We start from the raw sequence: 70,652 nt of genomic DNA, 5'->3' as shown, positions 1-70,652 counted from the left end.
GCTTATCCAACAAACTCAACTACATCTCAACTACTATGACATAAAAAAAACTCACTAGCTCACTCTAGAGGACTCCAATCCAAATTCTAAGAGTAAATATGGAGGCCTAAAATTTAGGAGACTAAAGGGGACTCAAATTATGGGATCCCTACATCTTTGGGAATCATACCTAAATTAGGACTCTTATATAAATGACAAACTACTAAGAAAAAAAAAACTAAGGTCCAGACAACAAAAAATTGGACTCAATGAGACCTAGAACTAGGACACCAGGGAATTAGCAAAATTACCAAAATACCCCTTATGTTGACCGAGATTCTCTGGGTTGCTGGTGGGACCGTGGGACACTGGCAAGCCCTTTGGCCCCTCATTCAGTGACCCTAGAAATAGTTTACATTATTTAAACAACATGAATAAGAATCAAACTTAGACAGCCTCATGAACAATGCTGTCCCTACTGGTCCTAAATGCTACAGAATCATTGCAAGAATGAAGCATGAGAAACATAAGGTAACTTACTTTATCAATCATTTTTCAGAAGTTAAAGGACTTCTACTTTCAAAGAAGTGGCAATTCCTCCTTTTATGTCCTACAAATGTTAAAGTTAATAAAAAACACACACACACCATGCCATCTAGCCTTGACTATTAAAATTCTTCTTTACTAAACAAGAGGGTAAAGGTTCACGTCACTGATGAACTTGTGTCCTTCATCTTGGGTAAAGCCGTAAAGGTTCTATATCTTGTTGTTCCCTTCTTTCTGCTTTACAAGTTCACAATCAGTCTGCAAATTTATTATGCAAAAACCACTTGACAAGTGAGTTGAGTTGTTCTGTTCACTTTTTTCCTACTCACTGGTTGTTTTTTAGTTTCATGATCTAATGACATGTTCAGTGGTTGGTACCGCCCCACTCTACACTCTACTACTTGAAGTCTCCATCAATAGTAACACTACCGTCCTCAGCTCCCACCTTTAGTTCTCATATACATTGAAGCAAGCTTCACTATTGATACCACTATTTGGGAAACCCTTCTTTTCATATTCTACACTTTATATTACCAGACAGTTTAACATTTGTGGTAAATTAGTAGTGATGTGTATGAATTTGCTAAAGACACTCAACATTCTTATCCTATGCGAAAAGTGATGTTCCTTTTTTGATTATTCACTTCAATATATAAGGTCCGTCTAGGACCCATTAATCCCGATGGTTTATTACATTTATTGACAATTGCAATTGTCTCACTTAGGTTTATAGTACACACAGTAAATCCGATGCCTTTACTGCTTCCAATCTTCCCATGTAATGCTTCACAATCATTTTAACGCCACCATCTGTATTCTTTGGAGTGATAACGGTATGGAATATGTAGATGATAGTTTTAATAGTATCTTCATCGTTCATACCCATGACATTGTCTCCCAAACCTCATGTTTGGACCCCAGAACAAAATGTCATTCCTGTTTCCTTGATAGGACCCACTCCTTGATGTTAACTACTGACCACTGGCGTCCCCCTAAAATCTATTAGGGATATGTTATCCTTGCTTCTGCCTACTCTGTAAATAAGGTTCTTCCCTAGTGTTCTACATTTTAAGACACTTATCTCCTTCGTTTTGGACACTATGATTGCCTTCCCTTTCTCTCATTATGTTTAGGTGTGTTTGCCTTGCGTATAATTCCTCTCCTCTTCCATCCAAACTACTGCCCTTCAACATATTTACTTGGGTTATTCGACCTTTGAAATGGCTAATCATCCTCCAGCTCGTTGTCTCCATGTCAAACCATATTTCACGACACTTCTTCAGGGGGAGAGTCTTGAGGAAGAAAAACTGTTGTTACCATAACACACTCTGGTCATTGACAATATTTGAGTGTCTCCCAATTCAAGGAGAGCATACAATTGACAAAGGTAAATGGTGGGCATCAGCTCCACCTATTCATGGTCCTTCCTCCTTTGTTCTGAAATTTGTACCTTACACTTGGAACAAACATAGAGAAAGGATCCATAGACTATGAATCATTAACTGTTGTAATGCCTCCATTGGATGCCCTCATCATCATAAAACATCTCTCCTATCTTCAATAATATGCGTTAATCTATGTCTAAGGCCATGATGACCACCCTACTAAAATAAGAGTTCATTCTCGTAAACAACATGGTATCAACCACTTTGTCTCTTTATGCACCTCCATCACCCTTCTATTGGGTCTTTGTTTCCTCTTTTTGTCTTTTGTGTCTATTCCACAAGACTGGAAAGGAAGCATAAACAGTCGGTCATCTCTCACTCCATTGGAGAAGCTGAATTTCATGCCCAGCTCAAGGGATAATTGAGTTATTTGGGAATTATTTCTGAAGGACACCAGCATCGCTGTCGTGACCCTCTGAGAAGGTGGACAAAGCTTATATGAAGTAAAGAAGGAAGTCAAAAGTACTTGATGTCAGCTAATTTACCCAAGATATGGTACTGTATTGCTGCAATAACATTGAGCATCTTCTCCACTTAGGTGTTTGTTTCTAAGGTCAACTGCGTAGGTAGTTTGTTGTAGAAACCTTTTCCAATTAGGTGAAGAGTTTGTTAGCTTAACTAGCTTTAATTTTAGCTGTAAACCGTCAAACATCCTCTTTAAATCCCTCATGGGATACTCTAATACATTGGTTATTGATTATTAAGTTGATTTGCAACCAGTTTTGAGCTGCTGCTCCTTCTCCATCCTGAGAACACAATACTCCACTACACTGGCTATTGATTATCAAGTTGACTAGCAAACACGCTTTGAGCTGCTGCCTCCTTCTTCATCCTGTGAACCCTGCTGATGAGTCACATGATTCACATCCTAGGAAAGCTTTAGGTGAATAATACCTAGTCTACCCTTATCTTGAGAGTAGTATCTAAATTAACTAACCTCCATCATCTTCTTCCCCTTCCATTTTTTGTTTATTCTTTTGATCCATTGCTGAGACTACTTGAATCAGCATATCTGGAGATCCAGCCATCCATCCATCATATAAATCAAACCCCAGAACCCCCTCAAACAAGCTCCATGAGGTCCCCTTTTTAAAGCCCTGGTAACCCCTGGTTTCACAAGTTTACACTCGTGGGGCTAGGCAATCTGCTGCCTCTTTAGACCAGCAGTCGTTCATAAATAAATCAAAAGAATACACAGTCATCCTAGTTGTCAAGGCAACTAGGTGAGGCGATGCAATAGAGGACAATGAAAACCAAGTCACCTTGAGTCTTGACCCAGAAAAGGCTCGATGCTTAGGCAACTCCTTGAGAATTATGGCAAGCATGCATATAAAAATAAGGAGAATAAAGAAGCCACATGGAGAGCAAAGAGAGGGTCAGTTATGCAATTCGGTTATAGGAATGGAAGGGCTGGAGGAGGCTCATGGGTGGGGGAGAAAAATTCATGAGTTTTGGTAGCAGCTCACTGCTAGGGAGCACTGGACTCTAGGCAATCCAGATTAATTTTCTTCTTGTTTTTTGTATTCTTTATTTCTCTGCTGTGCTGGGTTGAGAGGTCACCAAATTTGGCACCCCCATGAGTTTCACTTTGTCCTCAAGGTGGAAATCTGGAAACTGCTGGTGCATCGGAGAGCTTCATGGGAACCACATCGCACCATATTTCTCAGAATAAGAGTGTAGACTTACAGGTATTAGGCAACCAGGTGTTTACTTCAATTTTGGCACTGCTGAAGAGGGAGACTTTATACAGTTGGGGGTGCCCTTCAGTTTTAAGCCTTGTTCTTCTAATGAAGTTCTCAGACACTGCATTGCCACTACAGCCACTGTCTACAATGGTTTAGGCCAGGAATCTTCCAACCTTAACTCTAGTATAGAAAATATTGATTCTCCTCCAATCTTCACTCTCAATCTCTGAATACTAAGATCTTTGCCATCACATTCAGATGGGGGTTTGACTCCATGTAGTCTTCCATATACTGGCTATCTGGCTCTTCTTCCAATGGAGGACAAACTACCTTCCTCTTCAAGAACCCACTGGTTAGGATCAAATACAGCAACTCCCCTTCTTTGGGGACAATCTCTAGCAAAGTGGCCCTTCTCATGATAGTAGAAGCACTCTCTAGGATTACTGGTGTTGGGGAAGCCTCTTCTAATTTCGCCTCAGGGTGGGGTGGCCCCTTGATGAGCACATTTATGTGTGAAATCTTAGGGCATAAAGCATGCATTTTACACATCTAGAGTGGAGCTGCCTTGGGTTTTATGTTGTTTAGATTTAAGCAAATATTTGGAGTTTTGGGTATGAAACAAACAATTTTACACATCAAGAGGTCCGTTCAAATTCTCAAGTGCAAAAATGGGCTTGATTTGGAGCATGATGGGCTAGAGATGTGATTGTGGGCCAACTCCAAAATATTTTAGAAATAAATAAGCCAATTTTGATCTACAGCTGAGATTAGTTAGGATTTTTATTTTTTTTTTTTATTGTAATTGAAAAATGTATGGGCCCACAAGTAGTCAAAGATTAGGATTTTCTTTTTTTCTAGAAGATTTTATTATTTTCCTTAATTATTTATCTCTCCCCACTTTCTATTTCTTTTATTATTTCCTTAATAAACTCACTTATTCTTTTAAAAATGTATGTTTTTTTTACTTTTTTCTCTTTCCTCCCCACTTTTCTCTTCACTTTCTTCTATTATTTTTTTTTCCTTTTTCCTATTTCACTTATTATTATTATTATAATATTTCTTTATTTATAAATAATTCATTATCTCCTATAAATAGACCCTCCCTTCTTAGACCTAGTTTTAACACTTCTTTTTCTCTTTATTTTTTATTTTTTTTAGCCATCAACACTTTCTTTCTCTTTAGTTTATTTTAGCTTCTCTAGTTCTTTGATTACTTTGTGGGATTCTAGTTTCTAGATTGAATGTTTAGGTTCAATTTTTTTTATGTAATGCATTAGTTTATTTAAGTTGTTTAGTTTTTATGCAAGTGTATTTCCTTTCTTCTGATTAATGCAAATTTTAATTTTAATTTCAATTTCGAGTTTATTTTTTTCAAGAGGATTCATTTTTCTCTAGGTCTAGCAATTGCAGATTTGAATCATTCCAGATCTGGTTGTTAGGGTTGGTTGAGATTCACATCTTCCCTGCTTGGTTGCTCCAATGGGCTACTCTAGTAGATAGGTCTTGTACTTGGTAGCCGGGCCTTGTAGTTGAACAAGTATATCTGACTAGGTCTTTTCTAGGCTCCTAGGACCCTAGCCACTGCTGATTCTTCCATGCTCTGATACCAATTGATTTAACCCTGGATAGCAGGGCCAGAAATAGGACCTTTTCTAAGAAACAGCAAATAAACTAGGGTTCAATTGTTTGCTGTTTGGGATTTAATTCTCTAAGGACAGCAGCTGCTTTGGGGTTTATAACTCTGCTGCTCAGGTCCAGAAACAATGGATAGCTGCTAAACTTTGCTCAAATCATTCTGAGAAGCCTGTGGCTAGGGCTAGGTTGAGCTCCAAGCCTTGAGTATTGAAAGGGAAGGTCTAGGGTCATGTTCACGTTAGGATTAGGTCTGAAAACTAAAGAGAGATATTCTGTTCTTAATGTGAAATTGCAGAATTTTTCTAAGTAAAGCAAAATATTAAGTATAATTAGGTCTGCTAATGTGTCTAGGACTCTTGATTAGGGTTTGGGTCAACGGTAGGGTAGAAGGTGGGGGATCCCAGTCCTAAAAGGGTTTAGGACTTGGGTTAAGCCCTTAGGAGATATTGGGTTACTAATAGGTGTAGGGTTTTAGGATTTCAATGAAGAAAATGACGTGCAGGAAAATTCTGCAACTTCAAAGAGGGGGCTGCAGTTAAGTTTGGAAGTAGGCAAAGGTAGATGAGAGAGGTGCAGCCCCCCACCCCCACCCCCCGGGGGGTGCTGTCAGGAATAAGAGGGAAAGGGGGAGGCTTAAAATGGGGTAGATGAAGGGAATTGCATAGGGCAGGGGGGAGGGATTTAATTTACTTCGAGGGAAAGGGCTGGTTAACTGAAGACTGAGTTGAAGAATAATCTAAGGCAGCCACAAGCTTTAAAGAAGATGAACAAGAAAGCTTTAATTGCAGAAAACACTCTTAATCTCACAAACCTAGGTCGTGGGGCTGGGGTCCCACTACCCCAACTCTCTGAAATTCTATTTAATCTTCAACTGAATTGCTTACAATGGGGTGGGGGCTTGACATAGCCTTACACTTGAGAACAACAAATGCAGACTCAACCTAGAAAACTTAATTGGACTCAGACTAGAATCTACTTTGGTTTGGGATTCACAGTACAACTAAACAACTAATAACAAACTAGAAAGGAGTCTTCAAAAGAACTCCTAAATAAAAAATGACTATCAAAATAAATAACTAACTTCCAAAAGGAATCCTACTTGAAAATTGGATTCCAACTGGGCTCCAACCCAGACAAGGACTGTAACCACTAATCCAATTGAAGAACAAAAAGTAGATATAAGATCCTAAAAAAACCGGGGAATTTACCGGAACCTTTTGGTGTTCAAAGGGGTTGGGAGAAAGACCCTAATACCCTTTTGAGGGTTCAGCCAGCCTCTTGGTGACCCAATGGGCCCTGGTTTGTGGTCCAATATTCGAGGGACTTGATGTTGATTGGGCCTGGTTTACATCAATTGTTTTCTAGAGTTTGTTGTTACTCTGCAAGGTTTGAATTTTTAATCAATTTCCAGAATCTAACCAATAGTTCTCCTTTTACTTGGCTTCCAATGGGTAAGGGTTTTAAAGATCTCATACCCTTGTGGAGATATACTTTGACCAAATGAGGGAAATAGGTTTGCTTCTGCCTTCTAGAAATAATTTCATATTGGAATTAATGGGGGGGGGGGGGGAAATGTCAATAAATGAAAATTCAAAAAATAAGAAGTTTAATGGCTACAGAACCCACCATGGGTCAATTCTAAGGCCCACTTGACCCATTTGGACATTCTTTAACTGCATCACAAATCCCCTAAACTCATATGATAATTATCTCAATCCAACCCCTAAACCCTTAACACCCCCATAGCATCCCATACATGCTATTTGAATTTCCCTAACCCCTAGTTTTTATTCAATTTGAGCTGGTTCTGTTACAGATCATGCTTAATTGGCCCTCATTCAAGTAAGCCTCCATCACAGCCATTGTTAACTCTTGATCTCCTCACCATCTTCCGTCTTTCTCTACAACTTTAAGAGGTTACTCCTTTCCCTTCGGTGACCATATACCAGCAAGGCCCTAGTTCAGAAACCTACTTGAATTAGACTATCAAGCTGAAATATGGGTTGGCTTAGAAAATTACTGCTAGATCTGACTTCAGACCTTATTGATACCTTCACTGTTTGTTCTTCTCAAGTAATAGTTGTTGTGCAAGGGAGAACCAGTAGATTTTACTCCCCATTTCTCCGGTAAACTGAGTCCCTAATGCAGGGAGTCTCATGCTCAAACCCAAAACCTGGTTTACTGCTGGCTGACACAGTTGAGAGGTCGGAGAAGAGTGGCTCTTCATCGAATTGATATTGATTATCTGGTTTCTTATTTGCACTAAAGCCCCTTACTTTCAACTTCTTTTAAATTAGCCCCTGCTTTATTTGATTGCTAGAGAACTCTTGATTTTATTATTTATTGAGTCATTTATTCTGATAGTAACCAATTAAAGATTATAAACTTTAACGAATTTACGGTGTCACACTAATTTTTAAACAGTATTGCAACTCAACCACTGCTTGAGATATTTGTTGTTCTTGTGGCTGTTAGCAAACCTATTACCAGTGTTATTGTACCCATGATTGCTTCAGCAATGCAAAATTATTAATTAACATAGAAAATTACCAGACTTCTCTAATAGGTAACTATAGTCATGAATCTCGAATAGCAGGAATTAAAAGGAAAAAAGTTCTGGCGTTGCAGGAATTCAAGTCCTGTCTGACATACTTGAAATCTTGTCTTCACAACCCAAAGAGGATTGGTTGCAATAGTTGTAGCAGCTCCAGCACCAGCAGCAGCTATGATGTTTGCACCTACCGAGAGTCGATGGCTCTCAACTACATTAACAGTACAACATAAATTAAATTCTAGACTTGACTCATAATATCCAAAAGTTATTGATGATCTGAGGTAATGAGCCAAAAGTAAATCAGTTTTCTATTCTTCAGTGTACTAAAGTTAAGAAAACTAACCATCAGAACAGAGTAAGCTTTTGAGCTGCTCGTATATGGAAAAGTAAACCTGCAAAGTTTAACCTTTAATTCTTTCTGAAATTTGTGATGTATCAAACAGAAAGAAAACAAAATAATTTTTCTGGTGTGAGAATAGAAAATTGAACTCTGGAACTCATTGGTAGTTAAGCAACCGATGCATTTCAGGATAAGATTGCAATTGTGATAATAAGTATGTAAGACTTCTCATCATAATATATCAGTAAATATTGAAATCAAGGAAGACAAGGCCACATAGTGGGAAAGATGGCCCATAACACTAACAAGATTTCGTGACAAAGTTGACACAAGTAACCAACCAATTCCATCACACAGCCTAATACCAGATCTAGGCTGCAAATTAATGGATTTCTAAAAATAATTCAATACTCTCAGGCATGCTGGTTGTTCAAGCTGATAAAAAAAAAGACTTTCCGCTATCTAATATCCAGGAAATAGTTTTGCAAAACACCAGATCAAATGTGAAATTTCATGGCCCCTCAGATATCACTGTTCAGGTGAGGAGTTGAAACGGCATACATGATCCTCCCCATTTGTCAGTTTCTAATAGCCAAGAACTGAATTGGTTCAGTCCTTTACATCTTCTTACAATAATCAACAAAGGTTACAAACAAACTTGATATATGATTTGACTATTGAGTGCTATCTCACAGTCACCCATCATTTCAACTGAGAATGGCCTAATATTCTTTTGACCATTCACCCTCTGCATGACAATTCTTATGAAGCTATTATGACCCAAAACATTAACTAAATATGCAAATTATTTTCATTCCTTTTTATACCTTTTTGTATATATACTAATGTAATTACAGAATTGATGATTTAACTCGAGAAAACATACCGCCCAGTTTGGGAGTAAAGCCAAAATTGTGGGTGAAAGCCCACGATACATGCCACGTAAACCCTCCTTTCGGAATATTTGTTCCAAACTCCCGACTATCAGGCTACCTGGTGAAATGTTGGTCATTACCAAAATATCAGCTTTTTATGATTCTTAGCCCCAAAAAAAAAAACAGAAAGGTAATGGAAGAGAATGTCCCGCTAAATCATAGATGAATAACATAAATTAACAGATGCCAAACTACTACATGCATCTGATCCGAACTTCAGAAAATTAATGCGTTAAGAATCTGCACTCAGGACTCGATAAACTAGTTTCCTTTTTCTTCCACAATGGTCACTGAATGGTGGCATAATAAATAAAATTGATCGACAATTTTCATAGACCCCAATTTATTCGATACACTAGTTTCCTTTTTCTTCCACAATACTCACTGAATAGTGGCATAATTAATAAAATTGATCGACAATTTTCATAGAACCCAATTTATTCGATAAACTAGTTTCCTTTTTCTTCCACAATGGTCACTGAATAGTGGCATAATTAATAAAATTGATCTACAATTTTCATAGACCCCAATTTATCCCCCCGTGGACTTGATTCAGATTCCATAGAACAGGACAGTCGATTGAGACTGAGATTTAACTGCTCTACTTTTCAGACTATTTGTAAAAGTAGAAAAAGCGCGTACCTCTGATGGTTCCGTTCCCGAGCTTAGGTAGCCCATGGACCTGGAACCTAGTCTTGATCACATCCAAAGGGCAAACAAATGTGGCAGCAATAACTCCTACAAAGTAATTGAAACCATAAGAGGCAATCTATCGCAAATTTACAATTCTGCAAGGGAGAGAATTCAACACACCAGCAGCAGCACCGGCGCCGGCATTGCATAGAAGGCCCTTAGCGTTAGGGCCAAGAGAATGAGAATCGCCGTGCATTCTTGAAACCAAAGGAGGTTGTAGGTCGTTGAGCTAAAATTAGGGATTCCTCTCTGAAGAGGGAGATATCAGAGAAGCAGAGTCGCATGGCAAGAAGATAAATCTGTGAATTCCTCTTTCAAGGAATCGAAGAGATCCGTAGCGCTAGAATTTCAATAAGATCAAAGGCGAGCAAAGAATTGCGATCAAGAAAAACAAAAAATATAATGATTTCAACTGTTTTGCAGCCTTGCAGGGTTCGGAAGATGAAGGAAAAGGTCGCCGTTTCTTACCATCTCCCTTTCTCTGCTCTTGACGACTTCGCTTCCGTCGTGAATTCGTGATCGATCGGCCAGGGTAACCAGTGTTTCATAATTTTTTGTTTTTCTGTTTTTTTTTTAATTCCGTTTTTAACCTTTTTCAACTCGTGTTTCATGGGCTTTGTCTCGTACTCGGTGGAAATTCCAATCTGGCATCGGTGGAGGGTAAATTCCTCTCAAATTCCTTGAAGAAGCGTTTGTTTGATGGAGAAAGGTGATGGAAAAAATCAAAACGTATGGTACTCGTTTAAAATGGGGTATGAAAAGTGGAAATTATGTGCCGGACTCTATCTCTATTTCTACTTTATTTTTCAGTTTCTCATTTTGTAAGTTATTTGAGACTATTTGTATGGGTGAGATTCCTAATTAGGTGGGGATCTCACAACTTGAGTCCAATCTCCTAATTGTTGGGACTTCAAATTGGTTCTTAAAATTTGAATTGGAGTATTCTAGAGTTAGTTATTGAGTTTTTTTGTGTCAAAATTATAATTGAGGATGGAATCCTAGTTGAAATTTAATTTAAATTAAAATTTTCTTTGGATAATTAGATGTTATTTCTCAAGATAGTTTCTTTTTATTTGTGATTGTTATTGAGTTGTAAAGCCTATAAGGGATTATTTTAAGTCAAGTTAGTTTTTCTTATTAGAGTCTTAAGTTTTTTCCCTCCACTTGTAAGGCTATAGATAGCCCACCTTACTCCATTGTAAGACATTGTGAATTGAATAAATAATCTCAATTTTGGGGAAGGGAGTCGTGATCTTCTTGGGAAGGATAAAAGGGATTTTGAAAGTTTAACTTGTAGCAGTACAAGAACTTTCGAAATTCCAATAGCCTTCAACCGTTCTTCCTCCCCATCGAGTGAGTACAACCCCAGTCCCTTCCCTACCCTTAGCGCCCCCCCCCCCCCCCCTTCCGCCAACCCTAAAACCATAATACTGATGCCCTTATCACCCATTTTCTATTTTTTAGGAATTTTTCTACAACTCTCTCACTTTTTTCAAGGCCTAAAATTGAAGGCTAGATCTATGACAATCTAACTCTTAGATCTCTCCCAAACTTTAGGAACATCATCCCCCTAGCACTAGTGACCTTCCCTCCAAGTTTCAGCTCAATCGGACCAACCCAAACCCTAGTCTAACCCTAACTTTAGTTTCACTGAAACTCTCATAACTCTCAAACCCCTAAACCAACCCCTAAGCCCTTTTCCTATCCTCAATCCCAGTCCCATTCAAATCCAAGAATCCCAAACCCTTTAGGACTTTTCAAACACATCCTAATCCATCTAGGATTGACCTAAACTTATTAGACATGATTGGAAATTGTAAAACATCTAACAGCCCCTTCCCAAGCCCAATTGAAACATTACAACAACATTCTTCAAGCCCTAAGTTATATATTTAGATGTGGAATTCTAAAACAGCAGCAATCGAATCTTGGTGTCAACCCTCCGAAGCCCTAAACCCCCTTATACCCAAACCTAAACACATTTCCAGATCTTAAATTGAAGTACAACAAGGGGTTAGCCTAATCCTCATGGTATTTTGAGTAAAAACAGTTGTTGTTCATTAAGGCTCTCTTTGATATAGTTTCTTTTTTTTACCTTTCCAACCATCCATTCCTAAAATACAAAATTGTTTGGAAATCAATAGGCATGGTATGGTGTGGAATGGCGAGCCTGGGCCAGAGTCCTGGCTAGGTGGGTTGTAGCCCCGATTGCTAGTTAGGTGGGTTGAAACCCCACCTGAGTCTTGGTCATGCCTTGTTGGGTGGGTTGACCCGAGTCCTGGTTATGTCCTAGTTAGGTGGGTTGGAACCCCGATTCCTAGTTAGGTGGGTCAAAACCCCACCCGAGTCCTAGTATGTCTTGGTCAGGCGGGTTGGAGCTCCGAGTAGGCAAGTGAACCTTGATATTTGGTGAGTGGGTTTGGAATAGCCAAACCTGGCCTTGTTTGATCGAATGGTAACTTCTGTCTTCATGAAGTCGAAACTAGTCTACATGTATTTAGAGATTGCCAATATGTGAGTGGAGTATGGAAACGATTAATCCCAATGAATCAACAATGACATTTCTTTAATTGTGATCGTCGTGATTGGCTTTACCTAAACATATGTGGAAATCTATCACAACAACAGAAAGGATGGTCAGCCAATTTTGCCATTACACTATATCTATTGTGGGGTTGGAGAAATCATGATAATCATGAAGAAGACTTCACTGGACCAGGGGGAGGGGTGGAAATGATAAAAGAATACTACTCATATGTGGAGGCAGCTTGGACCCAGGAAAATAATCCACAATCATTATCACGAAGTGTTAAAAGAAAGGCAAAGTGGAAAAGAACAACGGGAGGGTAGCTAAAATACAATGTAGATGCTGCTAAAGAAGATTTCAACCAAATTGGAGGGGTTTTTCGCAGCTCAGAAGGGGTGTACTTGGGAGGTTTTGTGCATAGAATCCCCAAGACAAGTGTTCTCGAAACTGAGCTCCATGTTATTTGTGTAGGCATATGCTATGCAATAGAAAGAAATATGCTACCTGTTTACGTGGAGTTTGACTCTTCACAAGCAATTGATTGTTTGAAACCGAGTGCTCAAAATCAAGGAAGAATGACAAGGATTATTGTGGTGATTCAAGAGTTGGTAGATTTGCATGGAAATATCATCATTACTCATACTAATAGAGAAGCAAATATGGTTACCAATTGGATGGCGAAGAGAACAACAACATTGGACCCTCAAGGTATAGAGGAGTATCCTTTCAGGTAGATCATTTGGAGAAAGAACTATGCTACTCTTTAAGAGTTTGACTCTTCCAAGCAATTGATTGGTTGTTGAAGCCCAAAATCAAGGAAGGATGACAAGGATTATTGTGGCAATTCAAAAGTTGGTAGATTTGCATGGAAAAAAAAAACTAGTAGAGGCAAGTATTAGATAATAATTGATAAACCTCAATGTATTGAAGCGGGTTGGATATTGCCTTTGCTAGTGAGGACACCTGTTTGGACGGAAAAATCGTCGGATTTCAAGCGACGTCTTAAGTTGAACGGAAGGCGTCTCGCTCTTGGTTTTGCCGTTCCTCTGACCTTCGCCCATGAATAAGTCATCATTGGTAATGCAGAGTCATACAACCAAATCAAGTAAGACAATGGGAAATATTCCCTTCTCTCTGACCATAAGGTTGGAATCTAAGGGTTTTATGTATCAACAAGCGATCTCAATTTTTGAGTCTGCAATAAAATCTTCTAAGTATTTTCCTAACATAATCTTTTTTTATATTTTATTTTATCAAACAACTAAAAACACAAACTACTTGACATCAAAATGTAATTTTAATACTCAATTATCAAAAGAGTATGTTGGGCTTTTAATAATTAAAAATAATTTGAATTTTAACTATGATGTTTTGATTTTTAATAATTATTTTAATTGAAGGTAATTTAATATTTTAACTATTATTGATTATGAAATTTAGGGTTTAAATTAGATAAATATTTTTAGCCAATGGTAGTTTGGAGTTTTAGAAAAATATTTAAAGATAAAAATTAAATTTAATCGATAAAGTTAATAGGGGGAGGTGTTTGATATATTTGCTAGGTAAAAGGGGAGGTAAGTGATATTATTAAGAGGGGGTGTAAGTGCTATTTGTCCACCTAAGACGGGTGGTAATTGATATTTACTCTTGATTTTACTATGATCAACTTCCTGTCACATAATCTCTTGTAATTCATTAATGGTTGATGAATATTCAAATTCAATGATCCAATTGGCTTGATTCATAATCCAAAACTAAGGGAGTCAGTCACTCCAGTTGCCAACTCTCTTGTCATCAGGTCACTAACTTTCTTTACCTTTGGGCACTAAGTAGGCGTTAGTTTGCATACATGGTCTTACAACTTTGCGGAAACATGTGTTTTGAGTAAACAGTGATCTGTGGAGGTAAAATATCGCGAGAAGAGCGAAATATTGCTGATATCTTGGTGACATATCGACTGTTTTGGTTTCAATTCAAAAAATAAATTGTCAAATACGGAAACGATCAAAATTTTAGGGAATTTATTTTTCTATGATCCCAAGATTAGAAAAAAAAAAATCAATAAAAAGGTTGCATGTTTGCATATAAATCATGGTATTCAAGTTAGAAAGATTTGTTCTTAAAAGTTATATTATGGGATGCATAAATTTGGTGGAATTATATCATGCTCTTGAAACATTCACCAAAAAAGTTGCATAAATCATATGGTGTTTATAAACCGTTGCAAAGAATTTTGAGTTTGTACTTCCTTCTTAGTTATATAATGAGAATTAGGTGCAATGGGTTTCACAAGAATGGGTCGCAGCGATCTAAGCATCAGTTTCACTAGAAAACCGATCTAAGTTTCAGGATCAGGTGATGCATATAAGATATAACCTTAATACCCCATTTGAATGATTACCCAAAAAAAAAAAAAAATCATCTGAAAGCCTGAACTTTTAGTTTTTTAAGGGGGAAAACGTTGGACCAAGTATTTGTTTTGACTCTCAAAGTATTATTTTATTCGGTTTCTCTGCAAATTTGTCCCAAAAACCGACATCGACGCAACACCTACTCCACCCACCCCAAGCGAAGTGGTTGGCTATCCTCAGCGTTCCCCCTCTCGGGCTTGAGACTTTTGCATACGCAAGAGAAGAGAGACTTCCTGCATACGGAGAGAGAAGAGCAGAGAGACCAGACGGTCCAGAATCAAGCTCCAAGGATATTTTACGGCAGCCATTTTCTTTCCCACCTCAGGTTTTGGGTTTAATCCTCTTCTCAGAGTTTCAGGTTCGTTATTTAAAGTATGAACAGTCTCATATTCATAATATTCTAGGAATTGTAATCTTTTAGTTTAAATAATATTTATGTTTTTTTATAATTTTTAAAATTTTTTATTCTATTCATCTTCCTTATTTTTTGGGGGGATAAATTCGTTGGGTGTTTTAGAAAGAACACAAATGGAGTCGGCGGAGATTCATAACTTGTTGCTTTGTTCTTGTTTCTTATTCTGCTAAGGATTTGATACTGGCTGAGATTCTCTGTTCTATTGTTCGCGCAATTGATACTGCAAGGGCAATTTTTTTCGCTATTATTACTTAACGACTTGTGAGGAACTAGGGTAAGGGGGAGACGATGGAGAATTTTGTGTTTTGCTTTCTATAATTCAAGTTTTTCCCCTTCTACAGAGATGGCAAGGAGAGGGAAATCGGTTTTTCGGCGCAGTAGGAAGAGAAGAGTTCCTAGAGAGAAGGGTTCTGATGATTCAGATGAGGATTATGTGTTGGTAGGAGATGAAGAAAACGAGACGTCTGATGGAGAAGAGTTGGACGAAACTGTTGACTCGGAGGATATGTGTAGCAGCAGTGAAGAGTTTGAGGAGGAGAGAAAGCTTATTGGATTGAAACCCCAGAGGGCTGTTAGAGGTGGGGGGAAACAGCGAATTAAACGTTCAAGCATAAAAAGAAGAAATTCAGAGGATGATGAGGATTTTATACCTGATGGGATGATTCCTGTTAACGGAAGGCAAAGGGGGGCTGTTAGATCAAATCCAGTCAAGCGTTTTAGCAATAGTATCAAACGTTCTAGTAAGAGAACCAGAGCTTCAGTAGACTCTGATGATGGAAGTGAGGATTCTGATGATGATGACGACGAGGAAGATTTCGCTCCAGATGGGATTGATTTCTCGGAGGATGATGAAGATTATTTGGTCAGTAGGAGTGACGTGAGTAATTGTGGAAGGCAAAAGGCGACTGTTAGGTCAAATGCAACCAAGGGCTTTAAGCGTAGTATAAAAAGTTCCAGGAAGAGAAAAAGACCTTTAGCAAAATTTGATGATGAAAGTGAAGATTGTGATGATGACGATGAGGAGTTTACACCAGATGGGGTTGACTTTGCTTCTGATGATGAAGATCTTCTGGTCCGGGGAAGGAATAACACGAGTAAACGTGTTGTGCCCAAAAGGGTAATCCATAAAGGCCAGAGAAGGAAAAGTGAATCTAAGGCTGCAAAGAAGCCATTGAGAAAGAAAAGGAGAAGAACAAAGAGAAATTCAGCTTTGAGAAGGGTAGTAAGATCTGATGATGACTTCTTAGCTGAGGATAGGGTGGTAAAAGAAAAGACTAAGAAGAAGAAACCAAGAAGAACAAAGAAGAGAAAAACTACAATGTCGTATTTGGATTCTGAATGGACTCAATGTTCAGACCTTGAGTATACCATCTCTGAGGAAGAGAGGGAGGTGCTGAGAGAAGCTAGTATATTTTGTGGGAACTTGACACGTTCCTTGAGGAGTTCGTCTTTGTCAAAGCAACTCCAGGCTGATGGGACTAATAACCATCTCCAAAAGAGAAGGATGGGAGGAAAGGGGAAAGAGAAGGTGGAAGATTTAAAAATTGATGTTGGGAAACAAGTTTGTGGCATCTGCTTGTCTGAAGAAGGAAAGGGTACAGTTCGGGGAACATTGAACTGTTGTAATCATTACTTTTGTTACGGTTGCATATTAGAGTGGTCAAAGGTTGAAACTCGCTGCCCGCTTTGCAAAGAGAGGTTTGTCACAATTAGTAAACCTGCAAAATCCCTCTTAGGATTTGACCTAAGGAATGTGGTCTTACAGGTGCCAAAACGTGATCAGGTGCGTATTTTGCTATTCCTATGCACCAAGCTCTGAACTTGGTTACTATATGGTGATTTCTGAACTTTAGTGTTTCATCCATCAAGCATGCTGCTTAACCCCTTCTCACTCTTGTATTGAAAAAGTCCCAGCTTTAATCTTGTCTTGGTTCTTGAAGGAGCATTACTGCTAGGACTCTGAACTGAAATTAGAACACCTTGTCTATAGTCTACACAATAACGTGCAAAAAGAGAGAGGATAAAGAGGGGGGAGAGGGATGTTGGGGGTTGGGGCACTGTGATGACTTGGTTCTTCATTGTTCTGGATTTTGATTTTGGGCTGTTGTTATTTGCAGGTCTATCGGCCATCTGAAGAGGAAGTTAGGGGATATATTGATCCATATGAAAATGTAATTTGTGTTGAATGTCAGCTAGGTGGAGATGACAATCTTATGTTACTTTGTGATATCTGTGATTCTGCTGCACATAGCTATTGTGTTGGACTAGGACGGGAAGTACCTGAAGGTAATTGGTACTGTGAATGTTGCCGATCTTCTGATCTTGGATCTTCCAATTCATTAGTTCAAGATCCTGTATTTAGTCAGACTGCAAATAACAACTTAGCTATGGCACACTCTACTGGCGAAATCACTGTCGAAAATTCTGATTTTGTTTCCCAAAATTCGGTGTCTATACAACATCATTCTGATTCCCCAGGAACTGGGGTTTTCCCATCTCCTAGGCATGCTTTAGGAGGAGATTTTCAGGCTACATCTCCTGCGATTGGAAATGGTGCAACAACTTTGTCAGGAAGACGTAGAATAAGACATAGGGTACACAGCCTTCTTTCCAGCACGAGGATGAACGGAGGAACTGAAATGGCCAGCAGAACTAATGGGACTTCACAGGTTAATTTTGGAAGTGAATTTGGCAACTGCGAAAATGAGCTGGGAAAGGACAGTACTTCTTGTCCCCTGCAAGAGGTGGATGCCTCTGGTGCAAGTTTTGGTCATCTAGGTACACTTAACAATGAAGGCCCTAGTACTGCCACATTAAATGGTCCTTCTGGAGCATTATGTGTTGAGCATGCTGAAGTCGATGCAGCAGGTGTTGGGCAAATCCACCGGAGCAGCAGCACTGATGCTAATGTCTCTCACAGCATAAACGGTGACTTAGCTAGTTTTCACGCGGTAGAAGTTGCGGACGAACAGAAAGGGGCAAAACAACAGTTACAACCCATCGTGAGACACCATTTGAAGAAGTTGTCCCGATGCACACAAATAGGTATGTGTATCTTTGTAGCATTTCTGTTTCAGTGTATCTTCATTGTGCCTGGAATTCATTATATACCTGTTTTGAAACAAGCTTGTAACAGAGTGAGGAATGCATGGAGTGGTTAATGATCCAAATGCATAGCTTGAAAATTCAGTTTTGGATGCCAAATCTGGCGCTCTCAGAAAACAAGTTTGTTAGAGTTTTGGCCGAGGTGCACCCTCTTCTTGGTTGAAATCAAAACCAGATTTGGGTGGAAAGCATAAAATTACAGTATAATTATGAGATGTCAGAATGTAACTCACGGGACATCTTGTCTTGGAATCCTGAAAAAATGAGATATTACCAAGATCTCAGTTATCGTATTATGCCACAATCTAAATGTGCTGATGTGAACTAGGTTGACCCCTGTATAATTGGGTCCAAAAACTCAGGCCCAATTGGTGCACCAAAGGGCTAGCCAAACCCTTAGAGGGGTATTTTGGTCATTTTGACGAAGTTTGGGTGTCTTAGGTTTGGGTCCCATTGAGTCCAGTGTGTTGTATGGACCCTAGATCTATTTTTATTTTATTTATTTGAGAGTATTTGTATAGGTGAGATTCCTAGTTAGGTGGGAATCCCACAACTTGAGTCCAATCTCCTAATTGTTAGAACTCCAAATCTACTCTTAGAATTTGGGTTGGAGTCCTCTAGAGTTAGTTATTGAGTTTTCGGGGTCAAAATTAGAGTGAAGGATGGAGTCCCAGTTGGAATCTATTTTAAATTAAGATTCCTTTTGGATAATTAGGTGTTATTTCCTAGATGGTTTCTTTTTATTTGTGGTTGTTATTGAGTTGTAAAGGGGATCCCAGTCTATAATGGATTCCCTAGTTGAGTCAAGTTGGGTTTCCTTATTAGAGTCCAAGTCCTTTCCCTCCACTTGTAAGGCTATAGATAGCCCACCCTACTCCATTGTAAGACATGTTGAATTGAATAAAAAGAATCTGAATTTGAGGGAATGGAGTTGTGGTCTTCTTAGAAAGGCCACCACAGATTTTGAGAGTTTTTCTGCAATTATTCTTCATCTTGTTCATTTTCTTAAAGACTTGTGGCAGTCCAAGAACTTTCAAAATTCCAGCAGCCTTCAAGCGTTTTTCCTCCCCATCAGGTGAATACAACCCTAGCCCCTTCCCTACCCTTAGCCACCCCCTAAACACTGAAAGCCATAATCCTAATTCTGTTATCACCCCTTCTCTATTTTTCTGCAGTTTTCGGACTTTTCCTAGACCTAAAATTCAAGGCCAGATCTACAGCAATCTAACTGTCAGATATGTCCCAAACTTTAGGAACATCATCCCCCTAGCCCTAATGACCTTCCCTCCTAGTTTCAGCCCAATCTAACCAACCCAAACCCTAGTCTAACCCTAACCTTAGTTTCACTGAAACTTTCATGACTCTCAAACCCCTCAACCAAACCCTTAACCTTTTCTGTATCAGCATCTCCACCCCCTTTCCTACACTCAATCCCAGTCCCAATCAAATCCAAGAATCCCAAACCCTTTCGGACTTTTCAAACACATTGTAATCCATCTAGGATTGACCTAGCTTATTAGACGTGACCTGAAATTGTAAAACATCTAACAGCAGCCCCTTTCACGCCCAATTGAAACATTACAGCAGCATTCTTTAAGCCCTAAGTTATGTATTCAGATGTGGAATTCCAAAACAGCAGCTGCCGAACCTTGGTGTCACCCCTCCGAAGACCTGAACCCCTTATACCTAAACAGACCTATACCCATTTCCAGATCTGAAACTGGAGTAAAGCAAGGAGTTAGCTTCATCTGCACGGTATTTTGAGTAAAAACAGCTGCTGTCCACTGAGGTTTCAACCCAAGCCGCAAGGATTTAAACCCTAATATGCTGCTGGTTCTAACTGAGAGGGTCCTGGAAGGCTAACCCAGACCCTGGGTCACATCATGTGCACTGGACGGAGCTTGCTAACTTGCACGTTATATATCATACAGCTTATTTTGGAAACCTGAATTGTGAAATTCAAGTAGTTGTAACATTAGGGCTGTTGAATTTGTTAGAATCCTGCATTTACCATTAAACTCAATTTGTTTGAGTCATGAATTTGCCGTTAATCTGCTTTTAATGTATGAGAACTTCCAATTTAATTATAATGCAAAACACTAGAAAACCACTGCTTAATTATTGGTATGTCATGTCCATGCAAAGAACCATAAAAGTAACAATACGGCTATGTTACTTAACGCATTGTTGAACCTGTCATTTGGGAATCTGTTGATTTGGATTAGCTTTATTGAGTTATGCTTGCATGAGAAAATGGGAGGATGGAATTTTTATTGTGTGTATAGAATTAGAAGCAAGTGGTGCATTCAAGATATTGGCAACCTAAAATATTTACAGTTCTCTCCAATCATTGTTCAATTCAATTTTTAAATTTGTTTGGCAACCTTTTTAAATTTTGTTTAGTCCTTCAGAAAAGGGTAAATTCCATCTTCCATTCATCATAGTATATCTTCCCACAAGGATTTCATGTATTGGACTAGACAATTGATCCTCAGCTTAGAACATTAATATTCAGAAGTTTCACAGAACTTCAAATAGTTAAGATTCTGATTGTTTGCGGTGCTCTTGCTGGCATGAATAAGCCTATTTTGCATGGTTTTGTATTAGAAATTGAAATGAATGAACTGTTAATCCCCTCTTTTTCTTTCAATTTATAGATCGAGAAATTTTCAAGGACATCGCCAGGCGCTCCACCCACACCATTCTAGCTGCTTGTGGGCTTGACCACAGTAGGAGCATAGCCATCCCTGTGCAGCCACCATCAAGATGTTCCCATCTTGAGAGACAGAGCGAACCAACCAACCAGATGGAGAAGTGTTGCTCGTCTTGCTTCAATTCCTTTATATCTGAGGTAGTAAGGAGGATCATGGACATGAGATGCCAATCAGTAGGGTTCAGCAGATGATTGGTGATTCCATAGAAAGAATACTTCCCTGATTTGTTCAGTTCTTGCAGGGACTGCATTCTTTGTCTATTGTATTATTATTACTAATTTTTCTCCATTCTGAGGCTGAGAGGTCAAGATTAACCATGTAGCTCTAACAAAGGGTCATTGTACTGGGATTAGAATTGTATTGGGAAATTGTGCACTGAACTCCATTTTTCTCATTGAAACATAAAACTGAGTCCTTCTCAATGAAAAGAATAGAAACTCAAGAGAGATTATGTTGTGGGACAATGGTTTGTTTTTCAGATGTTCTCATGCATGATTATTAGTAAAACTGTGATCTAGGATTGTATGCTTAGATGATTTAGAGATCTTTTGGTACTTATAGAGCTGGATTTGTTGGTAGATAATATGATTGATTAAAAACGATAAAATAAATAGTTGCATGAGTACTAAGAATGTAAGAGATATTTTACTGAAATGTAATATGTGAACTTGGATTACAATTTCTATTTCTAAATATTTGGATGGTTTACGACGATGTCACCTTCGAGCTTGTACAGGAAGCGTTCAAGGAGGATTCACCTGTTCAGGTTTTTGAAATAGAATCTCCACATGAATGTGTAGTGTGCAAGACTGAAGGTAGCATTATAGATGCGAGGTGATCCGAATTTTAATTGAAGAATTCGTTAGTGTAACTTCCAGTTCATCGGTAGCAGTGAAACTGCATTGGCAAAGAAGCTGCAATGGTGAAAGAAGAGAGAGCAGTCATACTGTCTCAACAGAGAGCATGTTTCAAGCACTTCAACTGTAACATATGCATGAGCTTGCACTGTTAATTAGTTGTTTAAGGTATTGGGAATTTTGAAGTCACTAGCGCTTTTATATATCAACATTAGGAGAAGATGAAGAGGGAATCATCCAGGAGTCGGTATCAACCCTGACAAATCCTCAAAAAAAAAAAAACTTGGGTGGGACTGGGGCCCACATCGATTAAAAATAATAAAGGAAATTTAAAAATGGGACCTCCCGTGAGTCCTATATGGGTCCACTCTGATTTGTGGTGAAAAAGCATTACAAAAATAGTATATGCTCCTCCTCACGGGGAGGTAATCCGGACTTATTGCTAGCACCACTCCATCTCCAATAGGAAAAAGAGTCCGGATCGTCTCTTTCAACGGCTGCTGACCACAAATTATAGGGAGGGCCTACCGGGCTAGGGTGATTTTTTTTAAGTATTTTATTATTTTTTACTTTGAAACCTCACATAATTTGTGGTTGTAATGCCATATGATCCATACCCTAGAAAAAGAGAAAATTTTCAGATTATTCACAAAGTTCAGTGAACAGAAAAAGGCAATTTGGAAAATGGTGAGGTGAGGTTTTCAACAAAAAGAAAAAAGAAGAGGTGAGGAGTTTAATCCTCTCTCATTCGTTGCATGATAAATTTTAAAGGTAGAAACTTCAATCTTCCTCCCCGACCTACCCCAACCTAGCCTTATTATGACCTTGAGCAACCGATTTGATAATGTATATGAATATAGTCCCAGTCGTTAAATATTATCCTGTTGCCCTATGTAGTTTGGTTTTATTACCTTCGATTTTTACAAATTTGCAGTTGCCCCCTTTGTTCTAATGGTATAAAGTAGCCGTTAAGTTTGGATATGTAATGTCTATTTTTCTTTCATTAAAATTAAAAAATAAAAAGATGATACTATCTTCTTTTATAAAAAATAGAGTAAATACCAAATTTACCCCTATTTTTAAATTTCGTTCATTTATAAAAACCAGAGATTTTATTTATGTTGGGGATGAGAGTATTACAAAATATACCGTAGGCAAACCAAACCTATGACCTCTCCATTGAGAATGTTGATTTTACCAACTTAACAACCTGCGATGGTAATGCAAGATATGTTTCGTTAAAACAACAATTCAAGGTCATTTTAATTATGTGTGATAGTCATGCAATTTTGGCATGCATGAAATATTGCTATAAGTACAAATTAAGTCCAATATTATCTAGATACACATTTTTCTCCTTTACTTTGCCTCACATTCTCAATCTAAATGTAGCTGTGAGAATAATATGAAAATGAACTTTAATGATAAATTTTCGAATACAAGAACTGAGACATTGGAGAAAACTAATTGTTCAGCAATTTGATTCTAACTTTGCTCTTGAACTGTAACAGATGATTTTCATTATTTGATAATGGATCAGTCGATATGGTTATGAATCAACAACAATTGATGTATCGAAGCCAGAGAATCGAACAACTAATGTACGAAGCAGGTTCAACTCATTTTCTCTACTAACCTCTCTAGGGAATTAGTATGACATTTCAAATTTGAAGCTTCTCCAGATCTCAATCTCTAATCGAATTCCCACTCGAGGTCGATATTAGGATTGAGGATAGCTAGAATCTATTAAAAACAGCTTCAGATAATTCTCAATGTAGATTTTTTATCTTTTAATTTCTAAAGATGGATTACATGACATCTCTAGCGCTTGTAGCATCAATCATTCTTCTCTGTTCACTTCTAAGAGAGAGATTTACTTTTTTACTACGGTATAACAGCGTGTTCATTTTAGTCCCTCGTCGATGAACTGCCAAAACTGAACAAAGAAAACAAGCTTATAAATAAGGGAAGGCTGTGCTTGATGAACATACTTACCTGGACAAGGTCGATGGCTGATCAACAAGGGTCATGGCCTATGTTGGTGACCTCCATTGCACTTGGGAGGGGTGCCCGCCTAACATCTCCCCAAGTGGGAGATTGTACGTCATAATTTGTGGCAGCGAAGTACGCGTTCGCGCGGCCCCTACCAATTTTAGTCATTGAAGAATAAAATTTTGTCATTGTAATTCAATGTTCCCATAAATAATTTAAATAAGAATACACAAATAATAAAATTGAATAAAACTAATGTCATTCTTCCAAATGGTTTCTGAATTTTTGTTCTCATCAAATAGTAATTCCCAATAACTATTGCCAAATTCTAAGTCCCACTTCTAGCTTCCCTCGGTGATTCACAAGTAGTAGTCTTGCAGGTTGATAGGTTGCCTTCTTATCTCGTGGACTTTCTGCAAGAGGTGAAACTAGAGACAATATGCTATGTGTGGGAGTGGTGGCTAAAGTGGTCTCTTCCGCTGCCAAGTCAATTGTTGGCCTATCAATCATGATCCTCATAAAAGAACGGAAATGTTTTCCTTTTCATTCCAATCCCTTTCGTCTTCGGTAACCACCGCTATCGCTTGCGTAATTTCCTAAGCATCCTCCCATGTTGCCAATGGTGCTACCAATACCGATTGGCTAGGCGGCACATTTAGTAGGGGTGATACAAGACTTTTAAGCTTTGTAGAGCCGGCACCAGTAATGGTAGCATCATCGGCAACGCCGGAATATGCCAAGGAACTCACGCCAATGAGTGGTGGTTACCAAAGACGGAAGGGATTGGAATGAAAAGAAAAACCGGTTTCAATTAAGTTCGAGTTCGATTCATATGTTTGGATTAGCCCATTAAACTAACTGTAGATTCACTTCTTTTCTCATTTTTTTGGTAAAAAATAAGTAAACTTCATTATATAAATTGTTCAAGCCAGGAAATCTGGACAATAACAAAGAGGAATTAATCATGAACATTGGTGGAGTATGCCACCAAGATCTAGAAAGAGCCAAATTAACACCGAGCTCCTTTGGCCAGAAAATCAACCAAGAGGTTGGAGCTCCTAGGAACATAGCAAAACAAAACATAATTGAAAACAAGCCTAAAAACCTCTGATACAATTTCAATCAAGGTAAGACTGAAAACCTCTTAAAGCTAAAACCGTTGGCAAACAATCTGAGTTAATCCTTAGATAATTCCCAAAAAGTATCCTAAAATCAAACTGTCCCTGACAGCTTCAAGTTCCAGAACTATTGCCAATAAATCATATCCCTCTTTATATTTAAGCTGTAGATTCACTTAAATGGATGAATTTGCGTAGCTTTTAATTTGTCGGGGTCGCTTCCTGGCTGGCTGGCTTTGGCTGGCTTTGGCTGGCTTCTTTTTCCCTTTCGGTCTTAAAGAAACTAGTGTCTCCACAAAAGTAGCAAAGGAACAGAAATTGACTCTATCACTGCAACAACGTGGACTACTCTTCATTTTTGTTATCTTTTGGGTTTCTGTATTGTACAAAATTGGCTTTGTATCCTCCTGTGATGCACCAGCCATCAACAAAATTTCATGACCGTCCTTGAAAAACCCTCTAGAAGATACGAAGAACATGTTTATGATAGTTTCAGGCAAGAGAGATTTCATCTTAAAAACTTTGGTCCAGGATTCCCTCACTCCATACTCTTTCATTACCCATAACTCGATCGAATGCCCTCCCATTGATACAGTGAGATACCCTCCTAGATACCCAAGGCAAAGCCACATGCCTGGCTGATAGAAAGGCAACCGCGGCATCTCTTGGAACACTTCTTCGTGTAAATCGAAAGACAACATTACATAAGGGCCCATGTCATCGTCTTTATGATCTTCACCTCTTGCTCTAAAGGCCAGCCAATGAACAAATCCACCCACACAAATGGATGTTTTATAACCAGGAATCCTAATCCCATAAGGAAAATGATGACAAATGTGTCTCCACTCATGAGAGTCATCACTAACTGTATATACCGTGACCGATGCCGATGCCGATGCCGATACTGTATCGTCATGCCGGTCAATGTCACTAATCCTCACCACTTTATATTCCTTGGTTATCGGATCAAGGCCCAACCCGTAGAATTTGGATCCTTCGTAAGTTCTTTCCTTTTGTTGTGGAAGTAGAAGGAATTCTCTGGTTGCTGGATTGAATAACCCTACGCTCAAGTCGTAACTGCTGCATGACATTCTAATAATGCTTAAGCAAACCAAGCCATCGTATGAGGCTTCCAACATAACAGATTGGAATCCCAATTCCTTGACGAGTAACTGATGACGATGATGATGATGATGTTGTTCTTCTCCTAATTCTCCTTTCATCTGATCAGTACTAGTTGTACTAGTAGTAGTGCTGAAACAAGATTCAATCTTTGAGGAGTAGAGGGAACCGAGGTTTTCCTCAAGCATGTGAGTTGGGTATGGGTTTTTCTCAGTTGATCGCTTCATGTGCTTAACAATGAAACTAGCATCGGTAAATAAACTTTTCCATGGTTTGGATACACACCTGAATCGCATCAAGGACTTCACTGGTAGTCTCGAAAGGATCTCTTCCGTTACTTCTGTTGGCAGTTCTGACGACGAGATTTCTTCCATTTATCTATCGCTCCTCCTCCTCGATCGAGTTTAATTTTCTTAATGGACGACGACGTGAGGAACTAGATCGATTTTGAGAAGATTTTCTCACACCCCAAATTCTGGGTTGCGATTTAATTGTATTTATAAAGATTGCATAAGGATTTCAAAAAGATAAGATAATTACAATTTGAATTTGAATTTGAGTTGTATGCATGGAGTGGTTTGTGAGTTTGGGCTAGCTAGAGTTTGACATGGATTACACTTCCTGAATAAAACAAGTGAGAAACAAAAACTTTCCTGAATAAGTCTAACGAGGGATCGGTCTCCTATATGGATGGGAAGAGAGTTATCTACACATTCACGTCTTTCTTTTCAGTGATCAACTGCTTCCTCTTCCTTTTTTATTCTCATCATCTTACAGTGATCAGATCCTCACTCCAAAAGTCCGCATCCAAGAGAGTACACCCTGCTTTAGTGCTAAAACTACAGTTTACCACTACAAAATTAATAAGGTTGCTCATAATTTTTTATGTGAACAACCATAATGTCCTTAAGAATAGTGTAATGACTGGATTACCATTCCAAACAAAATTCTTACAACTCTTAGACGACGATTTTCTTCATACACCTCACTGAAAACCACAACACCCCCTCCCCTTGCTGGAAATCATCCACTATCTTTCCTTGCGCCCTAAACCCTAATGAATTGAGTCAAGCTCTTTAATGTATTTTCTACTAGGCTGGTCCAATCTAGTTATCTATACACTAGAGTAAACCCTATTAGGCACATAACATATTCATTTTTTAGATCTAAGGTTCATTTGCTAACTCATGCATACCTCTACTTCATTCTAAAGAGAATTAAAACCCATGACCTCTTCAATAAGAGGTGATCATCATTGCCGCTAACAACTACCCTATGATGGTAGATTTTTCATCTTTTATTACTAGAACAAAAAAAAAACTTTCACTTGAAATGTAAAAGAATCAACCTTCAAATTGTTGGTGAACAACAAGAGGGAAGCTACCATAATGATGGTTTGCCAATGTAAGTATGTAACCTCACAATATAATAATACCATTAAGGTAAGTGAAGCCAAGACAATAAAATTAAAAGCAAATTACATAGCACCCGCTATTACCTCTTAAATTACTTGGCATCCACCCTCAAAATTACAAGTTACCCATAGTTACGTTTTCAATTGAATGGATGTGTAAAATGACCAAAAAACTCTTATATTTAAAGCATTTATAATGATCTACCCAACCCCTAGGTAGGCTCTCTTCACCCATATTTTACTTCTACCTCTCACTCTCTCTCTCTATTTTAATATAATAAAATAATTCAGAGGGTGGGACTCCCAGTGGGCCTTATAAGGACACACACAATATGTGTAGCAAAAAAACATTAGTATTTCTCCAAACAAAAGATGATCTAGGCTTTCATTCGTCGAGCCCCCACGTGTTGAATCATGGTTCCACCCTGCGGCGACCACCGCCGTCTCTCTCTCTCTCCCCCACATTGTTAAATATTAAGTAGGCTCAGTTGATGTAACCTATAAAGATGAAATGCAAATACTGAGACAAGCATGCCTTTCTCGGCCTCTTGGCTAAATCATGTGTAGCATCTGTTCTTATCAGTTGAGTATCTAATAGAATGACCCACATGATATTAAATCATTTTTTCTTGGGGGAGAGCCCACTACAGTAGCTTGCTTCTGGGGTCCTCGTGCGTCGCCCATGTGTTGCACTACTGCAAGGGCCTGGCTCACCCCTACCAATCAATACTTAGTTGAACATGTTAACATAAAACATGCAAAGGCAAGGCGGACATTTTTTGGCATTTTTTAATCAAATTTTGCTCCTTAACTGTTACAGGGTTTCTGCATTTGCAGCAACAGACCAACAACTGATCTATCTGGTAGAGACTCTAAAGCAGTTTCTAACTCATTTTCTCTACGAACCTCCAGCCTTTTCCGATTCTGCTTCCACTTTGCCTGCCATCCAGTGCCAGTGGATCTTCTTCACCTGGCTGCTGGCTATTATTCTAACTTTCCAACTGGGAACCCAAACGAATAGATTTATTACCGGCTGCCTCTGTATCATTTAGTCTTAAGGGTACAAGATATGGTGTTTTGTTTTAGCCCCACATCGATGAGCTGCGAAAGTAGACAAAGAAAACAGGTATAAATAAGGGAAGGCTGTGCTTGAGAAACATACTTACCTGGACGGGGTCGATGGCTGATCAAGAAGGGCCATGGCCTAGGTTGGTGACCTCCATTGCACTTGGGAGGGGTGTCCGCCTAACATCTCCCCAAGTGGGAGAGTGTACGTCATAATTTGTGGCAGAGGGGGTACGCGTTCGCGCGGCCCCTACCATACTTGAGTCATTCAAATGATTTTTATGTTTGGCATTTCGTCAAACGTTTAGTTTGCATTGGCGTTTTCTTCACTCTCAGTGAAGGATTTTCCGTCTTCTAAATAGCGTTGGTGCTCTTTTTGAATTGAAGTTTTCGTGGATAGGATGTTCTGGCAAGTTTCTTCTGATCTGAGTGTTAAAATCATGTTGTATCTTCGTTCTTAATTTTGTACCATAATTGATTTCTGGATTTATTATCTGTTTGATTGATTTATTTTTCCAAATGTTTGCTTCCCCGCAATTGAATTAAATGATAGTTTGGTGCAAAATTGCTTTATTAATTTACGGGTTTAAACAGTCTCTGCAATTCTATCAAGTGATCATAAACTCGCAGATATATCTCTCCTTTTGGAAATATTTTTGGGCCAGTTTATCGATTTCAAAAAAAAAAAAAATTTGATTTCCAGATTATACTCATGGCGTTGCGTGGCTTCTATGTCTACACTGGAAATTTGGTTCAAGATTAAGAACGTTCAACTCCTCTCATTACTGTTGAATAGTGGACAGCTCATATGCTATATCTGTTCGTTGGGTTGCAGTATTTTAATTTAAGAGACATTTGGTTTCATATATATATATTAATACAATGATGAGAAGTTTTTGCGAACTCGTTTGAAGATGTGGGCCTTCTTCCTTACTACTTTGGAAAACCTAGCAACATCTGTGTTAGCGTTTTTGGTGGCAACATGTCGTATCATTTAGCCTTTAGGTTTTCAAGGGTGTGGTTAAACGAATGTGGTTCAACACCTTTTCAGATCCTTCCACCATACATTTGGAAGGGGATGTCATTTTGGCAAATAAAATGTATGATGATGGAGTTAAGAAACACAATTTGGAGAAAATGTTTTCAATAAATGAAATAAAGATGTACAATAGTATATATATAAACAAACTATCCGTAACTAGTCATGTACAAAATGTGAAGAGACAATATACCCTTACATCCCCAAAGAACTGGGCCCGGCCATGAGGCCCAGTTTGGTACATAATGCTAAAAACTCTCGCCGTGGCAAAGGCTTGGTAAAGAAATCCGCAAGTTGTTGAGTAGAAGAAACAAACTGAGTACGCAAATGACCTAGGGCCACCTTCTCCCGCACAAAAGGATATTCCAACTCAATATGTTTCGTCCGTACATGAAACACCGGATTAACTGACATATGAAGAGCACTCAAATCATCACAATATAAGATAGCAGGAGTAGGCTGTGGAACACCAATATCACAGAGAAGAAAGGTAAACCAAGTCAACTCCGCCATAGGAGAAGCCATAGCTCGATACTCCGCCTCGGTACTAAAACGAGACACATTTGGCTGCTTTTTGGACTAAGGCGAGATAATATATTATATTCTTGCCCTAAACTAGGGCCAAGGGCGGGTCTAGAATTACTCTCTGGCCCGCACAACCTATCTTGGCCCGTCCCTGATTTTGGCCTTGATTCTATCCCTGATCTTGGCCCTGATTCTTGCCCTGATCTTGGCCCCGATTCTGACCCTGATCTTGGCCCTGATCCTAGTCCTGATATTGGCCTTAATCTTGGCCTTGATCTAGGCCCATGATTTTGGCCCTGATTTGAGTCTGGACCCTCCACCCATATGAAGAGGAATTAATTATAATCCACATGGGTGAATATTTGATATCTATCAAATTTTAAAAACATGATCATGTTTTGTTAAAAAATTAACAAAAATAAATTATATCTTCATTACCAATGTAGGAAGCATCCACCTAATTTTGGCCCAATCCTGACCTTAATTTTGGCTCTAATCTTAATGTTAATTTGATCATAATCATGTATTAGATTTTTACCCTAATCTTCACATTAACATTGATATAACTATAAGTCTTGACTTTGGCCTTCAGTCATTTTGATAATATTAGACTATGAGTTCACTTTTTATATTATTTTTAAGATAATTTTTATTTTTTGAATTAAGTCATTTTTAGTTCCAAAAAATCATTGATTTTATTTTGGACTAAGGCGAGATAATATATTATAAATAATAAAATCTAGTATCTAGAAAATTAATATCTAACAAATCTACACCCCAACTTCTCATCATGAATATTGACATCTTTCTTTTGCCTCCAATGTGATATTTCAGAGAAAAAAAAACTTATTAAGGACATATAGCTATGTTTGTAACTAAAATATAATTTTCTTTAATTATGAAAAAAAATATCAATATCAAATTATCCTTGATTTATTTGTTAACAAAGTTTTGAATATGTTTTTTTTTTTTTTTTTTTTTTTTTTTTTTGAATAAGGATATCAATGGGAGGGGTTTTCAATTTCCATCATCAAAGCAATGAGAAATTTTCAGAGATCAATATAGAATTATGAGTATGAATTTATTTATGTTTAAAGCAACACTATCAACTTATTGAATATTTTATCATTTTGTATGACCTTGAATCATCTTATATTTCTATGAATTTTATTTTTAGTTTACTTATGATACTTTTATTTTTATTACTATTTTTTTTATGAATTTACATTTGTTATTTTAGGTCCAAGAATATGACTAATTAAGGCTAAGGCCAAGATAGGGTCAATCAGGGCCAGGGACAAGGCTAATTAGGGCCAGGGACAAGGTCAATTAGGGCTAATCAAGGCCAATCAGGGCCAGTCAAGGTCATGGCCAATTAGGCCCAACCCGACCCAATTAGGGCCAATTAGGGCGGGAATGGGCTTGGCTTGACCCTGTAGGGCTTAAGGCCAGGGACAATAACCTTTGGCCCCTAACTAGGGTCAGGGTGGGAATGGGCTCTGATTAGAACATATAGGGCTAGGGTTGGGATTGAAAAAGTCCGACCCAGCCCGGCCTAGTTGCAGCCCTAGACAGAGCTTGTCCATATAGCCAAGCCCATTTAATTGAGATTAGGAGAGTTTTTGCTGTTCTGATTCATGGTTGCTACTTCCTAGATACTTTTCCTATTTGTATTTCTACATTAAATGATGCAACAAATGAAGAACTAATATTAAGGTTCAGGGATGCACAAATTTCACTTTGGAAAAGCCACTCTCTACGAGCAAACCTCATGAGAATTGCTCTTAGAGAACCAGATTTTTCCAGGACATGAATTTCATTGCTAAGCTCGAAAGATAACCTTAGGAGAAGTGATAAGAAATGATGCATAACTCAGGCCTTAAATTTGGTAACAAGAAAAATTAAAGGGGCCATCGATGAGATCCCCTCAAACCCTTCATTCATCCCTCTGGCATGGACATTGAAAAGCTTGCTCTGAATGATAAATTCAATCTCTCCAATCATTGTTCGATTCAATTTTTAGAAATTTGTTTAGTAACCTTTTTAATTAAATTTTGTTTAGTCCTTGCTTCAGAAAAGGGTAAATTCCATCTTCCCGCAAGGATTTCATGTATTGGACTAGACTGTTGATCCTCAGCTTAGAACATTAATATTCAGAAGTTGCACAGAACTTCAAATAGTTAAGATTCCAATTGTTTGCTGTGCTCTTGCTGGCATGAATAAGCCTATTTTGCATGGTTTTGTATGAGAAATTGAAATGAATAAACTGTTCCTTCACCTCTTTTTCTTTCAATTTATAGACCGTGAAGTTTTCAAGGACATCGCCAGACGCTCCACCCACACCATTCTAGCTGCTTGTGGGCTTGACCACAGTAGGAGCATGGCCATCCCTGTGCAGCCACCATCAAGATGTCCCCATCTTGAGAGACTAAGCGAACCAACCAACCAGATGGAGAAGTGTTGCTCGTCTTGCTTCAATTCCTTTATATTTGAGGTGCTAAGGAGGATCATGAACATGAGGTGCCAATCAGTAGGGTTCAGCAGATGATTGGTGATTCTATAGAAAGAATACTTCCCTGGTTTGTTCAGTTCTTGCAGGGACTGCATTCTTTGTCTATTGTATTATTATTACAAAATTTTCTTCCATTCTGAGGCTGAGAGGTCAAGATTAACTATATATGTAGCTCAAACAAAGGGTCATTGTACTGGGATTAGTATTGTATTGGGAAATTGTGCACTGATGAACTCCATTTTTATCATTGAGACATAAAAGTGAGTCCTTCTCAATTAAAAGAATAGAAACTCAAGAGAAATTATGTTGTGGGACAATGGTTTGCTTTTCAGATGTTCTTATTCATGATTATTAATAAAACTGTGATCTAGGATTGTATGCAAGAAATTCTTATATGATTTGGAGATCTTTTGGCACTAATTCAGCTGGATTTGTTGGAAGATAGTTAATATGATTGATTAAAAACGATAAAATAAAAAGTTGCATGAGTACTAAGAATGTAAGAGATATTTTACTGAAATGTAATATGTGAATTTGGATTACAATTTCTATTTCTAAATATTTGGATGGTTTACGACGAGGTCGCCTTCGAGCTTGTACAGGAAGCGTTCAAGGAGGATTCACCTGTTCAGGTTTTTGAAATAGAATCTCCACATGAATGTGTAGTGTGCAAGACTGAAGGTAGCATTATAGATGCGAGGTGATCCGAATTTTAATTGAAGAATTCGTTAGTGTAACTTCCAGTTCATCGGTAGCAGTGAAACTGCATTGGCAAAGAAGCTGCAATGGTGAAAGAAGAGAGAGCAGTCATACTGGCTCAACAGAGAGCATGTTTCAAGCACTTCAACCGTAACATACAGATGAGATTGCACTTTCAGTTGTCTAAGGTATTGGGAATTTTGAAGTCACTAGCGCTTTTATATAGGGAATCATCCAGGAGTCCGGATCAACCCTGACAAATCCTCAAAAAAAAAAAAAAAAAAAAAAAAAAAAAAACTTGGGTTGGACCGGGGACCACACCGATTAAAAATAATAAAGGTAATTTAAAAATGGGACCTCCCGTGAGTCCTATATGGGTTCACTCTGATTTGTGGTGAAAACGTAAAAAAAAAAACTGTTGGGTGGGACTAGGGCCACAACTGATTAGTTTTGTATTTTATATTCTTGTATTTGTATGACACTATATATATGGGACCTCCCGTGAGGAAATTTAAAAATGGGACTTCCCGTGAGTCCTATATGGGTCCACTCTAATTTGTGGTGAAAAAGCCTTACAAAAATAGTATATGCTCCTCCTCACCGGGAGGTAATCCGGACTTATCGCTGGCACCACTCCATCCCCAATAGGAAAAAGAGTCCGGATCGTCTCTTTCAACGGCTGCTGACCACGAATTATAGGGGGGCCTACAGGGCTAGGGTGATTTTTTTTAATATGTTTTATTGTTTTTTACTTGTAAGCCTCACATAATTTGTGGTTGTAACTCCATATGATCCACACCCTAGAAAAACAGAAAAATTTCAGATTAATCACAAAGTTCAGTGAATAGAAAAAGGCAATTTGGAAAATGGTGAGGTGAGGTTTTCAACAAAAAGGAAAAAAGAAGAGGTGAGGAGTTTAATCCTCTCTCATTCGTTGCATGATAAATTTTAAAGGTAGAAACATCAATCTTCCTCTCCGACCTACCCAACCTAGCCTTATTATGACCTTGAGCAACCGATTTGATAATGTATATGAATATAGTCCCCGTTAAATATTATCCTGTTGCCCTATATAGTTTGGTTTTATTACCATCAAACTTCGATTTTTACAAATTTGCAGTTGCCCCCCGTTCTAATGGTATAAAGTGATGTTAAGTTTGGATATGTAATGTCTATTTTTCTTTCATTAAAATTAAAAAATAAAAAGATGGTACTATCCTCATTTATAAAAAATAAAGTAAATACCAAATTTATCCCTATTTTTAAATTTCATTCATTTATAAAAATCAGAGATTTTATTTATGTTGGGGATGAGAGTATTACAAAATATACCGTAGGCAGACCAAACCTATGACCTCTCCATTGAGAGTGTTGATTTTACCAACTTAACAACCTGCGATGGTAATGCAAGATATGTTTCGTTAAAACAACAATTCAAGGTCATTTTAATTATGTGTGATAGTCATGCAATTTTGGCATGCATGAAATATTGCTATAAGTACAAATTAAATCCAATATTATCTAGATACACATTTTTCTCCTTTACTTTGCCTCACATTCAAAATCTAAATTTAGGCTGTAAGAATAATATGAAAATGAACTTTAATGATAAATTTTCGAATACAAGATCTGAGACATTGGAGAAACCTAATTGTTGAGCAATTTGATTCCAACTTTGCTCCTGAACTGTAACAGATGATTTTCATTATTTGATAATGGATCAGTCGATATGGTTATGAATCTGCAACGATTGACGTATCAGAAGCAAAGAATCGAACAACTAATGTACAAAGCAAGTTCAACTCATTTTCTCTACTAACCTCTCTAGGGAATTAGTATGACATTTCAAATTTGAAGCTTCTCCAGATCTCAATCTCTAATCGAATTCCCACTCGAGGTCGATGTTAGGATTGAGGATAGCTAGAATCTGTTAAAAACAGCTTCAGATAATTCTCAATGCAAATTTTTTATCTTTTAATTTCTAAAGACGGATCACATGACATCTCTAGCGCTTGCAGCATCAGTCATTCTTCTCTGTTCACTTCTAAGAGAGAGAGATTTACTTTTTTTATACGGTATAACAGCGTGTTCGTTTTAGTCCCACATCGATGAACTGCCGAAGATGACAAAGAAAACAAGCTTATAAATAAGGGAAGGCTGTGCTTGATGAACATACTTACCTGAACAGGGTCAATGGCTGATCAACAAGGGTCATGGCCTATGTTGGTGACCTCCATTGTACTTGGGAGGGGTGCCCGCCTAACATCTCCCCAAGTGGGAGAGTGTACGTCATAAATTGTGGCAGCGGTAGCGGAGTACGCGTTCACGCAGCCCCTAGCCAATTTTAATCATTGAAGTGTAAAATTTTGTCATTGTAATTCAATGTTCCTCATAGATTCTTTCGATCGAGATGTATGGTCCACGGATTATGAATAAGATTGATGGATAAAAGGCTAAATTCATTCTTGCAAATGAGTCCTTCCTTTTTTTATGTCCTTATCAAGATCCAGTAATTCGGAACAATTTGAAAGCCTATTGCCACCAATTCTAACTTGGGTAAAATTTGTCTTGTTTCATGTTCTAAATAATTTAATAAGTCCAAATAATAAATTGTAACTAATTCATTCTTACAAATAGTTTCCGAATTTTTATTCTTATCAAATAGTAATTCCCAATAACTATTGCCAAATTCTAACAAAATTCTGCTCCTCGTTGCAAGTAGTGGTCTTGAGTGGTAGGTTGCCTACTAGTTGTAGATTCATTAAGGTAAAACTAGAGACAATATGCTCTGTGTGGGAGTGGTGGCTACTAGTTGTAGATTCATTAATTGGATGAATTTTGCATGTGGGGTATTAACTTTCAAGTTCAACTATTCAAAAAATATTTCCCTTTCGTCTTCGGTGGTAACCACCACTGTCGCTTGCGTGATTTCCTAAGCATCCTCCCACGTTGCCGATGATGCTACCATTACCGATTGGCTAGGCGGCACATTTAGTAGGGGTGATACAAGACCTTTAAGCTTTGTAGAGCCGGCACCAGTAACTATAGCATCATTGGCAACCCTGGAGGATGCCAAGGAACTCACGCCAACGATGGTGGTGGTTACCGAAGACAAAAGGGATTGGAATGAAAAGAAAAACCGGCTTCAATTAAGTTCGATTCATAGGTTTGGGTTAGCCCATAAAACTAACTATAGATTCACTTATTTTCTCTCTTTTTTGGTAAAAAAAAAGTAAACTTCATTATATAAATTGTTCAAGCCAAGAAACCTAGATAATAACAAAGAGAAATTAATCATGAACATTGGTGGAGTATGCCACCAAGACCTAGAAAGAGTCAAACACCGAGCTCCTTTGGCCAGAAAATCAACCAAGAGATTGGATCAAGGGAAGACTGAAAACCTCTTAAAGCTAAAACCGTTAGCTTGGCAAACAATTTGAGTTAATCCTCAGATTTAAAATTCCCAAAAAGTATCCTAAAGTCAAGCTAGCTGTCCCTGACAGCTTCAAGTTCCATAACTGTTGCCGATAAACAATATCCCTCTTTACATTTAAGCTGTAGATTCATTTAAATGGATGAATTTTGTGTAGCTTTTAATTTGTCGGGGTCGCTTCGCGGCTGGCTGGCTTTGGTTGGCTTTGGCTTTGGCTTTGGCTGGCTTCTTTTTCCCTTTCGGTCTTAAAGAAACTAGTGTCTCCACAAAAGTAGCAAAGGAACAGAAATAGGGTCTTTCGCTGCAACAACGTTGACTACTCTTCATTTTTGTAATCTTTTGGGTCTCTGTATTGCACAAAATAGGCTTTGTATGATGCTGTGATGTACCAACCATCAACAAAATTTCATGACCGTCCTTGAAAAACCCTCTAGAAGATGCGAAGATCATGTTTATGGTTTCAGGCAAACGAAATTTCATCTTAAAAACTTTGGTCCAGGATTCCCTCACTCCATACTCTTTCATTACCCATAACTCGATCGAATCCCCTCTCATTCCCTTTAGGAGGCTAGTAGATACAGTGAGATACCCTCCTAGATACCCAAGGCAAAGCCACATGCCTGGCTGATAGAAAGGCAACCGCGGCATCTCTTGGAACACTTCTTCGTGTAAATCAAAAGACACCATTACATAAAGGCCCATGTCATCATCGTCTTCATGATCTTCACTTGCTCTAAAGGCCAGCCAATGAACAAATCCACCCACACAAATGGATGTTTTATAACCTGGAATCATAATCCCATAAGGAAAAGGATGACAAATGTGTCTCCACTCCTGAGAGTCATCACTCACTGTATATACCGTGACCGATGCCGATACTGTATCGTCATGCCGGTCAATCTCACTAATCCTCACCACTTTATATTCCTTGGTTATCGGATCAAGGCCCAACCCGTAGAATTTGGAACGGCTGGAAGTTCTTTCCTTTTGTTGTGGAAGTAAAAGGAATTCTCTGGTTGCTGGATTGAATAACCCTACGCTCAAGTCATAACTGATGGGTGACTTTCTAAAGCTTAAGCACACCAAGCCATCGTATGAGGCTTCCAACCTAACAAATTGGAATCCCAATTCCTTGACGAGTAACTGATGACGATGATGATGGTGATGTTGTTCTTCTCCTAATTCTCCTTTCATCTGATCAGTACTAGTTGTACTAGTAGTAGTGCTGAAACAAGATTCAATCTTTGAGGAGTAGAGGGAACCGAGGTTTTCCTCAAGCATGTGAGTTGGGTATGGGTTTTTCTCAGTTGATCGCTTCATGTGCTTAACAATGAAACTAGCATCAGTAAATAAACTTTTCCATGGTTTGGATACACACCTGAATCGCATCAAGGACTTCACTGGTAGTCTCGAAAGGATCTCTTCCGTTACTTCTGTTGGCAGTTCTGACGACGAGATTTCTTCCATTTATCTATCGCTCCTCCTCCTCGATCGAGTTTAATTTTCTTAATGGACGACGACCTAAGGAACTAGATCGATTTTGAGAAGATTTTCTCACACCCCAAATTCTGGGTTGCGATTTAATTGTATTTATAAATATTGCATAAGGATTTCAAAAAGATACGATAATTACAATTTGAATTTGAATTTGAGTTTGACATGGATTACACTTCCTGAATAAAACAAGTGAGAAACAAAAACTTTCCTGAATAAGTCTAACGAGGGATCGGTCTCCTATATGGATGGGAAGAGAGTTATCTATATATTCACGTCTTTCTTTTCTGTGAACTGCTTCCTCTTCCTTTTTTATTCTCATCATCTTACAGTGATCAGATCCTCACTCCAAGAGTCCACATCCAAGAGAGTACACCCTGCTTTAGTGCTAAAACTACAGTTTACCCACTACAAAATTAATAAGGTTGCTCATAATTTTTTATGTGAACAACCATAATGTCCTTAGGAATAGTATAATGACTGGATTACCTTTTCATACACAACTCTTATATGACAATTTTCTTCGTACACCTCACCAAAAACCACAACACCCCCTCCCCCTGCTGTAATAAACCAGAGTTTGAGTGAGAGACAAACTCTATAGTTTAAAGTTTGAATTATATTTCACTTGGTTACTTAAGAGTTGGTATTCTGTTTAAGTTTGTTTCCCTGTATATCTCAACTTCCTATTCATGTAATTGATTACACTATAAATACAATACTCAAGCTAATATGATGTCTTGAGCATTCAAAACCAAATATTAAAATTCTTTCATGGTTTCATAGCCACTGATCCTAAAACCCTGCAATTTGTTTTTCTTCCCTTTCAATCTTCTCAATGGCAGTAGTTTCCTCGTGGAAACCATAATGGCATCGTATAAACAAAGCTAGATAATCTATGGGAGATGCCAATTATGATTTCCACGGGCATCCACAACTTCAACAGCCTCAACAATAGGCATGCCTCCCCCATAGCAACAGATCCAACCAGCTGCAATGTTATGGTTGTGATTTAATTGAGATTAAGAGAGTTTTTACTGTTCTGATTCATGGTTGCTACTTCCTATATACTTTTCCTAGCACAAATTTCACTTTGGAAAAGCCACTCTCTAGCGAACCTCATGAGAATTTCTCTTAGAGAACCAGATTTTTGCAAAACACTAATTCCATTGCTAAGCTCGAAAGATAACCTTAGGAAAAGAGATGAAAAATAACGCATCACTCGGGCCTTAAATTTGGTAACAAGAAAAATTAAAGGAGCCATCGATGAAATCCCCACAAACCCTTCATTCATTCCCCAGGCATGGACATCGAAAAGCTTGCTCTGAATAGGATTTCTTCCTTACCCGTGCGAGACTACAAGAAATTAGAATGCAAGTGTTGGATGCAATTCAGAACCCTTTTTCTGGTAAACCATAATTTTGAGTTTTGATCTAGAGCGTACTGTAGGATTCTGGGATCAACATTCACCGTGATTCCGTTTTTAAATCCTGAGCTAGACCCCTCTAACATAAACTGAAAAAGCTTGTATCTGATCAGCCAATACATTCCTCTTTGTTACACCAACACAGTATAAGCGGTAAAGAAACAGACAAGGTAAATCCAACCCAGGCAAAACTGGAACTGGTCCAGATCTTTATTTACTTTACTGGGAGCTTCATCCAGTTAAGTGAGGCTACAGATGACCGAAGCCACCACCTTCACACCCAAGTAGTGTAAACAAGTTAATATGCCAGTTTATTAGCTCATAAGTTCGAACAGAAATGACCTATACAGATTGGTTGAGTCGGTTTTTTCCCTCTTTATGGACAATAGCTTCTAATATAAGAACGAAATGAGAGTTCTTAAGCTAACTACTTCCATCTCTAAATAAGATCACATTGCTCTCTCTTATCCCCTTCCCTGCATTAAGAACCAGATACATCAACCGATACACACCATTAACCGTGGACCTGTCGCGCGCCAATCTATAACTCAATAACCGCGATACCATAGAAACTCATAAGTCATCATCAAAAATCGTGGAAAGTAGTAGCCCCTCTACAAACTTGCATTTCCTGACCTTCTCGGCTTGTTCCTTGTCTGATAGGGGCGGTGATGACTGAACACTCCTGTAAAAAGGGAAATTACTATCAAATCCAGATCAATAAGATTGACAGAATAGCAAGCACTTAAGAGAGCAGCAAGCATATCTTGGTTAAAAAGAAAAAAACAAAGCGGAGCACACCAGCAAATGAGTTACCATTCGTTACAGAGCAAGCAAGGACAAAGTAGAAGCACTAGAGGGCGGGGTGGGGTGGGGTGGGGTGGGGAGGGAAGGGTTTGACACTAAAACAGTTGCTCCAAGAAAGACGTCTTGGTGAAAAACAACCAGATTTGATATGGGAAAGTTGGTTCCATCACTTATAATGGGGAGTGCAGTTCGTGCACCCCATTTCTACAACATGCTGTACCAGCACAACAAATCAAAACCACCAAATCAGAATGGATAACATCAACTCATCAAGAGTAAAAAATTAGGCATCTGATTTCAATTAGATAAGCAATCATGGCGAGGCATCACAAATTTCCCTTCAATATCCCCCCACCCTAAAATTAAGAAAAAGGATGCTAAAACACCGACACCTCCTCCCCCACGCCCACCCTCTAGAAGAGAAAGAAAGAAAAAGAACACCATACAGAGGAACGAGTACAACTACAAACACAAGATAGGCTGCAGCCCATAAAGATTCCAAGTGGAAGAGGACACTGCATGATGCTATGACCCAAACTATCAAAAGAACTGCTCAAAGAATGTGTTTCCACTTTCCGCAGACCCATTCCGTTTACTTTATTTTAAGCATAATGCAGATCCAATTGATGTATCTGCATGTCTCCCTGACATAAACCAAATTCTAGGGTTTAGCTTGTAGGGTGTTGCCCTCACTCTAGGATCCTCTCTCAGGGAGCCAGCCGTCTTCTAGGGCTGTAGGTGCCTTAAATTGAAGGATTATTGAAGGGATTAGTGTTTGCAAAGGTTACGGATAGGCATAGGATTGAGGAAATTTGGCTTTTCAGGATTAAGATAATGATGGTAATTGCAGTTTCAGGTCTGGTGACAAGTATAGGTTTAGGTTTTAGGGGATTTAAGGCTGAGTAGGAGGGCTTTACTGCTGCACTGTCATTCCAGAACCGATAATAGAAATTTGGGTTGGGAAGTTGATGCCTAAGGGTTTCAGTTGGCTCAGGATAAGGGCAGACGTTTCTATTTTTGTAATTTCAGGCTAATTCTAAGACGTTTCAGTCAGTCCTAGTTGAGATTTAGGTTATGTTTGAAGAGTCCTACGGGGTTGGGGTTCTTGGAATGGGCTGGGGTCGGCATCAAGTGTGGTTAAGGGGTTGGGGAAGCTAACCCTAAAAGGGTAGGGTGATTGGAGTTGGGGTTGGAGAGAGATGTGTGTTCTAATGGGACTAGGGTTTAGGGTTTCAAGAGTTGAAGATGAATTGCAGAAATTTTAGAACCTAACGGATGAAGGGCATTTGATGGAGCTAAATGTAGGACAGGGGAAGGGGAAGGGTGTGATCCTATAGGAGAAGAAGCAGCAAGTACTTTAGGGAATATAGGCTTAAAGGAGGACAGGGTATGCTGCTGAGCGGGAGCAGCTTGCAGGGTAGGTTAGGAGACAGGAGAGAGGATTAGGAAGGGGCTGGGGTGTTGTTTACTTACTAGGCGATTGAACAAGACTGCTAGAGTTGTTGAATTGCTGCTGGAGTTAAGGGAAGACTGCTGTAGCTTGAAGACAATGGTTGAAGAACACCTCACAAAGCTGCCGCAGAGCTCCCACGGAAGCCCACGACTTGTATCCCCCAAACTCTCAATTTTATTAATCAATTCAACAACTTGTGTTTACAAAGAATGGAAGCTTTATTTATAGCCTCAAAAGAAACAAACTAAGACTCAGACGATTGACTTCCACCTGACTTTCTAATTCTAATTAGGACTCTGACTTGACTAACAACTTCTCCCATAAACAAGGACTTTATCCTAACTTACTCTAGAGAGATCCAATTAAGATTCTAAGAGTAGATATGGAGTCCTAATAAAAAGGACTCAAACTAGAGAATTCCAAAACAACTAGGAATCACACCCAGACAAGGACTCTTCAATAAAGCACAAGATAATGATCCAAATAAAAAGATAAATAAAAACAGATCTAGGGTCTTGATAACTAACTAGACTCGATGGGACCGGACACCACGAATTCTTAGCACATCTACAACACCAAAGGAAGATCAATCATTCTATGCTTGTCTTATGAACTTGAGTTATGACTTAAATACAACTTCTAATGGTTGTATAATTGTATTATTCAATTCTCTTGTGACACTCAAATGGATGGAATTTTGATGAAATTTAAGTTATTTGATGTATTTGATACACTTGTTTTTCATTTATATGCCTTAAAGGTTCTATGCTAGATGTATAACCTTGCGTTCTCCAATCCTAAAGCATTTCAGTTTCACACTTAGGATACATTTAGAACTCATATTTAGGGTTGTTTTCTCACAAATCTAAGGCCACCAACATATTCAGAAGGCCTAAACTAGATTATCTACCAAGTTTGAGCCCTAAAACCCACCGAGATGGGCAATCGAGTTGGCCCAAAAAAAAAAGAACATATATCTTGACCGAGATCTCGGTTTTTGGAAGGGGCAAGATCTCGCCCGAGAGCGGGATCTTGAACCATGAATGGCGCAACCGAAACTTTGATACCAATCATGGCCTTAGTCTTTCACTAAGCCAACTGCACCACTTAGCACCCAACTAGTACTAAGTTAACCTTCAACACCTTAACAGAGTGAGGAGAGAATTGGAAGAGTTTTTGAGAGAATGAAGTTTTCTATTGCTTGAGAACACGCACGCTTTGGGCTCAATTGCTTGATGCCTCTACACAATGCGGCCCTCCTATTTATAGCTTTCTACTATACAATGAATGCTAATGATATGTACAAGTGTGATCCATCCAACGGTGGAGAACTTTCTAGGTCTTAGATACTTTTGGAAAGAATTTTAGAAGCTAGATCTTTCTAGTCTTCCCCTTAGTGCTAGGATCTTCTAGATAATGGGCTAGTCTTACCCCAACAAGAATTTTCTCGAACTAGGCCAAAGTGGCCCTTATAAACTACGCCAATGACCCTAAATTTGGGCGGGCTGTGACATATCACTAAAAACTAAAAAGTATGGTACTTCGAGCATTCAAATTTACAAAGTCTACAACTAGTGATGCAAACCTCCCACCAATTTAGCTATTTTTTTCCAAAGAATTAGCCCAATGTTGGGATATATAGTTGTTGGGCTTTTGATGCCTTGAGTTTAAGTTCTAACAGGCCTCTTCATAGGCCCCCAAAGCAGGAACAAAGCTGCATAGGAATTTTATTTTATTTTTTGGGGGGGGGGGGGTGGGGGGGTGAAATCCAGAGTCACAAATCATACAAGTTTCCTGAGTACTAAGGATACTTAGGAATTCCAAAGTGCTCATGTAATGTATTCTCTTCATCAATAAAATTTTGATTTTGATATGGTAAGAGCTTTACTCCAACCTCCTTAAGTTCTTTTTATATCTTTAGGGGAACCCAAGTAAGGTAAAAATGTAAAGTTTGGCATGTCTTTTCCTTTTATTTTTTTATTTTGTAGAGGAAGGATTTGCAGTGGCATGTCTACAGTTGTGCCTCTACCAGTTGTGCCTCTACCATTTCCTAAGCCCCTCTACAAATTTGTTGCATATGTACAGGGCATTTCTACATCATGCATCTATACAAAAAGAAAGCCAAAACAAAAATTGTCGGCTTGTTCCTTTGCGTACCCCCAAACAAATTTTCCAGCTAAACCCCTCTAAAAATGGTATCCATCCACAATGAGAACTTGGAAGAACTCAAACACACTTAATCTATCAATTTGGAAAGGCCAATAATCTTGCTATTTAATGTTGATCGCATTTAAGATTCTATTGATTTCAAAACAGAGAACTATTCCCATACAAGCTCTTAAAAGCTCACGAAAGCTCTTAAAATGTAACTTCAATTTCTTTCTAAATATATACATATATATATATATATGACCACCACCACCACCACCCCAGCAGCTAGGGTTGGATTACATTTCTTTTAGCCTCCAATGCGGAAGGTCTTCTAACTTGTTTCTAATCAATTAGTCAAACTCCCAGAAGAAGTCAAACTCCCAGAAGATAGCAAATCTCTATAGGTCTAGCTATCTAATAGCTATTAGTTAGGAGTTCTATTTCTATTTGAAGTTGAGTTTGTAGGGCTTTAGCCCTCAGCATTGGTAACAACAATAAGGCTGATTATTGATTATTGATTATTGAGCAAATTGCACTGACACCCCAAAATGGAGGCCTTAAAGCACTGACACCCCCACTTTATGTTTAAAAACATAGAGACCCCAAAATTGAATTTTCATTGGATACATTAGTCCAATTTGACACTGAAAACTATTAAGTCACTATTTATTATAGACATTTTTGGAATTGAAAGAAAATAAGCAGTGATTTAACGTTTTTCAGTGATAAATTTGCCAATAAAAATCTAATTTTGGGGTGTCTGTGTTTTTTAAACACAAAGTGGGGTGTCATGCTTTAAGGCCTCCATTTTGAGGTGCTGGTGCAATTTGCTCTTGATTATTAAACATTGTTTGCAATTAGCTTTGAGCTGCTACCTTCACCACCGTGGAAGCATGCTGGTGAGTAATATCTTAATGCTAAGCCTAATCTAGGGAGTCATATCCAAATTAATTACATTCTATCATCTTCCTCTCATACCAGATTAATTTACCTTCTATCATCTTCACTGGATCCATTGCTGGAGCCTTTCAAACCAGAGTTACACTATCACAATCCAGCCCTCTGTCCAACAACTAAACCTCCATTCAACCTACAATTTTCTTCCAACACTTCCGCCTAGTAGTTTTGCCCACTGCCACAAAAGCTAGCCCCTATCTTCATTCTAATGAAGCCCAAAAGGACGCCCCTAAGCAAGTACGGAAATCTCGGTTTCAAGGTTGGCCAACCATCCTTGAAAAACAGACGAGGTCGAAATTTTGACCATCTCACTCAAAACTTGGAAATTTTCCAGGACATGTTGATCCTTGGTTTCGACCCTGTTTTCAAGGGGTTTTTTTTTAAATAATCTGGGTTATTGCATACAACCTATTTAAAGCATAAAGAACACAATGGCAAAGGAATTTTGGTTTAAAAAAAAAAAAAAAGAAGAAGAACCAATGAAGAGTTACCATTCAAGTGTTAGTATACGTGAGAGGTTCCAACAAATACAAAGTCTCGTAAAATTGAACAAATTGTATTCAACGGTTTAATGTTTCGTACAGAATTACAAATACAATACCCACAAAGTAAATAACCAAAAAGAAACTCCCAACAAACATCTTCACTCAATTCCAAGTTGAGTTCCTTAGTGGATCCATCCCACGAGATGTGTAGTACTCATAAGATCTGATCCATTGCTCTAAATACTGGACAAAAGTGTCCCATGTCTTGATCTTGGAATACTTGTTCAGGTAGTCCAACACTATCCTTCTATAGATGGCATCATCAACCTAAGCTAGAAATCCCAACCAAGGGAATGTGTTATCAAGAAATGGACTATAAGAGAATGACGGCTAAATTGGCCCAACTGGATGTCAATGTGTCATAGATATCCAAAGATGGAGTCTACAAATGATGCACCTAATCCATCCCCACACCCATAAGCAGACATACTACTGGAATGAACAGATGGCCCCCCATACCCCAACCCAATAACTCCACCATATCCATACTCATAACCCCTGAATGCTCCAACACATCCATTACCCCCATACCACCATAGACATATCCATAACTCCACCATATGCACCACCATTTGGGAGTTTTGAACAAATCCTACTCTGAATCTCGAAATTCCCAAACAAACAGCAAAAAGGTGAAGAAAGATGAAGGACTGGTGATATTTTAGTGAAAAAATTGCTTGAAAGAGGCAACTAGAGATGGGGGGGTGTTTTGAAATTTCACCTGGAGATAGAGCTCGAGTTCTAGGAAGTCTCACAGAACTTGGGCGATATTTGGGAATTTAAAGGTTGGTTGGGCTGGTCTGGTCACAACTAAGGGCAAGAATTCCGGCCCTCGGATTTCATCTCAGCCTAGGGAAAAAACCAAATTTCGGACTATTCCCATAAGCTCTTTGACCTTTAACTCCTCATTCCCTCAGCCCATAAATGTTACAGAACCACTAATTCTTTATCAGATCTTTGCAAAGATCCAATCTCGGTCCACTAGTCTCTCCCAGCCCAAACACTCTACCCTAACAGCCTAAACAAAAAACCCTTTTAAGCCAACTGTTAGGACTTTGGGAGGAGGCCATGTGGAGGAGAGAGAGAGAATTAGGGTTAGTTTAAGGATAATAAATAGAGGGACAATTGAGTGGAGAGGGATATCGAACGTTTGATGGGAGTTTTCTTGGGCAGCTGTAGGCTGAGGGACACCTCTGGGTGTGGGGGTGACTGGCACCATTAAAACCAGTTTATCAGTGTTATTTCTTGCATTTTAGTATTGATTTTCTAAGATATTAGTAGGGTCTTATCAATTGGAGCAGTTGATAAAACCCTACTATTACCTCCCAAAATCAATACAGAAATACCAGAAAGTAACAAGATAGAACTGATTTAAATGGTGCCAGTCACCCCCACACCCAGAGGTGTCCCTCAGCCTACGGCTGCCCAAGAAAACTCCCATCAAACATTCGATATCCCTCTCCACTCAATTGTCCCTCTATTTATTATCCTTCAACTAACCCTAATTCTCTCTCTCTCCCCCCTCCACATGGCCTCCTCCCAGGGACCTAACACCAACTAAAACCCTGTTTTGTTATGTTATTCACCGAGGGAGGCCCTCTTTTGTTGGTTCCATTCTGGAGATCTTGGCAAATTGGCCATCAATTGAGGCTTCAGCTTCCGCATTAAGTCTCTCAATTTAAATGAAGGAGTTCAATGATTTAGTAGCAGTCTCTCACATCAGAGTTTTGTTGAAGTTCAACAGAATCATATCAGCAATTGGCAAAGATGGAAACCATGGAGCTTCTGTAATCATAAAAAGATTACCAATCCAGAATATACACGCAAAAAAAAATGAACTAAAGATTCATCAACCAATCAAAGGGGAGGAAAACACTGGCAAAGAGGATGACTACAACAGTGCATGGTTCATCTTCCCCAAAAAACAACTTTTTTTTTTTTTTTTTGGGGGGGGGGGGGGGGGGGTAGCTCAGTGGTTAATATGGTAGAAACTAGAAAACTTCTTCTTAAATATTTAAGTTATGCTGTGAATTTAACAAATCTCATGGACTCCTAGTACCAACAGCAACAGGAAATGCAAATAAAATTTTTGAAATGCAACTAGGAAATTAGAAAAAAGAATAAGCAACTACGAGAATGATGGAAATGAAGATTGGAAGAACACCAGCAAGCAAAGATGGATAACAATCATAGAGGGGAAGGAACACGCAATTCAGATAAACAAATCAAATTTCATCAATCCGCTGAACCGTTGATTAAATGCATGTACCCGCGCCCGGGGGGGGTTCTCATCATATTCTGAAGCCGGGTACAAGATTAACTCAAATTCCAACTCCTGCTTTCTGGCTAATAAGTATTAAAGAACAACAATAAATTTAATAGACCGTAGCACAAGTTTGGCCCTGGTTCTTCTTAACCTTAGTTATGTTTGTGTCAGCCATTGAATCATTATTCCACCACTCCTCTACCCATCAAATGTCAACTTACCACGCCCTTGGACAGCCACTGTTGCATCCCTTGCCTTCTTCCAACACGTATGGCACACAATGGCACAAGAGGAGAGGTCTAGGTTTTAGGAGAGCAAAGCTTTCAGTATACCATGCTTACTTTATTTAGTTTCCTAAAATACAAAAGAATATCCATAATCCAATATGCACAAGTTCCTATTCATTGTCTTGTAGGACATCGAATGACTGAACCAACCTCCACATCAAGCACATCTCTATCAAAGAAGCTGAATATCTATTTCTTCATATCACAATTTCTTGTTAACCCATTAAAATCCTTCAAATGAATAGATGGTAGTGCAGGGAATAATCTCATGTGACATTGAATTATCTCATACCTCAGTTGGGCGGTTGGGACTTCCCTCCTAATAGCAAGATGTTGTGCTAATTACTTCAAAATGATATTGGGCCAGGGAATTGCGTCCTCATAAGAGTAGGGTGGTGTGCCCCTATGCATGTATCCTAACTGCCACATGCTGGTGACCCATTGGTTATGTCACATGCAGATCCATGCATGTGTGAGCTTACACAAATGGGGTGATGCTGATATATACCTGTGTTGCTCTTGCCTAACAGCTCGGGCTGTTGGGAAAAGTAGATTTAACATGGTACCAGAGGATCAAAGTTATTGAGGAAGCTACATTATGTGCCACACCACCAAAAAGATGGGTCACACATGCCCATGTGGACTGCCACACAAAGGAAAGGCACCACATGAGGGGCAAATACTTACAATAATCCCACACATGGTACATTATGTAAGAGAGATTTCGCCGAAAAATCGGCTATTTATCGCCAAACCAGCAAAAATGAAGATTGTTCTGCCGACGGTATGAGTTCGGCTGCCCCTGGTGCTGTTGGATGCCAAAACTGAGTGTTTCTACCGGCGGAGGGCCGGCCCAACAAAACGCCGCAAAAAAAAAGGGCCATGACGATGATGTCGGGCGAGGGCATCAGTCCGATCCGACTCCCATTGACGCAGGGCAAGCCGGGAACCCGCATCCCCCCTCCCCCTCCCCCTCTCTCTCTCTCTCTCTCTCTCTCTCTCTCTCTCTCTCTCTCCTCTCCACGCCCTCTAATCTCTCTCCTACTCTCAAACTCTCTAGCCTCTGCATTGTCTCTCTCCCATAGTCCCACCGTCAGAGACTTAGAGTCCTTTTCCAACTCTGATGACGGAGACACCTCTGCTGCAAGCCTGCAACTTTGGTCTCTCTCTCTCCCCCTCTGTCTCTCTATATCCTCTAATCTCTCTCCCGCTCTCTGGCCTCTACACCGTCTCTCTCTCTCCCACAATGCCAACTCCCGACTCCCACGGTAGCACCCCTTGATCCCACATTGTCTAGCTCTAGGACTTTAGATGACTTTAGATATCAGTTGGGCCTCTCCATCTTTTAGCTTAAGCTTTTAGGCTGGGTATTTCTCCAAGCATAAGACAAGCAATATGAAACTTTTCCCAAAATCACTTACAGACAAATGGTCTAAATTTTCCCCTAAACTCAACTTAAAAAAATAAAAATTAATTAATTAATTCAAACACATGGAAATAAGATCAACCAAAGACTAACAGGTCTTTAATGGAGGTTGTACATAAGGTTAAGACTAGTATGCTTAAGGTCAACACTCATACAAAATGATGATGTCATTGACACCTACGAATCGCAACTTAATTATACTTTTAAGAGTCATCTGCAACCATGATATATTGATAAAGTCATCTAGGTAATGCAATTATCAAAATGGAAGAATATATAATGTAACAACTGGGTATCAGCTCACCACAAAAGCAGACAGAAAAAACCAATTTGATTAACAGTAGCAGCAGCTAATACCTTTCTAGCATGGTCTCCTCTGAACTTTTCCTGGCAGAGGTTGCTTCAGCTGAAGAATGAGTTTGTACATGCTCAGATTCATCACCAATTGACAGATTGGACATAAATGAGGAGAGCAACGGATCAGGAGCTGTATTAGAGGACGAAACCACACACGAAGAACCTCCAAGAAGGGAGTGTAAATTCCCTTCTCGCAATTCCTTTCTTAATAAAGAAAGGGTTGAATGGGATCCACCTCTTCGGAACCTCCTCTTACGCTGCATGTAGCTTTAGTTGAGGAATTCAGAGCATTAACAAATGAGATTGACCATTTGAAGAAGACATGGGACTGTAACATCTAGCATACAGGTTATAGAGGTATAAAAAGCAGGAATCATCTGTAATAACATACAACTTCACAAAGGAAGAGGGGAGGCAGAGAGAGAGAGAGGTAAAATGTGCTCTTTATATGTACAAGAAATTTCTCAAAAATAGACTAGAAAGAGGACTACAGAAATAAAAAACTATGCAGGATCAGTTTTCTAATACATTAGCTACAAGGATTCCTATATTTAAATAAAGCAGAAAAGTTAGGGGGCCAGGAGACAGACACAAGCCAAGTCCTTGAGGCTGGCATAATCCTGTATCTTAGCTGACTCAATCTTCATAAAACCAATTGAGATTGCCTCCATTCTTTACTCCAACCAAAAGAAAAGGTGATTGACCTTACTTCAACCAACATTGTACATTATGCAAATATAAATGCATTAAACACTTAACTGAGTCATGATGAACTGCAGTATTCATTTCTACACACTTCATGCTAGCAAATAACTAATTTTGATTGCTAAAGATTCTTGATACAGCATTTCCTGATAGTTAACTGAAGTATGTAGAAAAAAGTGTCCTACCTTAGGCTGATCCCAAAACCATTGTATTCATGAAACAATAAAAAATAGTATAAACTGCTCACCCTGACCCAGAGAAAGGGTAGTGTCATCTACTTTGTTCAACAACAACAACAATAACCTTATACCAACTCAATGGGGTGGGCTACATGGATTAAACTTAGGGGTTAAGTAAGAAAGACTAGATAAATAACCACCATAAGTTTATGCATGTATGAAGATAACTAGGAGACCCAGTCAAGGTAGCATTTTAAGAATATCTTTTTATATGGGATCAGCCACATAGTAACCTAGTCTTCCAGACAGCTCTATCAGCACAATTATGGGTGTGTAGTCCTAGTAAATTCATATCCCTACTACTTCAATAGTCAATTTTGCCCACACTACCTCTTTTAGCTCAATCGTGTAGCATCAAATCACTGTTTCTTATAGGTTCCTCTAACAGCCTCCTTTGACATGCCCATACCACCTCAAGCGACATTCTCTTAACTTTCTTGAATTAGTGCAATAACTAAGTCAGATCTAATATAAACATTCCTCACTCCATCTCTCCTATTCTTCCCACACATTGTCCTCAACATCCTCATCACTGCTACGCTTATTTTACTTATCTGGCTCCCTCTTGATTGCCCAACATTCTACCCCATAAATCATAGTGGGTCTGATAAATGTCTTGTAGAATTTTCCTTTAAGCTGAACAGGCATACATTTGTCACATAACACAACCGAAGCACCTCTCTACTTCAACATCCCCTAGCTTGATCCTTCAAGACACATCGTTATCGATATCACTATCATTGTTAATGGTAGAGCCCAAGTGCCTAAAATATTTACTTTGCATTATATCTTGATCCTAAAGTCTCAGAATCTCATTGTTTCTCATAGTTAGACTGAAGTTAGAAATAATATGTTTTGTTTTTGTTATTCTTATTTCAAAAACTTTTGATTTCAAGTTGATCTCCATAGCTCCAACTTTGCAATTAACCCTTTATATTATCATTAACCCCTTTACTTGGTGTAACCCAATTGTCATTACTTTGCCCTTTTGCAATTCTAACATTTGTCACTGTATCCTTAAACTTATCTTCAACTATCTCCATGGAATTACTTGAGCTTCCTCTCTTCCTTAGGATTTGCCAAATGATCTCTCTGGGGACTCTATCATATGCCTTTTCTACCATGTTATCATGGTATGTTTAACTAAATCTGAAACCTCAAATATCATAATGCATTTAACACTGCAATTTTAGGCAGAGATATGGTATGGACAAGCACGACATATAACAACCACCAAAAACTAAATAAAGGAATATGATTAAAAATATCCATTGAACCAAAATCTGCAGCAGCTAACAAAATAAAAAGGATATCTTAAAAAAGTGCCCATGTTGCATAGTTATGTGTGCAACCATGTCCATTCCCACCCTCATCGCACAAACTGGGCATACCTACAAACACGAGAAATTCCCAACTGTGAGAACAGGAAGAAGAGAAAATAAAAAAACACATGCAGATTAAATTAATTCCTAATTTACTTTCGCCAGGTGAAACCCCACTGATTTGAGTTACAACCAAAGACCACCAGCATATAATTCTGCCAACTAAAGGACCATTGAACATATTTAATCTTACCCCACCCAAAGGTCAGAATTTTGTATTTCCTTTTATCTTTGTCCCGGTGATAAATTAACTCATCTAGAATTTTCCCCCTTAAAAAAATTATTCCGTATAAACTAACTTATGTTCCATTCAAACAAATCCACTTAGCTAAAAACTATATGCCTCCCCCATTTCACATAAAAAGAAATCCCGATGCTGTGAGCAATTACAACCTCAACTGAAATTGACTGAGAGTTTTCTGAGAACTCCCCCCCCCCCCCCCCAAATAGCAGAAAATCACAAAGAAATTGATGAATACCCCATTCCTCGACTCAAGCGGATGATCTTCATCGATATGACAGCACAAACCAACGATATCAAAGTCCTCCGAGCAGAACGGGCATGGAAACTCTACCCGTGTATCTTCATCTCCATCATTCTCTTCAAAACCCATGTAAAGATCTACACCAAATGGTCCAATTTTACAAGAAAATCATACAATCGAAACATAAGGCAAAAGTCCTTCAAAAAGTGCCTTTTTTTTCTTCAATGAAACACTTACCAGAACGCGATTGTAGAGCTGCTTGATAACGTTTTGAGGCAGCAGAGAGACGACCACTCCAGGAATCAGGCTCCATAGGTCTGAACTGAAAGATTCAGAATATTTCTTCTAATCCGAACTCTTCTGGGTTTTAATACCGCAAGACTTGCTCAAATGACTCACACCTTAAACTACCATTCGAAGTGAGTAAAGGAGTGAGTCGGTGATCGGAAAACCCGAAAACCCTAATATATAGAACAGGAGAAAAAGGAGAAGAAAGAGAAAGAAAAGCTGTTCTGTGACCTTTTATCTTTGCTTGCTTTTCTTCTAGAAAATAAAGGGAATGAGAAAGCGAATAAATTACTGAGCGTGTGTGTGTGTAAAGTAGCGAACCCACTGATCCTGAGCGGAGTTCCTGAGATTCGTCCTTCGATTTCCCACCGACCTGACCTGACCTTCGTTGTCTTTAGTCTCTCTCTCTCTCTCTCTCTCTCGCTCTTCCTCTTCCTCTTCCTCTTGAGAATGATCAGATTTGAAGGCCCAATCACAATCGAACCAACCTCTGAGGCCTAAAATTTATTGACCACGGACTCCAGGAAATATCGGAAACGCCCCTAACTACCACACTGTTGTACCTTTAATTAATTTTTTTTTTGGTAGAAAGTTCGCTTTAGGTACGGAACAACAATTTTATAACAATTTTATAGTTCCAAATCACCTCTCTGTCGGGGAAGCAGATAAGCTCTTTTACTCATATTTTACGTAAGAGACAGACTAAGAACACACAAAACAATAATCACATTAATTTACAATAAATTAGTATATAACTTTATATAGAAACTGAGTCATTTTTCATAGTGTTATTGAAGTTCTTCTCTGTTTAGTTTTACATAGAATATTGATTAGAAGTTTGTAGCATTCAGTATCAAACTTTCTTTTGAATTGCCTGTTGTCTTTGTGAGTACTAATTGTAGAGTTTTTTTGTATGTAATAATTGCTTTTTAATCAACTGTGGGATTTCTAAGCATTAGAACTCTTTGAAGGTTAAAATAATGAATCGCATTTGTCTTTTGCAAATATTTAACAATTTAACAATTTAACATTAAAAGCAATGAAATAAAACAAAGAAACAAGGCATGGGGATTTATAATAGTTTGGTTCAACTAAATCTACATCCACTTCTTTCTTATACCCCTAGAAGGATTTCACTAATGTGTTCACTTTCAATATGAAGATTGAGGACATAATTGTTGATTCCAGACAAGAGAATGCTATAGAAGCTGTGTTTCCGAGCAAGAGCACCCAATAATATTCATGCTTGAAGGTGTCATACCAACCTTTACTTGTAGCCAAAATGCTTGAGGGTGTCATACCAACCTTTACTTGTAGCCAAAGAAACAGTCAAATTGGATCCCATAAGAAATAAAGTGGTCATAATTTTTAAGCTACCGGTCAACCAAGGCATCTTCCAGTGGACCAGCTCATCCTAGCCATTAGAACACATTTGTCCTCTCATGGACGATTACAGGTCAATTGGGTCCGTTTGACTGTGGTGCTTATTGGTCTAGTGATCGACCAAAAGCTCATAATAGTACGTACCATGAGCTCTTCACCTTCATAGTGCTACTTTCCTAATTTATATGCACGGTCTCAAAGTGAGGTCTTCATATCATTCTTAAGCCTTAAGATTGTGTTTGAACATGGGGATGCCCATTCCTTAGTCTTTCAATCCTTAGTCCTCAAGCCTTCTTTCCATAGCATTCGGATTGATTTCATACAATAGATGCTCTCTATTTGAATGCATGTCTTTATGAATATGCCTATCTTTTAACACACAATTATATCATTAGCTCATAGTTACATATCTTTGTGATCATTTGAATATTCCCAGGATAGTTATGTCAATTGTTAGACCATTTCACGAAGGGTAGTTAAGTCAATTCCTATCAGGGATCTTTTACCCTTGATTATAGAGGTTCTCCCTTCACACCCTTCCATCATATATTTAGAAGAGGACCCACCTCTGGTCCACCTTGCTGACACTCAGAGGTATGTCCCCTTTTAAATGTATAAGAGGGGTGTGTTGGGAGCACAATTCTAGGAATTCTTTATCCCTTTTGTTTCGTTCGGTTGTAGATTGAGTAAAGTAAAATTAATTTTAGCAAGTTATTTGATTGGTTGAAAATTTGATGTTTTGGGTAAATCTGAATAAACCTATTTTACTATAAGTGCTATGATTGTGGCATTCCATAATACAAGACTCCTAGCTGCATATTGCATTGAAAACGTCACCAATGGACCCATGCTTCTAGTTGATAGACCCATACTTTGTGTACGTATAAGTGACTGTATTGCAAACATGCATGTTCATGTCCATTTGCTCATCCTGAAGGAATGCATGGTCTCATCCTCTCGGTTTGCAATTTCAAGCATGCGAGATGCACAGAGGCACAAATAGATCAGTCTTCAGCTCGCAATGCTCTCATTAAAGACGGAGAGTCAAGAATCAAGATTCCCCGGGTTTTTAATTTACTTGGGTTTTGATGGACCCATTATTTTTCTCACTAATGAAGAAAGATTCTCTTCACATATGGGATACAGAATTTCTTTCTGAAAACCATCTTCACTTCTCCATTCATGCCAGCACAGTAAGAGCCTGTGAAACAGACGTTTAAACAAGCTATCCAGGTCCTGTGCCAAGGATGTTCCTGATAACATAGGCTACCTGATCAGGCAGCTCTTCTTTGGGTATAGGGGGACAAAAGCTTCTACTATGGAGGGAAGGCTTTAGGGACAATGCCAACAATGCTCAGATTATTTGGGGTCACAGAAAGTTAATGATACTAGCTTTGATAAAAGAATGGGAGTTTACAACATAATAAATAGTCATATATGAGAAAATACAACATGAAGGAAACTAGCTGGAGCTTCTCTTCTTCTTCTTCTTCTCCGAGTTTGTAGGGTCTGAACCCTTGAATGACTCTTCCAGAAGGCTTGATTTTGTTAGCTTTAGATGAAAAGTCAATTTCTGTAGTATCTGTGACAGTATATTCACATCTGACAAGGCTCTGTGTGCTTTACTAGTTAATGGAATGTTGAAGTACTCACGAAGTGCTTGCTGAGAGGTCGAGGACAGCTTTGATCCTGTTAATAAGATGATATTATATTATTTCCTACAAAAGCCAAAAAGGCAGGCTAGGAATATAACACAGCACAAACAGAGAAGGGCTAACCTTCTGACTTCATCAACACACGCGCAAGAGGAAGAGTATCCAAAAACAACCAATCCGAGGGAATCTCCCAGGAGCAGCGACCGAACTCACTTGTCAAAAAGGGCACATCAAAACTGCGTGCATTATGAGCAACCCATAAAACAGGACCACCAGGTTTTTGGCGACTTCTTACATATTGCATTAAGATTGGAATCAGGTCCTCCATCCTACGCAAGATCTCACCCATGAGACCAAAGTGATATGACATATCTATGCACTTCTATTCATTAACTTAGTGACGAAAATTACAGTAATAACAGAGTTAGGACCATTTTGGCAGTATTCAATTTTCTTTTCACTTCACTAAAAGCAACAGATTAGATGTTAGCCAACAAATAAAGAAAGCATAAGTTGACAAAGAGGCCATCATCAGCTAGTTGCATTAAAGTCACCCAATAAGTTGAAAACTCTCATAGAAAATAGTCAATTAAATGTCTCTGATTAACAAATAGCCTAGAAAGAACTGAGATAAAGAGGAACAAGAAATTATAAAGCAGTCATAGCAGAAGTGCCTATGAAATTACTTGAAAACCAACTTGCTACTTTCAGCATAAACTAGAGCTGAGAAAAAGAAGCTATTTTAGCTAGTGTAGCTGGTTCAAGTTGAAAACAACTCTAGACTGACCCCCTATAAGCATAAATAATAGTTAATAGTGTTCCATAAGATCAGAACAGAAACAAAATCTACCATACCGTCAGAGTTGTTGGTCAAGAGAAATTTCACCAACCAAAATGTTCTGTGGCCAGTGTGAAGTCTTCATATGGTCAGTGCAATTTTTGGAGTTGTAGGTTCCAAAAGTATAAAATGAGAGACAAAAGGGCATCATTTGAGAAGGTGATAGTAGTAAAACCAATGGGTTACCATTTTGTGTAAGATGTGAAACGCAAAATCACACTAAATGCAGTAGCAAGTGTACTCGATAAATAAGTAGTAGGTTAAGATCAGGACACAAAACAAAATCACCAAAAGCATATAGAAGAAGACACAATGATCATGAGGAAACATTGCCGAAGTCTGATGAGTTGCAGGGTTCATGTATGTCTTTGGGTGGCTAATGGCTTCACCAATCATCAAAGAATTAAAGGAACGAAAAAATCACTGATCTCTGTAGTCACCCAAACCTAAGACACTGAACTACATGCATTTATAACCCTCATTCTCAAAAACAAACATAAATCCTGCTCTAATCTCACCGCATACCACTAAAAATACAAGACGGAGCATACCAGGAGAATCCTTACTCTCACTTTCCCAGGAAAAGAATCTTTATTCTTGCTTTGGTGCCTAGTGTTATTAAGTACCACCTCCATCCCAACTTTTCTATGGTCTAGTGCAAAACAGCCCACAAGCACATCCACTTTTAAGGTAAATGGCCCTCTCCACCTGTCTTCATTTGAGACCTCCAAAGGCAGGAAGAGAAAACTCATAGGAATATGTCTGTTGATAGAATGGAATGGGTGAAACATTCCTTTAGCTAATCACAATTAGTTGGGAAAAGCCTTTCTTAAGTTTAGTTATCTTGATTTTCTTCATTGCATCTACCAATAAGAATTTTTAGTGGTAAAATGAATTGTTGCAAGAAAGGTTATGAATATGAAGCAAAACAGGATGTTACATGAGAACTTAATTAAGCATGTTATTATTTTCTGGCCAGCAAAAACATCAGGTTGCAACTAGACTACAAGAAAGTAATCATGCTTCATCTCAGAGTCTAAAAAACAAAAATGTGCTTCTTAATAGGGTCATTGCTAAATCAGATAGAAAAAAGAAAATTAAAAAAAAAGAAGCAAAGCATACCTTGGGACCTCAGGTCTGTTGACCATGTTGGTAGTTATTCCATGGACATGTGAATTGAGGACATACCGCTCAGGATTGACAAGGGTTTGGAAAGTACTGTTCGCACCCCCCAAGAGGTCCTGAAGTGCAACCTCAATAATTCGATCTTTTTGTCTACTGAACCCAGTTGTTTCAATATCAAAGACCAAAATTGTTAAAAGCCGCTCAATTTCCTTACTATCCACATTTGTTTGTTGGATGTCACAGTAGAGTGGTTTTTCAAACTTAAGGATTTCTGATTTCTTTATATGCAACTTGGTGCTTGTTGATACTGTATCATCCAAGAGCTCATGCCTGAGGTCCCGAAATTTACTGCTCTGGGTGTCTTTATTTTCTTCTACATTTGTTGTTATAGGCTGTTGTTTCCATTTACCTCTACTAAGTCCCTCTCCAGAAGGTCCATGGGAATTGGATGCAAGCACCTTAAGCCTACGATTGCCTCCAAGGTTGCCTCTCAAAGTCTGGAAGTTCTCCGACCAAATACTGGCCCAAGTCGCTGGACGAAGAAAAAGACTACCTCTTAGCAAAGATGAATTCTGCATCTTGTTTCTTGCAAGACTGTAAAGCAAATAGAGCCTGAATTCATCAGAAGAGTGACTTCAATAGCTAAAACAGACCGAGTGTCCAATCAGTAATAGTTCTTCTTTTGCAGACGTCATTCACATCATTCTGAGGAAACATGTGCAAGCAAGTTAGTTAAACAAACAGAATTAAGAAAATTGATCATCTTGAAAGTTAGAAGCATGGTAACAGAAATTTAGTCCCAATAAGTTGGAGAAGACAGTGTTGAAAGAAATTAAAAATGGGAATATGTTAAGTGCATTAGATGGAACCAAAACCATGACTTAAGGAATCAGGATTAGTGCTCAGAAATTATCTCAAAGAACTTTGTTTCACTGACTTCAGGAAATAAGCTGTTCCATGGTCATAACTCAGACTACTCAGACATTGGTTGATGCAGAAGTACTTCCATGGGTCAGCCCAAACCAGTTTAGGAATTGGTGTAATTGGATTTTGGAGTCTAGTAAAACATAATAATCCATTTGATCATTCAGATTTAACTTTGAATAGGCTACACATGATAGACTTCTATTTTAGTTTAGAGTTAAGACTATGAGTCTTTGATTTTTTTTATTAATACCATGGAACCATCATTAACAGACAGAATTGAATAGAAAGGTACTGGGTCTTTCTCTGCATTAGTGTGCAATTTCATCCCCTCCCTTGCAACTCCAAGATCCCATCTATGGATTGCTTCACTTCTCTAACTGCCCTCCACCAATTTAGAATCAGAACCAAACCTGAGGTTACGAAGGTTGATTCATAGAACATAGTCCCCAAGGTTTCCATAAATCAAACCTTTGTAATCTCCATGGACAAAATTGATAATCTTTGTCTGAAGCTTGCTGATAATAATAACTGCTTCTACAACAAGGTGTCAACCATGGTAGTATCTTCAGAAGGCAGGTCAAAGGTGAACAACGAAAGCATAGATCAAACTGAAGTTCGTGGCCTAATCAGATTGAAGATGAGGAGTTGATCATGGTCCAATTACAGTTGTGGAATTCTTGCCTTCCAATCAGCTCCATTTGATGACATACTAGATACAAGGTCTCTTAAGGTTATCTTAGGTCTGCCCCTAGTTCAGCTACTTCCTTCAATCTGGATTAAATTACTTCTCTGCACAAAGGCATTTAAGGCCCTTTGGTGAACGTGGTCGTGCCACCTCAATCAACTTTCTTGTAACTTATTGTTTATCAGAGCTACTCCCAGGGCAGCTCTGGCAGCTCTGATATGATCATTTCTTATCTTATCATTCCTAGCAGAATATTAATAAACAATTTATTTATTTAGACCTATCTTGTAGTCTTTTATTTTATTTTGAATTAGCCATGTCATGTTAGAGTTTTATAATCTTTCAGTTTGAAGATTAGAAGAGGAGTCTTTGATTTTCTTTTCTTCAAAACACATCCTCAGCAAATTACGGGTAAAGCTCTGAACTGTAATGCATGTTACAAGTTACAACCTCCTCAGACTCCACAATAGCAGAAGCCTTGGTTAGTCCCTTAACCATCATAGATAGATGGAAGAATAAAAAGTATGGGGTTTTGCTGCATGAATGTTTGGTTGCTTGATTTCTCCCCTACTTGCTACTCTGAGAACCCATCCCAGGTTGCTTCTCTTCTTAGGAAGCCTCGCATCACTGACCCATAGAACATGGTCATACCGGCTTCAGGAGATATCATGTCCCTAGGTATAACTCATACTGAACAATAGGTGGATTCAGTCTCTTGGCCTAGTCAGGATGTAACTGCATTGTAGTCCTGACAGCTTAAGCATCCCCTCACTGCACTCAACTGGGGTCTCCCAAAATCACTCAGGTTTGTGTGCATGAAACATGTTCAGTAAATCCCATATAAGTAATCATATTTGACCCAATCTACTTGTCAAGCACTAACCTGTTCTAACCCATTCAACCTCCACTAGGCCGATCCCAATGCAGCATAAGTAATCTTCTGTAAATCCTATTTGCTCCCTTCTTGGCCCAGCCCAACCCATTTGCTCCCCTCTCCTTAACCTAACCCATCCCTCTCCATCTTACCCCCAACAATCCCACTTCCCTCTTGGCCCACCCCCTCCTTTGCCCAGCCCTCTAGTTTTCCTTCTTTCCTAGCCCATCACTCACTCTCTTTCTCAGCCCTCCAACCTTGGCCCAGTCCATCCCCTCCTCTCTCTCCCCTGGCCCTTTCGGAGGGTAGCAATGACTATGAGCCAGCTTCTTCTTGCCATTCTGACTTTGGAACTCCTCCTCCGCTTCAGGGTCACAGGAGATGTAGCTGATCTACTAGAGGATGCCACCACCTAAGCAAAGACTTCAGTGTAGAGCTCAGGTCTTCTAGGAAGAAGAAGAAGAAAATAGGAAAAATTAGTTTCTCCTCTCATGCTTGTCATGGCCCTTGGTCTTCACCTTGAGTGCCTGGTTCCTTATCTTTGTTTGCTTTTGCTTTGGACCTTGTTGGCGTTGGTTGGGCTTTGCCCTTCTCTATATTTATATACTCCTCTCCTCTCTCCCCCCCCCCCTTTTTTGTTTCCTTTTGATTAATGAATTTTTTATTCATCCAAAAAAACCTATTCTCAAAAGTTCAACCTGGGTCATTTATCCGACTTTCCTGTTGTCTTTTTAACCCCTTTAGTCTCGCACTGCAAAAAACTTCTTGCTATCTCTACCAAGCCTTGAACCTTTGGCCTCAAGGTTAGGAACATCTCAACCAAAAATTAAACTTGCAAAGAAGCTGGTACAAGAATCTTTCTCAAGGATACTATCACTGGGCTTTATTGCCATCCTGTTCCCTACTAGCTCAAATATACGATGATCTTAAAGTGATCCATCATTGTCTTGAAGTAACATCCATTTCCACCTTTTTTTCCTGCTACTAGAATTTGCATTGCCCATTAGAATGAAGAGAAGGCATGCAATTTTATCACCAAACTGGGCTTCTTTGCTCGGGAATAAATCTATTCAGAATTTGAAAGAGATCTTCAGCAACTTGAACGAAAGCTTCAGCTAGAACCTCTAGGGCTTCACAACAAAAGGAGTTGACTAAATCAAATACCATTCCACCAACAAACGATTTGGGTTTCACACCGCAAGGTGTCAATTGGTTAAACACCAATTTCCACCCGCCTTGTTCAACAACAAAACAAAAGCTTCACTTGAGAAGAAGAGAGGAGCAGCCAAAATATTTTGATCAAATTTCTTTCACATTCAATCCCCTCAAGAAAAAGAAAGTTACAGGAAAAAAAAATTCTTCCACTAAAAAGGAAATGCCTGTCGCAACTTTAACCAAGTAACTTAAACTGACTGGGAAACTGAAATAGAATCAAAACAAGTTCTAATCCAGCCCCCAGTAAGCACCTAAAAGAAAACTACTAGCAATAGAAAATTTCCCTAATAAGAGAGAAAGGGAATATCCTAGAACAGCTTAAATTGAACACAAAAAATAAGCTATGGGTAATAACCCACAAATCCCGTATGCAACCTAATTATACATATTTTAGATAAAAGAGACTTATTAGAATAAAAACCCTTAGGTCCAAAGGCCTCAACATGTATAGAAAATAGAAACCAACCCTAGACTAATTTCTAAGAAAAGAATTCCAATTTGATGAATCTGCATCAGGAGGGTGCGGGTAAGAGTCCAACCTCATTTATTTGTCAAGGCCTAATGCTAAAATATGCATTCATAACCCATCACATCTATCTATTTATACTCTTTAGTCATTCGAAAATTTCAACAGGAAGGGTTAAAAGAGCATTCATTCAAAAGCTGCAGCCAAAATGGTTAAAATAGTGCTTTTAAATGCAAGGGTAAGGATGACCCTATACGTTAAGATGCAGAAACCAAACCATTCCCCTCCTTTGCAAATCCTTTAGAAATGAATTTTATGGAGAAACTTTTTATGTAAAAAACCTCTCAGGTTCAGCTGATACAATGTAACAATAGCTCCACAGTACTTCAAAACTGGCCAAGCATGTCTAGTGACACACATAGTTTGCTTAGACTTCCACTTGGAGAATCAATAACCATATCAGGGCTGACAATATAATCTTTTTCTGAATGATTGTTCACAATACAAAAGGAAGATATAGCTGATTTCATAATTCAAAGAAAGATAGACAGGAGGTCAATTGTCACAATATTTATCAGTTGGACTTACTTGCCCCACACACTCTGTTATAGGTACCTGACAATAAACAATACCTCAGCCTTATACCAACTAAATGGGGTTGGTGAAATGGATCCAAACAAAACAAAGTAAGAAAAAAATGAGTTCTAAAATAGAAAGGGAACAAAAGATGAGGAGAAGAGGTGCAGGAAACAAGATAAGTGATAAAAACTAAAAAACCTGTGTAGTTAGAGGAACCCAATTCAAACAATTCCTACATTTGAGAACTCACAAATGTTTGTACCAATTAAAGGGATGACGAAAAGATGGAAAACTATCCAAATTTTCTTGCTTAATAAATTCTTTACAGGCTTCATATAATACCACTAAAACGAGGAAGAGAAATATTGGATCCCTTCAATGGTGAAAACAACAGAGCCAGTGAAGAGTTCAGAGGGAAAATATTTATGTTCTCCTCCAGATGATTGGGTTCTAAGCTCCATTATCCTGAGATTCTTTCACTTTTTCCATACAGTATCAGCTTCCTGCAGTTAATTTGACTTCATGATAGTCTTCATCGTTGTTTTTCTGGGGGAGTTGCAGGGGAAGGGAGGGCGGTTCAATTTATGATGACAATTTAGGTCATCATCTGGATAGTTAACCTTAACCCAACTAACATGTGTTGGCCACACAAGTCCTGCTCCATCACTCCATTCTATGTAATCTTTGAAGCCATAGCAACATTCAAACTTTTAAGTGCTTCTCTCACCACTGCGACTCAGATCATCTTCAGCTTTCAACATGTCCTTTTACCACCATCAATTTGCACCATGACACTCCTAATTACTGTTCTTAGATTGGTTTGGTTTCAAACATTAAAACCCTCTCAATCAACTTTCCCTCATATAGAAAACATTAATGCAACTTCCCATAAACGTGTTTGAATTTCAAATCATGCTTCCATTAATACATCACACTGTTCTTGTCCTATCTAAACTACTTTTATGTAGATGGTAACATAAATTTCCATTTAACCTCCCGATAAAAGGTTTTGAGCAGGCTCCAAAGACTACCTTTGCCTTTCTTACTGATCCTTTTTTTCTTCTTACCAGAGGTTATGAAATTCAAAAAAAAAAGACTCTAGGTCATGGTAAGGGAAAAATCCAGGTAAAGATCCAAAAAGGACAATGGTTGCTCTCCATTGTGTATAATATATCAACAAATCCTAGTCATGAACCTTCTTACCTTCTTTAGAAGATGCCATCAGAAAACCAAGATCAGGATTGTCCAAAGCAAGTGCCCCAACTGACTTGTCTATAAGAAACTTTAACCATCACAAACATCTTGTTGTGTGAAAATCTACTCTACTCGATTTAAGAAAGCTTGTTAACTTCTAATAAACCTGTAAGACACAAACTTGATCTAACTTGTTCTAGAACCACGATAAGAAACTGTAGCGAATATTCATCTTAAACAAAAGGAAACTGTAGACAACAATTTGTGAAATAGGGAAGGAGAAAATAAGCATAACTGAATACAAGCCTTTCAATTCAATAATTATGCAGTCTTTGTAGAAATCATACAGAACAAGTATTAAACTAACCTGGATTTCAATCAGGACCTACTGGTGATTAACTTAAGACAAAACTGACAGAAACCCAGCTACCAAAAGAGCCAAATTCGCTTCCACTCAAACGAAAACAAGGAAAAAAGGTACAGGTTTCAAATTAAAGCCAGCGGAAGGAAGCAAATTAAAAAAGAGGGGGAAATAACCACTCAGACATTCTCCAATTCCACGATTGAAAAAATATAGTTGAGACTATTCAAAAACAAATTCTAAGCATATATATAACATCCTCATTGAACATAAACTGGGTAAAGGGAAGACCACAAGTGAAACAAGTAAGAATCAAGTTCTTTGCGTAGAAGATTAAAATCCAACGGGTTACCCAATCTTAATATACCGTCAGCAAGGAGAATGCAGAACAGTTTCTTAAACAATAATGATGTAAAGAGACCCACCCACCTTTAAGCTTGAAGCTTTTCGAGATTGAAAACCACATCTGCTGAAACTTCAAACCAAACCAATGTTGATTTTAAAGAGGAAGTATGAGGTCGTTAATTAACGGTTAAATTGGTGGTTTGGGAAGGAAACTTGGAGCGATAACCAACCGAGAAGGTAAGTGGTAAGCGCAGAAAGCGGAAGAGAGAGACAAGAACAAGAACATGAAGATGGGGCAGCGGGCAGCATGCGAAATGCCGCAATGGCGTTGAAGGCTTGAAGCCCAACAATTCGAATCAAACCCGCATCAACTTTCTTCGTTTTTTTTTTTTTTTCGTATTTTGTTTCAATTTAATTTGGTGCCATGGAATCTGATCTTTCTTGCTTCATGGTTGGCTCCATTGGCATCTGTTCTCGGTGGTTGGATAGGCATCTGGGGGTATTTATGTAATTAGAGTTTTGCGATGGACAAATCGGTTCTTTACACCTATTGGATTGGGTAGTTGCGGTAATTTCACGTCTTTACCTCTTTCTCAGGACCGTACGTAAGGGACACGGTAATGTGAACTCTGCATCTGCACGTATCGTAAGCCGGGTGATACATGTGCTTCCTTCTCCCCAAAAAAGAAAAAAGACACACTTACTTTAAAATTCACAGAATTTTTTATTTTTTTATTTTTTTATTTTTTATATATATATTTTTTAAGATTAGGAGATGGGGTTGGATGGTGATCAATGAGTTTGTGAATTGTGACTACTACCCTAGATACTTGGAAGGAATTTCCGAATGTAATGGTTTGGCCTTTGTGGATAAAGTTAAGAGCATGTTTGATAATGAGTCAATGAACAGTTTTTGGCGTTCTTTCTGTCTTAAAATCCCAAAAAATATTAAAAAAGCGTTTGATAAAATAGATTGTTATTTCATTTTTAAGAAATGAACAGATTCAAATTTTTGTGTGTGAGAAAGATGTTTGCAAATCAATTTTGACTTATTTTGTCATTCTCAAAAACAAAAAATATGTCTCAAAATTATGCACGAAGAGTGACGTTAGACCCAAATTTTATTCACACATAACTTCTAACTCCTCTTACTTTCATGAAAAAAATAAAAAAAAGAACTAAACGTTCTCAGCACAAATTTTATCAAATGGTCAAAATTGTGCTCAAACCACCGTTCTTTAATCAAAACAATAGGGAATGATTCTCGAAAAGAATGTTGTTCTCATAAAAGACCATAACCAAGCATGCATGAAGTGGATTCTTCTGCCCTATTGGGGGGTTGAAAGTTTGAAACTCAATGTAGATGCAATTATGATTGAAGAAACAAACTTTACTCAGGTTGGAGGGATCTTGCGAGACCATACATGTGGGTTTAGAGGTGCCTTTGTGAAGGATATTGACAGAGGCGGAAATAACTGTGTTCAGGGTGGGGATGCTACTAATCGCAAAAAAGGGTGTGGTCCAAGTGAGGGTAGAATCGATTTCCTAGCGGTAGTTACATCCCCTTCCATTGGTTGTGTGTTGACTGATGGACATGTCATAATTTTTTTCTTCTTCTCGAGTCATCATCAAACCAACCATAGGACTGGGGACCATAGGCCATGGGGGTGGGAAGGAGGGGGGAAGGTGTGGAAGAACGAAGGCTGAACCCCAAGACCTCCTCAAACTTACTGCAACTATATAGGAGGTTGCTGCCGTTTATGTTAGAAGCATAGACCTGTAAATGGATATTCAAAATCTGCCTTCAAATTCGCATTCTTATTCTTTTAAGAGTATCCGTATCCAAAATTTTTTATTATCATAAAATATCTATCCGCTAAGCAACCAGATTCGGATTCGGATAATTACTTATCGGATCAGATAATATCTGGATAGAATAAAGTATTCAATACTTTTTCTCTGAAAATGTATGATAATAGGATTCGGATACTGATAATCGGTAATCGTATAATTGGAAATTATCCAGTTAATGTAAAGTATTAAACACTTTTCTCTAAAAAATTGGCTAATAATTGGATTCAGAAACTGGTAATCAATAACCGGAAATTTAAAAAAAAATTGATAATCACCAATCAATAATTGGGTAGTTTATTGGATCGGATTATTATTGGATATTCGATAAAGTTTTGGATTCAAATTCGGATGCCTTCTCTAAATTTCTACCGGATCCGGATCCGGATAGCGGTTTTGCTATTAGGATTCGAATACTGGTGTATCCGAGCCGAATCCGATCCGTTTACAGGTCTATAGAAGCATACCTACACGCTAGGTTAATTGACGAAACCAAAATGTTGCTAAATTCTAGTGAGAGGGTTTTGGTCAATCACATCCATAGGAATGCCAATGTTGCAACCAATTGGATATCGAGGGTATCCTTGATGTTAATGGGGTCTTTGGTATTCCTTCCCAGTCCCCTTTGGAATTTGAAGAGATCTTCCAAGCAGATTCCTTTGTCTGTTTTGAGAAGTTTTTCCTGTTGTTTAAGTCCTTGACCCATTCATGTACTCAAAAGGGAAAAAATGATGTCAATGTAGGGTTGGTAGAGTGGTAAGATCCATACTTCTTAGTGAAGAGGTCATTGGTTCGACTATTGCGGATATAATCGAGGTGCCTGCAAGCTAGTTCGGATGACCTCAGTATGTATTGTTGAGGGTGTCACCTTGGTACATTATTGGTATGGTACCCAATGTTTAAAGTATTCCACGATACCATACGATACTAGCCGATACGTATCCATATTTGACCTAACCGATACGATACATCTCGATACGTCTCTCCATTGAATTACACTAAAATACATTAGCTAGAGCGATACAATACTCGATACAGGACGATACGTCTCTTAAAATCACCCTTTAAACTTTGATGGTACCAATTTTTTTTTTCTCATTTTAGTATTTTATAAAATATCAAACAATAAAGGAATTTGGTATCATTATTATTCCAAATTTAGCAATGAGGCTTGACCCCAAAAAAAGTTTAAGAAGATTACATCATCCAAGAACTGATTTAATTGTGTCAACTTTACACATAAATTAATTTAATAGATTAAAAATGATTTGAAAGTCAACATTTTTGAAGGATATGGAATATCCACAATGAATCATCCAATTAGGAATATTCAAACTAGATTTGGTACATGTAGAATATTTAAAAATGAAGCTATAATATTATCCAAGATGAAGAAGAGTTAGATTCAAGCAACCATCACACTTCATCAAAACACATGCTAATGCCGTGTAAGAAAACCATTATATAACAAAAGTAGGAAGTCGTAATATTTCATATCTCAGATCTCCAATTAAATTATAGACTTGCCTAAGGTATACAAAATAAAGTCACATCATTTTAATTGCATTTTTTTTAAAGAAAAATTAAAGAGATTGAATAAATCAAAACCAACTACAAGTTGAGAGAGAGATTTGTTTAGTCATGTGGTCCTGCATAACTTAAATAATTCTCGAATCTTTTTCTTTTTCATGAGAGTAGGATTTTGATTTTATATAATAAAGAGAAATTTCTCTCTCTCGATCTCAATATTTTAGTCTATTAGTCGGATTTATTTTCCTTTTTTGGTAACTTACGTGTCAAAGTTAAAACCATATTCAAATAAATAATGGAATACCTTTCTTGTTCCAGAAATTAGTTCAATATTATATTTGTTTTCCTAGAGTGACGAGCCATGCCTTCTCGCTTGTATTGTTTAATGGTAATATTGTCTTTGTACGCATCCCATCCTCCTACCCCTAGAAATGAGCTTATAAAAGTCTTTAAGAGTTAGGTGTTGTAGATCCATATGTCTTGTCCCTTACTCAAATTTTTTTTTTTTTTGGGTAGAGTCCCTTAATCAAATTTGAATCAGTCAAAATACTATAATAAATTCTTATATATTAGAGATGACTGTTAGATCATGTGACCCTTGCAGAATTCAGATCATATGTCCCCCCCCCAACCTGCTCATGCCTCTATGTTTCCACACTCACACAAGGTGGTGGAGTCCACAGTCACAGGTCTGTCTATATTAGGGTGGTGGTAAAGACTCAGACTCATGTAAGTGTAGGAGCATGGAGGCACGGCCAGTTGGGGGATAAAGGATTTAGACTCGCCATTGCACTATTGCAAAATCTGATGAGATTACTCTTAGGTGAAAAAGTTTTGATGTTTTAAACACGTGGAAGAAAATAAAGAAAGAAAAATAAAAATAAAAGTAGCTTGTATATATTGGGACGAAGCTTTCATTCTCAAAAGATTTATACTTTTGATCTCTTATTTATGAAGTATTGGTCTTGATCATCTGAGCCAACCCTTAATAGGGTTGAGTGGGTGTTTCTATTCACAATGACAAGATGCATGCCACACAATCGACAAATTCCCCCCCCCCTCTTTTCTGGTGTGAAAAACTAATTTATTGGAAAGAGAATCCACGTGAAAAAGTACACCCAGAAGTCTAAAAATAAAAAGGAACAAATAAATAATAATACCATCGAAGGTTGGCTTAGTTGACAGTGACTAATGTTCTCAGTTAAGTCATGGTTTGATCCTCTCCGATGGTATATGTAATAATTTTCACACATTTTTCCCATAAAGTTAATTTAAAATACCATTTAAAAGAAAAGAAAAGAAAAGAAAAAAACATTTTTTTATTCATTGAGATAATTCCTCCAAGAAAAGTGAATAAGAGTTTCAAAATACCTAAATTTAAAATTTATATATGAAGAATATTAAATACGTGCATTTGTAAGTAGTTCTTTACTCATAAATAACAAAATACGTTTCTTGTTTCAGAAACTAGTTCAATATTATTGTTTCCAAGGTTTAAAGTATCGGAAATATCGCGTGTGATTTAAGAGCGTCTTGTATCGATGATCGCCAGCTAATGTATTTTAGTGTAATTCAATGGAGAGACATATCGAGATGTATCGTAACGTTTAGGTAAAATATGGATACGTATCGGCTAATATCGTATGGTATCGTGGGATACTTTAAACCTTGATTGTTTCTCTAGATTGACGAATCATACTCTACTTGTATTTGTTAATAATAATCTTGTCTTTATACGCTTCCCATCCTCCTACCCTTAGAGATGAGATTGTAAAAGTATTTAGAGTTGATGTAGTGTTTTTTCTTTGGTAAGGGGAGTAAGTGTGGAAAATTTTCTTTTCACAACAAGAAGATCAAGAAAAATAAGTTCCATCTTCCTCAAATGTCCATATCTGGGACAAGATGAAGGAGCATTGGAGAGAAGTTTGAGACTGTAGAACACTCAAAGGTCCATATCTTTGGCAAATACACCAAGGAATAGAAGTGGTGTGGGCAGAGTGTGGATCATCTCCCCTGACGGGGCCTGACAGCGTTACAACCACAAATTATGTGGGCCCACAAGTAAAAAATAATATAACATTATAAAAAATAAACCCCATCTCCCTAATCCTATGGACTCACCCTGTAATTTGTGGCCAACAACTATCGGGAGAGTACAGAGTGCTCTCTGTCGGGGGAGACGATCTAGACTCGTGTGGGCATGCAGAATATTCATCAGAAATTATTTTCCCTGACCGTATGAAAAAGAAGACCCTATGTTTGTATATGCAGGACCAACTTGGGCTGGGCTCGATAAGACAATGCCCAGCCCAACTCGATTTGAGCCTGAAAATGTCGACCCTACATGCAGAATAGTTCAACCCAAGCCTTTATCGGCCCAGAGAAGACAGAAACATGCATGGGCTCGCAGGCTCAAACTTGTACCAACTTGTGCATTCCTCTAATGTCGGCAACTACTCACTTTTTCCATGCAGAGTTATCACTAAAAAAAAAAAAAGAATAAATAAATAAAAAAGAAGTAAAAACTAACTAAGATTAATGGTGTTTTTATTAAGAGATTTGACTAATAAGTTGGGTAACTTGGGAGGTAACACTA

General features: G+C 38.3%; 6 protein-coding genes and 4 non-coding genes across 13 annotated transcripts in view; 5 read left to right on the top strand and 5 right to left on the bottom strand.

The window, feature by feature from the left end:
- The window catches only part of LOC149019582 (nicotinamide adenine dinucleotide transporter 1, chloroplastic-like), a 15,004-nt gene extending 4,589 nt beyond the window's left edge, over positions 1 to 10,415 (bottom strand). Inside the window, exons 1-5 of the mRNA XM_089153557.1 lie at positions 9,933 to 10,415; positions 9,762 to 9,857; positions 9,071 to 9,177; positions 8,188 to 8,236; positions 7,943 to 8,052 (exon numbers count right to left, since the gene is read on the bottom strand). Coding sequence (XP_089009683.1) covers positions 7,943 to 8,052; positions 8,188 to 8,236; positions 9,071 to 9,177; positions 9,762 to 9,857; positions 9,933 to 10,008 — 438 coding nt within the window. The 5' untranslated portion in view covers positions 10,009 to 10,415. The remainder of the gene's footprint in view (positions 1 to 7,942; positions 8,053 to 8,187; positions 8,237 to 9,070; positions 9,178 to 9,761; positions 9,858 to 9,932) is intronic.
- A 4,418-nt stretch (positions 10,416 to 14,833) lies between these two features.
- LOC149019581 (uncharacterized) lies at positions 14,834 to 22,002 on the top strand. Of its 2 annotated transcripts, XM_089153555.1 has the most exons (4): positions 14,834 to 15,108; positions 15,507 to 16,948; positions 17,283 to 18,210; positions 20,928 to 22,002. In XM_089153555.1, the coding sequence occupies exons 2-4, from the start codon at positions 15,509 to 15,511 to the stop codon at positions 21,173 to 21,175; spliced, it is 2,616 nt and encodes an 871-aa protein (XP_089009681.1). In that variant the 5' UTR covers positions 14,834 to 15,108; positions 15,507 to 15,508; the 3' UTR covers positions 21,176 to 22,002. The 2 variants fall into 2 exon arrangements, with proteins under 2 accessions (XP_089009681.1, XP_089009682.1); XM_089153556.1 differs by lacking the exon at positions 14,834 to 15,108 and having other exon boundaries at positions 15,118 to 16,948.
- A 1,826-nt stretch (positions 22,003 to 23,828) lies between these two features.
- On the top strand, positions 23,829 to 23,988 carry LOC149019580 (U1 spliceosomal RNA). The gene has a single exon (XR_016173212.1). It is a non-coding gene; the product is annotated as a U1 spliceosomal RNA (small nuclear RNA).
- Positions 23,989 to 25,127: 1,139 nt separating this feature from the next.
- LOC149019579 (F-box/kelch-repeat protein At3g23880-like) lies at positions 25,128 to 26,447 on the bottom strand. The gene has a single exon (XM_089154110.1). The coding sequence runs from the start codon at positions 26,445 to 26,447 to the stop codon at positions 25,128 to 25,130; it is 1,320 nt and encodes a 439-aa protein (XP_089010236.1).
- A 1,571-nt stretch (positions 26,448 to 28,018) lies between these two features.
- LOC149019578 (U2 spliceosomal RNA) lies at positions 28,019 to 28,206 on the top strand. Its single transcript, XR_016173313.1, has one exon. It is a non-coding gene; the product is annotated as a U2 spliceosomal RNA (small nuclear RNA).
- A 439-nt stretch (positions 28,207 to 28,645) lies between these two features.
- Positions 28,646 to 28,805, top strand: LOC149019577 (U1 spliceosomal RNA). Its single transcript, XR_016173318.1, has one exon. It is a non-coding gene; the product is annotated as a U1 spliceosomal RNA (small nuclear RNA).
- A 6,694-nt stretch (positions 28,806 to 35,499) lies between these two features.
- LOC149019576 (U1 spliceosomal RNA) lies at positions 35,500 to 35,665 on the top strand. The gene has a single exon (XR_016173223.1). It is a non-coding gene; the product is annotated as a U1 spliceosomal RNA (small nuclear RNA).
- A 1,212-nt stretch (positions 35,666 to 36,877) lies between these two features.
- LOC149019575 (F-box/kelch-repeat protein At3g23880-like) lies at positions 36,878 to 38,227 on the bottom strand. The gene has a single exon (XM_089154109.1). It carries the CDS (start codon positions 38,225 to 38,227, stop codon positions 36,878 to 36,880), a length of 1,350 nt encoding a protein of 449 aa, XP_089010235.1.
- A 1,374-nt stretch (positions 38,228 to 39,601) lies between these two features.
- Positions 39,602 to 53,491, bottom strand: LOC149019574 (protein DEHYDRATION-INDUCED 19 homolog 3-like). 3 transcript variants are annotated; one of them, XM_089153553.1, is made up of 6 exons: positions 53,260 to 53,491; positions 52,978 to 53,147; positions 52,735 to 52,877; positions 52,187 to 52,264; positions 49,930 to 50,192; positions 39,602 to 40,365 (listed from the first exon to the last, which is right to left on the bottom strand). In XM_089153553.1, exons 2-6 carry the CDS (start codon positions 53,051 to 53,053, stop codon positions 40,254 to 40,256), a joined length of 672 nt encoding a protein of 223 aa, XP_089009679.1. In that variant the 5' UTR covers positions 53,054 to 53,147; positions 53,260 to 53,491; the 3' UTR covers positions 39,602 to 40,253. The 3 variants fall into 3 exon arrangements, with proteins under 3 accessions (XP_089009679.1, XP_089009680.1, XP_089009678.1); XM_089153554.1 differs by having other exon boundaries at positions 53,354 to 53,491; XM_089153552.1 differs by having other exon boundaries at positions 52,978 to 53,491.
- Positions 53,492 to 55,307: 1,816 nt separating this feature from the next.
- Positions 55,308 to 65,070, bottom strand: DPD1 (Polynucleotidyl transferase, ribonuclease H-like superfamily protein). Its single transcript, XM_089153551.1, has 4 exons — positions 64,760 to 65,070; positions 58,027 to 58,734; positions 56,190 to 56,395; positions 55,308 to 56,100 (listed from the first exon to the last, which is right to left on the bottom strand). Exons 2-4 carry the CDS (start codon positions 58,605 to 58,607, stop codon positions 55,874 to 55,876), a joined length of 1,014 nt encoding a protein of 337 aa, XP_089009677.1. The 5' UTR covers positions 58,608 to 58,734; positions 64,760 to 65,070; the 3' UTR covers positions 55,308 to 55,873.
- Between the last annotated feature and the right edge of the window lie 5,582 nt (positions 65,071 to 70,652).

Source organism: Hakea prostrata, chromosome 4 (assembly GCF_041222555.1).
Source record: "Hakea prostrata isolate BN-2017 chromosome 4, UWA_Hpros_2, whole genome shotgun sequence".
Taxonomy (NCBI): Eukaryota; Viridiplantae; Streptophyta; class Magnoliopsida; order Proteales; family Proteaceae; genus Hakea; species Hakea prostrata.
The sequence above is the reverse complement of the archived record's forward strand: the minus strand, read 5'-3'. Positions and strand labels throughout refer to the sequence as shown.

Bases quoted from the DNA above. Each gene is read 5' to 3' on its own strand.
- LOC149019581 (XM_089153555.1), top strand. From the start codon at position 15,509: ATGGCAAGGAGAGGGAAATCGGTTTTTCGGCGCAGTAGGAAGAGAAGA. The intron at 16,949-17,282 runs GTGCGTATTTTG...TGTTATTTGCAG, and splicing joins AGGTGCCAAAACGTGATCAG to GTCTATCGGCCATCTGAAGA. The intron at 18,211-20,927 runs GTATGTGTATCT...TTCAATTTATAG, and splicing joins GTCCCGATGCACACAAATAG to ATCGAGAAATTTTCAAGGAC.
- LOC149019579 (XM_089154110.1), bottom strand. From the start codon at position 26,447: ATGGAAGAAATCTCGTCGTCAGAACTGCCAACAGAAGTAACGGAAGAG.
- LOC149019575 (XM_089154109.1), bottom strand. From the start codon at position 38,227: ATGGAAGAAATCTCGTCGTCAGAACTGCCAACAGAAGTAACGGAAGAG.
- LOC149019574 (XM_089153552.1), bottom strand. From the start codon at position 53,053: ATGGAGCCTGATTCCTGGAGTGGTCGTCTCTCTGCTGCCTCAAAACGT. The intron at 52,878-52,977 runs GTAAGTGTTTCA...CATTTGGTGTAG, and splicing joins AGCTCTACAATCGCGTTCTG to ATCTTTACATGGGTTTTGAA. The intron at 40,366-49,929 runs GTATTAGCTGCT...CCCTTTTTACAG, and splicing joins GAGGAGACCATGCTAGAAAG to GAGTGTTCAGTCATCACCGC.
- DPD1 (XM_089153551.1), bottom strand. From the start codon at position 58,607: ATGCAGAATTCATCTTTGCTAAGAGGTAGTCTTTTTCTTCGTCCAGCG. The intron at 56,396-58,026 runs GTATGCTTTGCT...GATCTTGCGTAG, and splicing joins AACAGACCTGAGGTCCCAAG to GATGGAGGACCTGATTCCAA. The intron at 56,101-56,189 runs GTTAGCCCTTCT...TCTTATTAACAG, and splicing joins TGTGTTGATGAAGTCAGAAG to GATCAAAGCTGTCCTCGACC.